This window comes from Akebia trifoliata, chromosome 14 (genome assembly GCF_017979445.1).
Source record: "Akebia trifoliata isolate Shusen 1 chromosome 14, ASM1797944v1, whole genome shotgun sequence".
Taxonomy (NCBI): domain Eukaryota; kingdom Viridiplantae; phylum Streptophyta; class Magnoliopsida; order Ranunculales; family Lardizabalaceae; genus Akebia; species Akebia trifoliata.
Window position 1 is genome coordinate 3,419,709 of NC_141388.1, and position 70,381 is coordinate 3,490,089.

At 34.5% G+C, this 70,381-nt stretch overlaps 8 protein-coding genes and 1 long non-coding RNA gene across 13 annotated transcripts in view; 5 read left to right on the top strand and 4 right to left on the bottom strand.

Annotated features, from left to right (window-relative positions):
• The first annotated feature begins 7,021 nt into the window (after window positions 1-7,021).
• On the top strand, window positions 7,022-9,826 carry LOC147385558 (cytochrome P450 94C1-like). 3 transcript variants are annotated; one of them, XR_015172277.1, is made up of 3 exons: window positions 7,023-8,596; window positions 9,195-9,270; window positions 9,527-9,826. XR_015172277.1 is itself a non-coding variant. In XM_086424363.1 (2 exons), the coding sequence occupies exons 1-2, from the start codon at window positions 7,025-7,027 to the stop codon at window positions 8,573-8,575; spliced, it is 1,395 nt and encodes a 464-aa protein (XP_086280489.1). In that variant the 5' UTR covers window positions 7,022-7,024; the 3' UTR covers window positions 8,576-9,341. The 3 variants fall into 3 exon arrangements, 2 of the variants coding, with proteins under 2 accessions (XP_086280489.1, XP_086280488.1); XM_086424363.1 differs by lacking the exon at window positions 9,527-9,826 and having other exon boundaries at window positions 7,022-7,556; window positions 7,713-9,341; XM_086424362.1 differs by lacking the exon at window positions 9,527-9,826 and having other exon boundaries at window positions 7,022-7,469; window positions 7,557-9,341.
• A 6,164-nt stretch (window positions 9,827-15,990) lies between these two features.
• Window positions 15,991-23,153, bottom strand: LOC147385559 (uncharacterized). Its single transcript, XM_086423307.1, has 6 exons — window positions 22,759-23,153; window positions 19,846-20,010; window positions 19,691-19,768; window positions 17,490-17,555; window positions 17,178-17,243; window positions 15,991-17,096 (listed from the first exon to the last, which is right to left on the bottom strand). The coding sequence occupies exons 1-6, from the start codon at window positions 23,092-23,094 to the stop codon at window positions 16,341-16,343; spliced, it is 1,467 nt and encodes a 488-aa protein (XP_086279433.1). The 5' UTR covers window positions 23,095-23,153; the 3' UTR covers window positions 15,991-16,340.
• LOC147385560 (uncharacterized) lies at window positions 16,986-19,147 on the top strand. The gene is made up of 2 exons (XR_015171923.1): window positions 16,986-17,126; window positions 19,040-19,147. It is a non-coding gene; the product is annotated as an uncharacterized LOC147385560 (long non-coding RNA).
• Window positions 23,154-30,461: 7,308 nt separating the features above from the next.
• LOC147385561 (copper transport protein ATX1-like) lies at window positions 30,462-33,680 on the top strand. The gene is made up of 3 exons (XM_086423866.1): window positions 30,462-30,622; window positions 32,627-32,702; window positions 33,299-33,680. The coding sequence occupies exons 1-3, from the start codon at window positions 30,614-30,616 to the stop codon at window positions 33,526-33,528; spliced, it is 315 nt and encodes a 104-aa protein (XP_086279992.1). The 5' UTR covers window positions 30,462-30,613; the 3' UTR covers window positions 33,529-33,680.
• A 1,315-nt stretch (window positions 33,681-34,995) lies between these two features.
• LOC147385562 (IQ domain-containing protein IQM3-like) lies at window positions 34,996-39,267 on the bottom strand. The gene is made up of 9 exons (XM_086423877.1): window positions 38,669-39,267; window positions 38,464-38,578; window positions 38,226-38,291; window positions 38,015-38,103; window positions 37,518-37,605; window positions 37,234-37,380; window positions 37,045-37,137; window positions 35,862-35,963; window positions 34,996-35,637 (listed from the first exon to the last, which is right to left on the bottom strand). The coding sequence occupies exons 1-9, from the start codon at window positions 39,151-39,153 to the stop codon at window positions 35,137-35,139; spliced, it is 1,686 nt and encodes a 561-aa protein (XP_086280003.1). The 5' UTR covers window positions 39,154-39,267; the 3' UTR covers window positions 34,996-35,136.
• Window positions 39,268-50,953: 11,686 nt separating this feature from the next.
• On the top strand, window positions 50,954-55,427 carry LOC147385563 (NAD(P)-linked oxidoreductase superfamily protein). The gene is made up of 9 exons (XM_086423941.1): window positions 50,954-51,325; window positions 52,478-52,562; window positions 53,374-53,490; window positions 54,037-54,101; window positions 54,190-54,278; window positions 54,373-54,452; window positions 54,672-54,783; window positions 54,892-55,011; window positions 55,115-55,427. The coding sequence occupies exons 1-9, from the start codon at window positions 51,019-51,021 to the stop codon at window positions 55,298-55,300; spliced, it is 1,161 nt and encodes a 386-aa protein (XP_086280067.1). The 5' UTR covers window positions 50,954-51,018; the 3' UTR covers window positions 55,301-55,427.
• Window positions 55,428-57,261: 1,834 nt separating this feature from the next.
• On the top strand, window positions 57,262-60,720 carry LOC147385564 (uncharacterized). Its single transcript, XM_086423164.1, has 4 exons — window positions 57,262-57,644; window positions 58,627-58,713; window positions 60,331-60,540; window positions 60,698-60,720. The coding sequence occupies exons 1-4, from the start codon at window positions 57,521-57,523 to the stop codon at window positions 60,718-60,720; spliced, it is 444 nt and encodes a 147-aa protein (XP_086279290.1). The 5' UTR covers window positions 57,262-57,520.
• Window positions 60,721-61,794: 1,074 nt separating this feature from the next.
• On the bottom strand, window positions 61,795-66,044 carry LOC147385565 (monodehydroascorbate reductase-like). Its single transcript, XM_086423102.1, has 10 exons — window positions 65,884-66,044; window positions 65,496-65,567; window positions 64,658-64,709; window positions 64,324-64,404; window positions 63,949-64,067; window positions 63,583-63,802; window positions 63,294-63,412; window positions 63,082-63,207; window positions 62,515-62,655; window positions 61,795-62,307 (listed from the first exon to the last, which is right to left on the bottom strand). The coding sequence occupies exons 1-10, from the start codon at window positions 65,932-65,934 to the stop codon at window positions 61,984-61,986; spliced, it is 1,305 nt and encodes a 434-aa protein (XP_086279228.1). The 5' UTR covers window positions 65,935-66,044; the 3' UTR covers window positions 61,795-61,983.
• A 1,857-nt stretch (window positions 66,045-67,901) lies between these two features.
• The window catches only part of CYP71 (cyclophilin71), a 9,887-nt gene continuing 7,407 nt past the window's right edge, over window positions 67,902-70,381 (bottom strand). For 2 of the 3 annotated variants that reach the window (XM_086422948.1, XM_086422950.1), the window contains 3 exons: window positions 69,711-69,864; window positions 69,436-69,610; window positions 67,902-68,209 (listed from right to left, as the gene is read on the bottom strand). In XM_086422948.1, the coding sequence (XP_086279074.1) occupies window positions 69,527-69,610; window positions 69,711-69,864 (238 nt within the window). In that variant the 3' untranslated portion in view covers window positions 67,902-68,209; window positions 69,436-69,526. The remainder of the gene's footprint in view (window positions 68,210-69,435; window positions 69,611-69,710; window positions 69,865-70,381) is intronic. The other variant, XM_086422949.1, reaches the window with a different exon arrangement.

The following is a 70,381-nucleotide window of genomic DNA, read 5'->3' on the forward strand; positions in this document are numbered from 1 at the left end:
TTCTCAACACCCCTACTAAAACTTTTATTTTTTTATTTTTTCTCTTAAAATCCTATTTACTTTTAGGATATTAGAAGATCTCTAAAAATTTTCTAAAAACATTACAGTAAGACCTCATATGCTTTTATGACTAAGATCCAAAGCCCAAACTATTGCCCCGTAGAAGACAACCCGCGTCACAAATTGAAAAAATAATAACATGAAGTCTGTATCAAAATTTTGATAATGGTATTCGAAAATGACATTTGGAACATTCTTCGGCCCACTAATGCTATTAGTGAAAGATCCATCTTCTTTGACTCGAAGATAGGCTCGTTTAGCCGGACACTAAAGCGACTTACAAGCCAGCCCATTCCCTAGGAGAAAGGACTATGTTAAAACGACTTTATCAAAATTTTAATGAAGTTAATTATTCCAATAATTGCACCTACCACTCTCTTCAGCCCATTAACCATGTTATACTGGCCCACGGGACCTAAACCTCATTTTCTTTTTCTTTTTTGGTACAAGAATCAATATTTAATATCACCAACAAATCTGATATGTAAGCTCAGCTGGCCTAAAGTATTATGAAACATGACATGTTCCAACATCTTTATAAAACTTTTGAATAAGTAGAAATGCAAAAGAAAAAAAGGCCAAAGAACAAAGGTTCTTATGAGATGGTCAAAACCACCAACCTGAATTTGATCATTGTGGAATTCTCGCACAATAAAAGAATGAGAATATGATGCCCACTCTCATAATAAACTTGATGTCAAATCCCTCAAGAACAAGAAATGATCTTTGAAAAAGTTAAAGATGATGGACATTGAGAAAAAAATTTCAACGATGGCTTTTGACAAGAGGTTCATGTTGATGGATTGAAGATGTTGAAGAATATAACAAATAAATAAATAAGCTCTTCTTAGAATGTGACGAGTTTAAAAGCACTGGATATTTTTTAGATAAAAATCAAAGATTTTTTTATCAAAGGTTGAACAAGGAACATGCAAGCCATCATATTAAGCCTCTAATAGACGACATCTTTCAAGGTACTCTGTCATCAAGTTTGAAAACACGTGTGATGTCTAAACCGTATATCAAAAACGCGGAGAAGTAAGTTTAAATTACTCTACAAAAATCGATTCAACTTAACTCTTGGATTCCCGTTGATTTGATATTTTTTATTGGGAATATACCCTCCCATATAAGTACATGGTAACATGATCACTACGGGATCCCATGAAATCATGAGCTTCGACTTGAATTCCCTTTTCATTTTTGGTGTTTTTAACATAACCCCTTTTGGCTTTGCAGAATATTTGAAATACCCTTATATTTTAAAATTGATGGTACGCCCCATTTACTTAATTTTATCTGAAAGACTAATTTAAAAAGAAAATGATCTGAACATTTGAAATAACTAAAAAATCTTCCGATTTTTTTTTGGTTGAATGGAAAATCAAAATCCATAGAATATAAAATCCTAGAAAATTTGAAATAAAAAAATGGATTCTATCACTTAATTGCACCAAATAAAAATATAGGGACAAAAAAAATTGAGAAAGAGAAAGAAAGTGATGAGAATAACAATGGCAAGGAGTTGAAAGGGAAAAAAAGATGATGATGATGATGAGAGGACGATGGTGATGGTAGTGATAGTGACAATAATCATACAGGGAGAGCAATGGTGGTGGCGCAAGAGAAGAAGAAGATTGAATTTGGGGATGGATTAATTTTTCAAGAAGACTGGATGGAAAAATAAAATCCAACCTTAAATAAAGTTTTCGATGAGGGGTCAAAATCTATTTTCTATGAAAAATGTCAACTAAATAAAGGAAAATGAGATTTTTTTTTTATGGAAAGTAAACCTCTCACCCACTTTTCGTGCACAATCTAACACACCCTTCATTTTTATTTGCTTTTTTCATCAAAATCAATTATCCTTGTACTCTGATTTTTCATCTTTAAAATCAATCATCTTTAACAGTAAATTCTATCTTCTTCAATTTTCAAACCTAAATAGAAATGGAAGAAATTTTTTTAGAGAAAAATAAAAATATCTCAAATTAAGTTTTACATTAATAATCAATTTTACGTGAAATTATGACAACATATCCGTGTGTGTTGGCACTTCACATGATATCTTTTAGAATTATGATAAGCTGACTATTCCACTGACCTACTCAATCAACTACCCGACGTAACAAGTTTGGGAATAGTAGATTTGTGCTCTTTGTGATACTCGGTTCTCTTGAGATACATTTTTTTTTATGGGGACACAGATACATGAGTCCTGAACATTTTCACATCAGGGTAATCAATTGAGTTTGCCGTGTGGCGATTGAATTTACCACGTGGGATAGTCAGATTATGACGATATTATTTATATATATGAAAAACTCGCATCAAACTCTATTCTCCACTGTAAAACCTCATATTCCACCACGTTTTCCACTAATAGACAGCCGTGACTAGACTGTTGGTGGGAGACAGCCGTGACTTGACTGTGAGTGGGGAATACGTGGTGTTAATGTATCCAATGAAGTATAGAATCTGGTCCACATCAATAGGTGGTCTCCGTTCCGTTGTGTGAAAAAGCCTACCACATAGTCCCACGTTCACTCAAGATGGTTGGTTGAGCAATCAAGTCTACATCAATAGGTGGACATGATTGTATCCTATGGATTTTGGTTTCCCATACAACTCCGTGAAGTATAGAATCAGATCCACATCAATAGGTAGTCTCAGTTCCGTTGTGTGCAAAAGCCTACCACATAGCCCCACGTGCACTCAAGAGGGTTGGTTATAGTTATTAGTGGTTGAGCAATCAAGGGTGATTGAAACTTGAAACCACCACATTGCTTACGTGGCCCTTACTAAACAATGAATGCTTTATTTGACGTTTACTTTTTTTCAAAATGACTATAAGTAGTAGTTTTACAGTTGAGATATTAAAGAAACAACCTACGTAAGTAACATAGATATGGGTCCTACTCCTACCTCCATTTCTTAACACCGTTATAAGGGATGTACGGTAATACAAACAAACCGTAGCACAATTATAACGGAGCACACAAGAGTATTCTTGTCAAAATCAAGGACGATCCATTAATGTGGGCCCTAATAGGCCTCAAATTGAATTGTATGATGGGGATGGGAATTCGCCCATTGTCACACCTAAACGTTGAAGATTAGAAGTGTGAACACACGATGATTTCGAATCGATCTGATTTGACAACTTTGAATCGAGATGGATGATTTGGATTCTAACAAGAATTTGATTTGCGAACCCAATCTGGTAGGGGTTTGATCTATATAAATATGAGGAATTATGCAAATTATATAATGTATTTGGTTTAAATATAAAATTTTATTTACATTTTATATATCAATTGGATTTCATTTAGTCCATATGCAATTTCCACATTTGATTTAAATAAAAAAAATCAATCCAACATAGTCCTAATCCAATTTATATCGAATGGTTTCTAGGTCAAATATAATATCAGATTGAACCCAAATTGCCATTGATCCAATCCAAATTCAATCAATTGATTGTCTTAATAATCTTCATTATTATAATGACAAAAGGGTGAGTATTATTAAAATTTTGATAAATGTGGTGATGATTCAGTCGAGTCCTACCTAATTTTGTTATAAAAATTGTTTTTACTAATGAATTTTTTTTTTTTTTTTTAATATTATCCTTTTTTAAATTTATAAAAAGATCTTTTTAAGAAATCTAAACATATTTTAAGTATCGTTTCATAAACATACATCAATCCCACAAAATTGAATCAAGGTCCAACCAATTTGACAAATATTTGATTAGATCATTGGTTCAATTTTTCAAACATTACTACTAACACAAATTCAAATTAATTAATGTTTTAAATTATAAAAGTATTTTTTACATTACATTAAATGGCATAGTATATTTTTAAAGCTAAACAAGCCATTTGAAAAAATTTTAAATGATAATGAAAATTCAAGTTTTACATAAATATCAACTTTTTTATAATTATTTTTTGATGCCCCCCTCTGACACACACACACCTTGCATCCCCATCATAGAACCATAGATCATTTGCCTCTAGATACACATAATCGTAAATCTTTTTCTTGTGTATCCCAAGAAAACTGATCTATGGTCCTATGACAGGTGCATGTGTCAGAGGAGGCGTCATATTATCACAACTCTTCACTTTTATAACTCATTTTCTCACGCACATGCCATCTTATAGTTTTCAAAAGGAGGGAGATCTACCTTGCTCACTTGGCCAATAAACTTAGGACTTTTCATGCCTCAAATGTTGAGGCTCTCCATCAAAGATATGGTTGAGATGAAAGTGAATAAAAAAATTTATTAGAGATCATTAGAGGAATTAATATAATAATTTTAGAGAGACATTTTTCTTGGAAAGACCTAGATAAATTGTTGTTTAGTACTTTCATCTTTATCTCATAAATTAATACCTTAATTAATATATATATAAACAATATAAAATTACAATGTGTCCATCATCCCCCTTGACTTAACTTAATTTATGTTCTTCCAACAATAGTTTTCATTGTCGGCGTATACTTATTTAAATAAGTTTATAAAACAAAAAAGGAAATATGTTAGTACTAACTACCAAGGAATATATTACATATTTTATCAGTATTTGGAATATGAATATGAGTTCGATACCTAGAATGAGCATTAATTCCTCAAGGGCCACCTGTGAAGGCGCACCCTCACTTACCTGGTGCGTGTGATATGTGTGCGTTGCATGTGCCCTGGGACTAATACTTGGACAAGATCATGGTCTATGGATTGGGAAAAAGCCCAGATACAATCTCGGTCCACTGTCTAAGAGGATACCCGATTATCCAAAAAGAGAAGTCCAAGGGTTTTTCATAAATAAATAAAATGTTCACCCAAGCATGGATTTTCTACAAAAAGTTATATACTAGTTGTAAGAGTATGGAAATGCATATGACATGTAATGTAAAGATGTCCCAACATCTCTAACTTCCTTGCGACATTATTGCAAGAAAACTCTCTAGATTGAGAATGATGGATCACATGTTCTACCTCTACATGGAAAGTGTAATCTATGCCAAAAACATGTCAATGCGTGATGGAATTGTAGTTCTAATGGATTGCTCAATCCTAATCCAATGTAGTTAAAGTAAATTGAGACAAATTAATTCCTTTTCTAAAACAAAATTGAGACAAATTAATCTCTAACAATTAGGACATGTCTCATAGATGTGACCAAAAAGAAATAACCACCAAAGCCTTACTCTATGTGGTTAGAAAGGCACAACTGCTAGAACATATCTCAAAGACGTGGAAAAGAGGATAAAACAACAATCTACAACACTCATCCAATGCCTATAAAAAGGGATGATGAAATCAAATATACACTAATTTGATTAAACTAAAATATGTTATACTAGATTGATAACTAGCTTGAGTGTCCAAGTAAAATTATGGGTATCTATAGAAATTAATTAAAGTGTACAAAGAAGACTAATATAGGATCTTTTATCATATTTTCCATGGATCTCAAGATGTATATTGGGGGAAATTCCTTTCACATATTAGTTATTTGGGTAAATTACTATTTGACGAATTTACGATTCCGGCTCACTATTCATTTTAATTACCAGAACGTGAATGGGCAAGGAATTTGGAGGTTTTAAAGTGACAATTTTGCAACCGCCAAATTCGTTGTCAGTTCATAAATTCATCAATAGTTGATGACGTCTTCGTAAATATCTCTAGTTATTTATCACCTTGAGATTTGGCTATGTACAAAATAACAATATCCAATCAAATCACTAAAGCAAAAATTTTGTGATTGATATTCAGCCGTCGATATGATCTTTTCCGCATGTACGTCCATCAAACACTATCTCAAATACTAATGGGATGGTAGGTCCAAAATAAGTAGTGACAAAGCTTTTTCATGGACTGTGACACCAAGCTTTTTGTGATATAGGAGCATCAAATCCGTATTGTGTAAAGTATATTGGTTGTACAATGCTTTGTGTAGAGCATTTTGTTTTTTTTACATCATCTTCCCTCTAAATCGTCCGATCAAATTCACAAATATCATGATTATCAACTATGATCAATCAAATTAATAATGTTAGATTAGAAGAATTGCACCCCTCCCTCTTTTGTTATCTCCATTTTAATGTTAAAAAATCATTCTTTGGAGATTATGTGGCTTTGCCTTTATAACTTAAGGAATCTTCTCTTTGTAAATTTTTTTCATTAATATATTATTTACTTATCCTAAAAAATAAATGAATAATGCTGAAATGACCTCTGGATTAGACCTCACATCGAGTCATAGATGTTTTTCCTCGAAATACGAGTGAAAAAGGATCTATTGTTCCTATCAACTTTCACCATCCAATCTTGAACACTACTCAAAATAAATAGAAGGATTACAATAGTTTTAATTTCAATATTATTGGGGTGACATAGGATTTACTACGATTATCACAATTCTGACATGGAGGTGTGCACACAACCATAGATGTGTTTCCTCCCAATGTGAGTAAAAATCATCTACAGTTATGTGCTCACCTTCATGTCAAAATTGTGACAATCGCAGTAAATCTTGTGTCACCCCAGCACGATTCTTTCAATTTATGTTTCTGGTAGTGCTATGCATAAATTGTAAAGTTAAAAAAAAAAAAAAACTATATTCGACTTGGAACAAGTTGCCACAATTTCCAAGTTGAAAATTTAATTTAATTGAGTTGGATCAATTCAACTCGGACGAGTGTTGTAACTATTATGTTATACCCTCAATGATTCTAGCACAAAGAAGACTAAGCATAGTCGCACGTTAAGAAATGTTGTACCATTAGCCAATAGACAGACAACGACGTATGGAGATGGATGCACCAATAATACTGAGTGTGGTCTATATTGCACGTGTAATCCGTGCTTCTTTATGTGGGCCACCAAAATACGTAATTAGTTGGAAAAAGAAGACATTTATAAACATATAAAATTGAAACCCACTATAAAATGCCTCCCCTCTCATCTCCTCTTTTAATCCATCAAATAATGGAATCTCAATCTTCCTTCTGGTTTCTGCAGATCTTCTTCTTCTTTGTCTTTCTCTCACTCTTCTTCTTCTTCTTCTTCTTTTTAAGATCAAAACTCTTGTGTAAGTGTGATGTTTGTTGTAGTTATCTTACATCGAGTTGGTCCATCGAATTTGATAATCTTTGTGATTGGTATACCCATCTCCTTAGAAAATCACCTAATCAAACCATCCATCTACATGTACTCGGCAACACGATCACTGCTAATACGGCTAACGTCGAGTACATACTCAAGACGAGATTTGATAATTATCCAAAAGGGAAACCCTTCTCTGTGATCTTAGGTGATTTCTTGGGTCGTGGTATCTTCAACGTTGATGGCGAATTATGGAAGTTTCAGAGGAAAATGTCGAGTTTAGAGCTCGGTAGCCTTTCGATTAGATCTTACGCGTTCGATATTGTCTCGAATGAGATAAAAAATAGGCTTATTCCACTTTTGTCCTCGGTTGCAGGTAAAGAAGAAGACCTACAAGGCAAAATTATGGATTTACAGGATTTGTTTCGACGATTTACGTTCGATAATATATGTAAATTCACATTCGGTTTAGACCCAGGATGCCTTAATCTTTCTCTACCCTTGTCTGAATTCGCTATCGCTTTCGATGTAGCATCAAAATTGTCGGCTGAGCGTGCGTTATCATCGTCACCGTTGATCTGGAAGATCAAACGGCTACTAATCATTGGTACAGAGAAGAAGCTCAAAGAGGCAATTGAAATGGTCAACGTTTTAGCGGCTGAGATCATAAGGAAGAGAAGGATAATGGGTTTCTCCACCAATCAAGATCTTCTCTCAAGGTTCATGAATACAGTCAACGATGACAAGTACCTGAGAGACATTGTGATTAGTTTCATTCTAGCCGGTCGTGACACGGTCGCATCTGCGTTGACTAGCTTTTTCTGGCTTTTGAAAAAGTACCCGGAGATCGAATCAGCGATTCTGGACGAGTCAGAACGAGTCATGGGTGGTCTTACTGAGGAACTCGCGAGTTTGGAGCAAATGCAGGAGATGCCTTACTTACAAGCTGCTTTGTACGAGAGTATGAGACTCTATCCTCCAGTGCAGATTGACTCTAAGTACTGTCAAGAGGACGACATCTTCCCTGACGGTACGTTAGTGGGGAGGGGAACTAGAGTTACTTACCATACATATGCAATGGGTAGGATGGAAGAGATATGGGGTCCAGATTTTCTTGAATTTAAGCCAGAAAGATGGTTGATTAACGGTGTGTTCACACCAGTTAGCCCATTTAAGTACCCAGTGTTTCAAGCTGGGGTTAGAGTTTGTTTGGGCAAAGAAATGGCATTAGTGGAGATGAAAAGTGTTGCCCTTTGCTTAATTCGACGGTTCGAGATCGAATTAGCCAAGCCAAACCACGTGCCTAGGTTCGCTCCCGGGCTCACAGCAACCCTAAGAGGTGGTCTTCCTATTAGGGTTCGAGAGAGGAGGAGGAGGAGCAATTTTCACCATTAATTGCTAGATATAGCAACAAGGGTGAGTCTACTAAAGATTTTTATTACTTAATAGAACATGTGAAGTAATGTAATATAACATGGATATCTTGAACCATAAGTTGTGGTAGAGATAAAATTAAGGAACAATTATCTAGGATTATTAGTAAAAAATAATTATAATATACAAATTGATACTAGTAATCCTAGATATTTTTTAATAATCTCTATCATAACTTGTCATCTACGCGATGATTTGGTATTAATCCCATGCATTAATGTATTATATTACTGGGATGTTGTATTATTACTTCAAATTCTACATTTAGCCCATATTGATCCCTTTAAAAAAAAAAGCCTATGTAAGAACAAAAAACAAAAAATCATTTTGAAGGGGGTGTGTTTGGGCAGCTTCAAAATTTTTTGAAGCAATTACACTCTCTCTCATTCTCTGTATAGCTAGGGATACGTGTGTCCTAAACAATTGTAACCAAATCATGATTGCTGAAAAGTAACCATGGTTTGATTTATGGTGTTTTAGTTAGCACAAGTGATCAAATTCCTCACATGGGTTCAGTTGAGGACAGTGGTGTGTAGTTTGTGTCAGGGGGTTTACACGAATGTGTAATATGTATTTCCAGTCATGAAAGCAGGCAGCAGATATGTGAGAAGTTACTTGGAGTGGGCATTCAGGTGCAATGTACTTGTGTTTGAAAGGTAATCCTTCGTTTCTCAAGATTTGATAAGTTCAGGCAATGTCGTATAAAGCTCTACTGTAGAAGTTTAAATCCTTATATCTTTGTTCTTGTAGAATAAATGAATTGGATTTTTCTTTAAATTGAATTACAACGAACCCTTATGTAAGAAAATCAAAATAAAGATAAATTCTAACATAAGAAAATTTAATATAATCATATTCTATCACAATATTTGTCAAAATATTTATAAAAGATGACTTTTTTTATTAGCCCAGGGAGTATCCCCACCTTTTGGTGAGACTAATCTACCTGGGTTGCACGTACCATCTCACCCAGTCATGTGTTATGATGGGTAAGTAGCCACATTTCTGTGGAGGGGCATATAGAGATTCAAAGTCACGACTTGTGGAACACACACCCGCTTCTTACCATCTCAGCTAACTATTGGTGGGTTATAAAAGATGATTTGATATGTTACAATACACCTTATTCTAATGCATCCTATAATTCTCTAATTGTTGTTTATTATAGGAGTGGAAGTGATAAATTGACATGATTGCTTGTGTTAAGTGTAGAGGATTAATATTTTCAGAGGCAAATTTAGAAGTATTTTAGACAGTTTATTACTAAAATTTGCCCTTGTAATGCATTTCACGAGTTTATCCATAAATTGTGTCCTAATCATTTGATCTATGGTTAGCATATCTGGATCTATTATGATATAGAAATTTTGGGCTTAACATAACTTAAAATCTTGTAAAACCATTTCCTGGTTTCAGGCCAAAGAAAAAAAGAATTTTTTTAAGTGTAACCTAATGAAGTTTGTGGGCACATTTTCAAGTGGATTTTGAACTTAAGAGTGCTTTAATAAGGTGCTTACCCTGTATAAAGAGTTCCATCGATCCGGGCGGGGGGGGGGGGGGGGGGAGTATTTATTGGCCGATTTTTATTAGTATAATCATATCTCAAAGTACAAGTACCTATATTGAGCAATTCAGTACTATATGACATGAAAGGAATGTGAAACATCAATCAATGATCAATGGCAGGTGAGATTCAAACTTTAAAAATCAATTAAAAGGATTGATATGCAATATTATGGGAAAGAGGATACATACACATCAAACATTACTTAAAAGCTAACAAGAGGTTAGTACTTAGCTTAATCTAGCTTGTTTTGGGAGAGTGGTCTCTTTCTTGCTGCAAAGGTGTAAGTAACAAAGGAGTGTTTGATGGCAGTATTACCTTAGTTGTTATAGAATTATAGTGCTCCTTAAGTGAATGTTTGATTGGGGTTTGTAGTTTATACACCCTATTTTGAATTTTTTTTTTTTTTTTTGGGGTACTTGTAGAGAAAAGGGTATTCTCAACAGAATGTTTTACACCCCATGTTGGTACAATAGGCCTAATAGAGATGTTTCTGTAACCAAACACCCCCAAAACTCTCTCTCTCTCTCTCTCTCTCTCTCTGGATTAACTACTAGTGAGCCTAAAGTAGGTTGTTTCGGGACTTAAAAAGAGGGAAATCTCCATTTAGGGTACACTAAAGTCCTCCTAAAAATTGGCAGTGCTTAGTGATAAGTTGTTACAAGCGTAGTTTGCTCGTGTTTCCTGTGTTTGCAAAGTGTCTAAATCTGGATTGTGGACCACTCTCTTTTTTAGGTTGTGTGCGAAGCTGGAGCAATTGATTTCACCTACTACACTTAAAACAGTACTACTGGTCCTCAAGTGTTTCTCCTACCTAACAACAGCCCTACCAATGCCCCCACAACTCACGTGTTTTAAGATGCTTTCATGTGCATCGTAACTTAGGTATAAAATGCTGCACAAGGTAAAGAACTAGTTAAAGGAACAAATATTTAGAGCCTTATATATATATATAGTACGGTTGCCAATTTGATGTTAGAGCAACTGCAACAGAGATATCCATCTCCATACCCATTTATTGGTTACCATGTGCTTATGGATAGTCTCTTTTATGGATAGTCTCTTTGGATATTCATGGGACATGCACTCCAATCATACTATCCAATAATCGTTATCCATAAATATTTTAATATTTTTTAATTCAATCCAAATTTTAAACAGTCTGAAATTGTAATATTTTGTAGCCAGCTGGGTGAAATTTTTTCCCTTCAAAAAATGGAGAAGCCATGTGGAGCGACCCATTTTGGGTCATGTTTGGATCGTGAAAATCCCACAACCCAAAATGACAGTTGAGAGGATGGGTAGTGAGATAGGTTGTGCTTTGGAGTTGCTTTTAGGGCATTGATCACGATTTTGAGATATGAGGTCAAATATTCAAGAAATCGTCAGATAAAAATTGTAAATAAATCAATTAATTAAACATTGAAAATCCAAAACGATTATTACGATGCCCTTTCACCAGACTCATGGTTGTATGAATTGCTAGTCAAGAATCTTGAGATCTACTGATCAGAGTGAAGAAGTACGATCTGAAAGAGAAGACTTCCAGTAATACCTCGAGATAAGTCTAATCCAAGATTTTGTCCTTTTGAGCTTGAAAGCACAGTGAGATCTACGAAAATATATGTATCATGGTTACAACTCAATAAGTAATTGATAATTCCAAAATAAAAAAGACATCAATAAAACCCTTAAAATCCGCAAAGATTCACAATAGTGATTAATTGCACAATGATAAAAATGAATACTTGTCCAAATTTTGCAAGTGAATCCCGCAAAGAATATGAAGATTAGCTCTACAAAATCTAAACTACAGAATGCATAAAAAAGAAAATATCGAGAAAGCTAGTAAAAAACATGTTATACTAGCTCATTTTCACACAATTAAGGACCCCTATTGGCATAGAAATCTGGGTGAATGCAAAAGATGGCATCTCAATAATTTGTGGAATATCTCACAAGTGTCAAAACTAACCATTTTGGCGCCATACAGTTTTGAAGACCTCAACAAGAGTACTCAAAACAATGCTATTTTTATTGCAAATTTTGGTGTTAAAAATCCGAAAGCGAAAGTAGATGAAGATGGAAGAAAGAGACCACTGTAAAATGACTGGGCTTAACAACTTAAGGAATCACTTTAGTCTGTGAAAAAAAAAAGGATTAATTACACTAAAGTAGGGACACAAGTTATACATGTCCTACTAGGGTAAAGACTCTTCAAAATGGATAAACTTCGGGTTCTTTTTTCATTTCATATTTTTTTATATTTTTATTTGCCAAGACATAATGAGAAAAAGTCCATATTGGACAGCCCAAGGCCGTTGAATTTCATAAAATTCGACTGACCAAGGTGTCGAGTTTTCCAATGTAGAATTTTTTTTTATTTTTTTTCGATGAGTTGAAATTGTCAAATTAATGGAGGATGGGGAGAAATTTGATGGCTCTAAGCTATTAAATATGGTAAACATAAAAAATTCAACGGCTGTCAAAATTTGATTTAAGATTTAAAATTATTAATCGAAATTCACTTTAAATAAAATTATACAGTATCCTCGGATATCCATTAATGAATTTATCTTTATCATTATAATGAGAGAAGACGGAACAGAAGTGGTTCAACACCAAAATTTGGATTCCAAAACTGCCCCCATATTAACATTCAAACTTAACATAATCTGGGTAATTTGGGTCAAAAGCCAAGAAAATACGAATCCCACATCCGCAAAGTCACGTTGGTTAGTTTTCAAAATTACAAAAATATATTTTTTACATACTATGCATTCTTTAAAATCACCATTTAATCAATATTTTTAATTACCAATAAACCTTTAAGATACATGTGCATTTGCACATGCCGCCTTCTAGTATACTTTAATGATAGATGGATGAGTATTACTGCCCAAAATCTACATTGCAAGATAAGTTTTAAATTTTAAAAATACCTTTCAACAGATCTATTAATGCAATCGAAATGATTTATCTAAATATAACGTGCACCTTATCTTTCAATTTTTCTTAAATAAGTTCAAAATGTGCAACAACTAAGATCCACGTTTCTTAGAAATCTTTACCCTAGCTATAAGCGTAATGACCAAGTTCAGGTTCAACAATTATTCAACAGGGTTCAATTTGGATAAATTTAGGAAAGTTTCATGAAAAAAAAAGACGAGATTTGGGGAAATAAACAAATGATGTTTTTGGGTTTCTTACCAAAATCCATCAACTTAACCTACCTAAAAACCTTATCTTGTTCTTGAGATTTTATTTCCAAAGAAAATTAAATTTGGAAGATAAAAGATTTTTTTCTTTTTCTTTTTTTAAACAACATGTTCAATGGTTAATTGATAAATTGTCGATTCATTGATTTAATTAGTTAGTTCCTTATGCAGAGAATTTTATGAACTTTGGAAAAATATGGAGAATTCTATGACTATCACGGGTGCAACTTATTGGTTCGGTTTGGAGCCAAATTGGAATCGAACCGATATAAGTCAGTTCCACTAAATAAGAACCAGAATTGAACCAAAATGCCAATAGACCCAACCCAAACTAAGGTTGGTTTGGTAAGATTCTAAGGGTTGTCAATATTCTATAATTTGGAAGTAATAATAAAGATATATATATAATAAAGATAAAATTTCATAGAATAAATCATTATTTATCCATAAAAAGTCATTAATTTATCCATAAAAAAGTGATTATTCTATGTCCTAACTCCTAAAATAATTCATAAAATTTATCTATATATATATGTATATTACATAATGCTTCCGTTCTTGGTTTGGTTTTATATAAGTCTTGAGCCAAGAACCAAACCAAATTGATTGATTCTTATTCATTTTCTGAATCGAAAATCGGACCGCAACTTGGTCCAAACCTCCTCAAAGCTATTGGTTCTCGGTTTGAACCGGACCAAGTTGCAACTCTAGTGACTGTGACAATAAGTGCATTATGGAAAGTTCATGTTGCCTCCGTAATTATAATTAATTTAAGAATTTTTTTTTATAAAATTTAAATAATAAAAAAAAATTGTAATGCAAAGATAAACTAATGAGTATTTTGAAAAATTCGAAGAATTCTGGAAAATAAAAATGCAAGAGCGCTAATGGACACTGAGGGATAAAGCAAATCATCTCAGTTTGTAAGGGTGGGTTAAAAATGAAAAATGGAAAATGATGGACTGCCTTTGTTGGACACTATGTTCAACACTGCAATGATGAGGCAGTGTAGAGAGAACCGATGATTTTTTAACTTGTATCACGAGAAAATAAATCTATGGTTATCTGTGCACTACCACATCAGTGCAGTGTTGAACGCAGTGTTCAACAAAAGCGTGTATCACGACTCAAAAATGTCATGGATTTTCAAGTGATTTCTGAGGGAATTTGTTCATTGCCCAACAACTTTATGCACATTAGAGCTTTTTTCAATTTTTCAATTTTTGTTTTATTTTTTTTTTAAAATCCTAGAGGAACTGTTTTTCAGTGTGTTTCACACTGCGTTGACGGAGAAATAAGGAAATTGAATCCATAAATAAAAATCAGACATATCAACTTGAATAATAAATAAATGCTTAAACATGAGATTTTGACAATCAAAATAATCAAATCGATGATAAAGAATCAATCATTAAAAAGATTATATCAATTTTAATAACTAGATTATCAATACCAATAAAAATAAAAATGAAAATCATCAATCAAGTTAAACGTCCACTTGTTTTCAGTAAAAAATGATAAGTTTTTTTTTTTTTTTTTTTTGAAAAATGATAAGTTTTTACAATATATTAAAGTTATTTTTTGGTGTTAAAATAAGATTAATATAATTACCTTACCTTTTATATGTACTATTTAGCAATTTTTTTTTTCCAATAGTAACTCCATTGTGGGTGTACAACAAATGTACACGTCATCCCATATTTGAAATTTTGGACGTTTCAACCAAATGAGGAAAGTATAGTTCCGTAGTGCTGTGTATTGTTTACGCTTAATGGACCACGTGGCACACTTTTTCAGACACTGAACTATGGTGGTCCATAATTAACACTGAGTTGGACTGTTAAACCAATTATTTTTTTTTAACTTGTATCTCAAGAAGAAAAAAAAAATCTATGGTTATCTGTGCACTGTCACATCAACTCAGTATTGAAATCATTGTCCAACACAGTCAGTATAGCACGATTCTATATTTTAGATAAAATTACAATATAAAGAGCATAAAGAGTCTTTGTTAATTTTTATTTTTTAATTTTTTACTTTTATATTACTAGAATATGAATTTGTACTTCATATTCCCCTTCAATCTCTATCACAAACAAAGACTTCTCATCCTAATTTTCTAAGATTTTCTTTTCAATGACTAGCTTGAAGAATAAGTGAAATATTAAATGTTCACTTTTTTCTAATTAAAAATTAATTGTCTGTCTATCAATCAGGTATCCAATGTGTAACGGATATTAGTAGGGTCGGTTCAGTTCTAGTTACAAAGATTTCACACCCAAGACTTAAGTCAAGAGGCATGTCATCAGCTTGAAACACACAGGACCATCTCTAATATTGACCAAAATGTAGTAGGGTATGTCTAAATGGCCTTTTTTTTCTTTATCTTTTTTTTCTCAAAATTACTAAAGTTTTCCCCAAATGTCCATCTTCAACCTTGGTCTTCGATGACAAGATCAGAACTCCTCATGGTTCTATTAATTACTCATTTTTTCCAATTGTTATGTTTGTTAAGAAAAATTAGAGCAAATGAAGCTTCTGTGATGAGTAAGGCCTTCTTTTACCCTTGTTTTGGGCTCAGTTTGGAGATAATATAAATGAAGAAGCCCTCCTGTCCAAATGATAATAGTCTTTCAAAGAATCCTCATGCCATACGTTAAAAGTTGAAAAAATTCTCAGATTCCATTCAACTTTTACAACCATGACCATCTTTAACAAAATCTTATGTTGCTCCTCAAAAGGCTTAACCTTCAGATTTCAGAAATCAGACTAAGTATAACCGGCAGCAAAAGGCTATTACGAGCTTCTCCGAAAACCTTCATAATTCTGTCGATAAGTTCTACGACCGCACATTCCTTTTGTCAGCTCATGCCGTTCCCAGAGACACAGTTTACAGTCAGAAAGGCAACAGTTATTGAAAGATCAGTCGACTTCGTTTGAAATGTCAGCAATGCAAGCGGAGTTGCCGAAAGTGAATGTTCTTCATCTTAGTTAGTTCCTTCCTCCTCTTTCTAGCTGCAGCTGCATCCACCATATTTTTACTCGTGTAGGCGCTTGTTCCGCGCATAATTTCCGGAATAGAAATCCCAGCATGGCTGTTTGTGGAGGAAACAGATTCCTCTTTGGATGTGGAATCTTGTTCGAGACTATTCCTGGACTCGATGGGAATCGCGGGTTCAAGGGGCGCAAGCATGACGTTAGTCGGGTATCTAATTGAAGTCTCGGAAGGATGGTTAATGGGGTTGGTATCCGAAGAATTAGTATTTGTACCGACTTTTCTTGGTAAAGATGGTTGGTGGTTCTCAATATTTCCCTTCGCATTAGAAGATGATCCCGTGTCATGTTGCTTTCCGAATGAAATATCATCTCGTTCGTCCCTCGACCCACATGAATCTTGGGTGTGATGGAGGAATCCATTCCTATGGTCCGGGAGAGGGAAGAACCATGGGCATGGCAGTATATAGAAAGGAGTCTTCGCTCTCAGTTCATGAGATGGATTCATCTTGATGTTGGTGGCTATGGGTTTTGTTTGGACGGAGTTTAAAGGTTGGATGATGGAAGGCCAGATGAATGGTGGAAATGAGGGTCTGTTGTATAGAAGTAACGACGAGTTCTCAGAAGAAGATGTCGGGGCCTTGAAGTGGGTCGACAGAACTTCTTCTGGAGCTTCCTCTATCTCAGCCTTAATCACCCTAGCCATCTGCAATGCAAGGGGCCCACATTCAGAAAGGTAAGATCTAATAGTAAACTTTTTTTTATCTTGACAAACCCAAGATCTTACCTGTGCTTTTAATTGTTCGTTAATGTCCTTCAGTGAGTCATACTTTTTCATGATCAACTCCTTCTCCTTCTCTCAGTAAAAATATCAGCAAAGGTAAATGGATTCAATAAATGGTCAAGACATTAACATAAGAAAGGATTTTAAGAAGAAATTATCTCAAAACAAAGGGTATAAAAGAGTAGTTTGAGAAACCTGTTTAAGAAAAATAGAATAACTAGAATTTTACGCCCAATTGTTCGTTGCTAAGCAACGAAAACAAAAATGTTGCTTCTGATAAAATTACAACCAAATTATGAACCGGGTACCACATACTTGTTTCATATTCTCGTTGTCCGATGCTAAATCAGCAGCTTTTCTTCTCAGTTCCTCACACATGACCTAAGGAGGAAAAAAAGAAAGAAGAAAATATGTAGCAAAGATAAAGGCACAAAGGAACTGATCCACTTTAAACCAAATCATAGAACACGTCCAAAGGACATAAAATATGCAGTAAATAAATGCAATATGCAAGTGTCCGAAATGTATGTTCATTTCCAACACTATTTAAAAGTAAATGGGAGAAGTTTGAAAATTTTGTTTTGCATCCAAACATTTTAACTAAAAGAAGAGTTTTTCGCATAACTAATTTAGATAAAAGGATGCCATATATATATATATATATGGGTGGAGTTTGGAGGCCCTAAAGAGAGCCAAACATTTTTTCAATGTATGGGTTAGAGGTTTCGGCATGGGCTGTTTTCTGTGAGGCTGATGTCTATGATGAGGAGATCATCCTCTCCAAAATCGGCCCATTCCAAAACTTCTAACCCCATCAAAAGTGATTTACAAAAATCAGACGGTCCATGATTCTTCAACTTGTAAATTAGGGTTAGAAGTTGAAGAATGAACTGATTTTTGGTAAGGATGATCTCTTCACCATAGAGATCATCCTCACAAAAAATCAGCCCATTCTGAAACTTTTAACCCCTAATTTGAAAAATGTTTGGCTCCCTTTAGGGCCTCCAAACGCTTCCCTATATATATCCTGCTCCAACTAGTAGTGTTCGATCGATTACGTATTAATCAATATTCGATTGATTGGTCCAAGGTTATCGACAAACAAGATTTGTCTAAGTCATTTCTTTTTGTCCAAGTCACTTCTCTTTTGGTCTTCAACTAGTAACTAAGTTCGCCACTCTATCCACCAATGTGGGTAGAACAGAATTCAAATACTTTCTTTTCATCTGGACAATAGTAGTATCTGAACATAAGATGATGCCTCTTACCAATCCATCACTCTTCCAGTTGGGAGATTTCATATCCTGGTAAAATTATGTCGTTAATCCATTGGATAAGTAATACAAAGGTGACTAACTTCTTTCTAATGTCTCCTCCCAAGAGAAAATGGTTTGTAAGTCCAAGAATAAACTTCTAGTGATTTTAAAAAAGGATCTCCTCAGACGTCATTTTTTGAATGGGGAACTCTTTCCTATTTTTAGAGAATAAATCAGAATACAATTGTGTTTCCCCAATTCCCTTTAGTGTGACTAAACCAGAGCATTCTACAACACTTCTAATTCTGTCTTCACAAATACTCCTTGCTATGAAAGATATATTCTATGGGTGTAAATTTTTTTCCTGTTTCCTTTTTAACCGTAGACTTGTTTTACTAAGGCAAAAAGTTTGGGCAGGTTCCTATTACTTTTCTAATAAAGCTCAAGTTTAGGGGATTATATTTGTACTTAAAATGCCAACAGTGGTGCCATCTAGTTACACTTCATTCAGACACATCTTCTTTGTTAAAATGAAAAGGCTGAAACATGTGTACTACAATGAATATAAATCATGCTTCATGAAAGCATTTTTTTTTTTTTTTTTACTAGGCAAGCCAGGGATTAGTGGTCGGCAGAGATGTAGGATTTGAACCTAGGTTGTGGGATCAACACTCCTCGGGCCTTTACCAACTTAGCCAAATGGGCATATATATATATATATATATGAAAAATAAAAATAGATAAATTAAGTTGATTTTTAATAGGTCTTGATGTGAGCTTGACATGGTGGAGGAGGAACCCTGTAATGCATGATACCCAAGGGAAAGGGGTGTTTCTTCATCCTTTTATTTTTTAATTTTTCAGTTTTGCTACTTCAGAGTTTCAATGTGTTTTTCACTTTTCCCTAGTATACTAATATATTCTCTTCTTTTTCTTTCGAAAAATAGTACATTGCACATTAACTAACATAAATTGGAGATGACCAAGCATGCTAGAGGCTGATGCAATAACTACATTACCCATGGTTAATTTATAATTTTTAACACAGTATAATGTGTGTATATATTTATATATGCACATACATACATGTTGCCCATATCCAACATCTCAGTTTCATAAAGAGCAAAGCGCGGTTCTAGGATGTACAACTGAGCATAAATGATTCTCATACCACCAAATATGCAAATATAAAAGATTATTCTTAGTAAACAGAGTTGAGCATAAACAGGACATCAATTGAACTGAATAAGCATAGCTTACCTGCCTACGACGAATTGTCTGCCTAGCTGATTCTCTATTTGCTAAAACCCGACGTAATCTTTTTGCTTCCTTCTCAGCCTGCAAAGACAATTTTAATAGAAATTAATAGAGACCTAAGACAGTTACAAATGCAACAAGTTAGAAATTTCAAGTACCTCAGTTATATTTTGTTTCAACTTGCCTCCACCAAATGACATATAATTCACAGAGCGCATATGGGTCAGTCTAGGCATGTCAGAATCTAGTTCAGTTTTTACTACTTTTGTCGTAATATCTTTGCAAAACTTTTTCTGTTGCCATTGCGTCTCTACTGAATGATCCTGCAATTGAAGAATTAAAAAAAGCATATATTGAATATTAACAAAACAGTGTGACTTCAACTGCCTGAAAACTCTAAATGTAACAAGTTAAGAGATCACCAGTTTCCTTGTGCATTCAAGGAAAAAAAATTCAACCGAAAAAAAAAAAAAAACTATATATATAAGAACAGAAGACAATCACAATAAAATGATTTACAACAGTGCTAAGTATTGGAACTTCTCATAGAATCTTTCATCATAATAACCTGCACCCAAACAATAAGATAGTAAAAACATTGTTGGATAGGAGTTTCTGATTGTGAATCTCGAGGACCCCAGCGTCATCACCATGGGCGACGTCCTGCATAACGAAATGTACCAGCATAACTCGTGCGCCATTGGCGCTTTGGAGACAAAGACAAACGCAAGTACAAGGGGGAGGTTTCTAATGTTAAGGTTTGGTGGTCGTAGGATGAGAGGCATGCCAAAGTTGTCAAGGTCAGAGGATGACAGCACCCAAGGATTGCTGCATGAGGAAAGTGTCAGCTCTGCTGACACCCATTTTCTCTATCAATCCCTAGGGAAACCGGTCGCAAAAGAAATGTGTCAATCTTGCTGACACACCTTTTCGTCAATCCTAAGGAAGGTTTGTTGTCCAAGGTTGACCTCTGCTGACTTTGACAGAGGGGAGGTCAGCCTTTGCAACAACCTTTCCCACCGAGCACTGACATCCGGATTGGCATCCGTTGCCTAGGCAAACAAGGAGAGGGGGGCTCTATTTAAAGCAGGGTGGTCCCATTGATGGGACAAGGATTCTAGGTCTCAAGAGCTGAAACTATGTCTGAACATTTTCTGGTCCCAACTCTCTAATTTCCTCTCTCACTCCTCTCCCACCACCATCTAACTTCACCTCTCCCTTCGTAATGAACCAGCAGGTCTGTCTTGTCTTCTTCCTAATCAAACAGTGCCCTTAAGGTCACATATTGGTCCTTTTTGGCATTGGATACTACTCAAACCCCTAAATCTGACCACCTAATTTAAGTCCTTATCCGCAAGCAGTTCTTCGGTTGAACAAACATTAATTGTTCAATAGTTGTAGATGATTTCAGTGTGTATGGCAGGTTAGAATACTACATCAGAATGAGGATGCAGCACCGTGCCCATGCCGGTGCCAGTGCCAGGTGTCCAAGATGATAGAACTTGGAGGCAAGAGAAAATATGGCTTGCATGGCAACACGTACATCCTGAAGGAGCCCCATCATATGGTCACCTAAGCAGGAAGGGCATTAACTTGTTGTCAAAGGCAACAGCAGAGCAAGTTTGTCATTCCCACGCTTGGGCGTACAAATACAATTCATTGAATAGGAAGCGCATCAAACAACACCCACACCTTATAAACTAACAGCTTCTGCTCTCACCGTCCGCTCTCCCTCGACTCCATACTTTCCCTTCCAGAGATACCTCACTTGTAGCCCACCGGATTTAACAAGGTGCAGATACGCGTATGCAAAGCCCTATCCGCGTCATAACAGCATACATGCCAAGCTCAATACATGGAATAGCCACCACATTCTCATGCATGCCAGCGGTAGAGCAAATTTATGAACTTTTTAACTAATACTTGTTCAGCACCAAATATCTAAATGCTGCGCGAAATAATTGAAATTCCATCATACTGTGTCTTCCATCACGCAGGGACATATCTTTGTACTTATACTGTTATACACATGCTTGGGGAATTGCTCCATTCAAGTCTAATGTTATATATCCAATGATGTCTCCCATACTATCCAATTAAGGACAAATTCCTGCATCACTCTATCCAATTAAGAACTCCCAAGAAGAAGACCTTGGTTTTCTAAAAGATTCATCCATCAACACTTACACAGGTACTGGTCTTATGAAATGGGCTACAAAGTCAGCCAGGAGGCCACTATGTTTTGAACACACGATCAGAGGGAGCAAACCCCTATCACTAGTTTTATTGATGAGCCTACCCCGTGGAGGTTAGTATCTTATTGTTGTCTTCCTGGAATTCTCCTTTAATCTTTCCCTCGGAACAAAACAAATGGAGGACAACAGATCTTCTAATTATCGTTAATACCCTCCCAAGGTGGATTAACATATTTTAGAAGGATTCGAACAAACCAAAGCCGTTTTATGTTCCACATAAGGAATGGAGGAAACAGTAAAAGCAAGAGACCAGAACAAATCTTGTAAGACCTAAATAGCTCACAAATCAGCTCGGAAACATTAAGAAATATCAAACTCCTATGTATGGATGCATGGATAAACATTGAGTGAACCCAGCAAAACTCCAGAACTTTAACACTCCCACCCCTTCTTCGTCTGGCATCGGATCACTGTTTTTTATTAATCAGATCGGTTTTCTCAGATTTCAGGGCGATTTCTGCCGACAATTAATGATTTGTTTCGAGTGGATCCTCCGAAGTTAATTAATCAAAAATCATTCATCTTCGAAGCTCATAAACAAGATCAAATACAGAATGTCTAACAATGAGAAATCAAAATCATTTTGTGAATAGTAGTAACTATAAACTTCCGCATCTAGAACACAAGCCAAAACCAAACCTAATCTAACTTCTCACCTAATCAAAATTTCAAAACCAAGTTCAATTTTTTAATTAAACTGAAACAAATATTTAATAAATTGGATAACTAAACTTTACTCAAATTACACCTCTCAAGAATTTAAACCAAATCAAATCAAAACAGTTAAAGAACGAATAACAGGAAAACTAAACCAACCAGAGCAAGATCCGAAGAACTCAACTTCGAGCTCTCCAAGTTCTTCCCCGAGTCCCTCTCGGACAACTCGATCTTGACTCGCTTCTTCGACCTCCTACCTTTGCTCCCCCACTTCCTTCCCGATTCACTGCTAGGGTTTTCACTCTCAAGCAGAGCTAATTGCGCGAAATCTGCGAGGGCACGGGCCGCGTCGAGCTCCATCTTCACCATCCGATCCGCTCCCCATTTCGAATCGTTCCACGAACCAATGCACTTCTCCATGTTCACATTAGGGGTTTCTTCTATACGAGACTGAACCCTAGATTCTTCTCCTTCATCTCTGTCACCAGCAGCCATAGAGACTCAAAGAGAAAGAGAGAGAGATTAAAAAGGTCTGAAAGAGCAAGAAAAGAGAAGGAAAAAAATGTGACTGGTTGCTAGTATATCCTCTTCGACTGCCAAGTGTCATGCCAGGTCATACTTCTACCTCCATGTTTCTAGATCGATGTATTATAGTGCGCCACGTTTTCTTTTTGATCCACGTGGAAAATCATACGCATTCAGAGTGCGAAACGTGGCGTGTCGGTTTGAATGTGATGAGGTTGCCAGTTTTAGAGTGACAAGTGTGAGAATGTGAAAGGTCGTCAGTAGGGTTCTTGCTAAGGTACACCGTGGAGGGTAAATGCAGGCGCAGGGGTGATACGTGGAAGAAGGAGAACCAAAAGAGAGAAGACGAGTCATCCATCTTTCTAACTTTGGATAGATTTACTTTGGATTGCTGTCTCCAATGCGCAGAGGATTGTACTATATTACAGGTGTTGTTCATGCTAAAGTGAGCCTAGTGGTTACTTGTTCTCCCAGTGGAAATGATTCCGTGTATCGCAAAGACATAGAACTGCTGTACCTTAGATTTTGGGTTTTTTTTTTTTTTTTTTTTGGAAACGTGTGATTAGTTAGCCAGAAATCAAAATACCATATACTTCTAATGGTCAAACGGTTCGGGTTTGGCCTGGTCAAAGAAAGTAACCGGATTGTGAATGTTCGTTGACGGAAGGTAAATCGTCAAGATGTGTAGGTGTAGCACGTGTTTGAAATTAGTTTAGAAAAGATCACGTAGTCTCGCTGGCGTCTACTTAAACGAAGACAAGAAAGAATGACTATTTATGAGGTGTCTAAGAAACGACGTGAGTACGGTGAAGAAACGACATCTCATGACTCTTTTATATGTATCTGAAATTTTATAATAAATCTCACCTAATTAAATGAAGTTGGACAACTAATTTGTTTAATATTTTAAATTATTAACTACTAATTGTACATTGGTCCCAATCAGTCACTTTCTTACATTGTCCTTTACCTGTATAACAAAAATGTCAGAGATTAGTGAATTTTGTTCTTTTGGATTCAAGCCCATCCTCTAAGGAGATGACTTTTTATATAAAAATCCGATAAGTTGTTAATTGTCCTAAATCATAGGTTCAATATCTAGTATGAGCATTAATTTCTTATAAATCATTCATGAGGATGCACTATCACTTATTTGATATTTGTATGATTAATCCATGGATAAGATCATGGTTTATGGATTGGGCAAATTTCAAATACACTCTTGATCCATTGCCTACAGGAATACTTGGTTATCAAAAAAAAAAAAATTCCTTTAATTGTTTTTCCTCTCATGATTACCCAATCCCAAAGCTATAAAAAAAAAAATTATTTTGACCTTTTTTTATCGTATAAACATGTGAAAACATTGTTTGGGATTAATCATTTTACAAAGAGAAATATATTTTTTTCTAAATTAAAAAAGTAGTTTTGTAGAAAATTTTCCCCAAAAAATATATTTCACAAAAATCTGTTATACTACACATTGAAATGTCAAAAGAGGTTTTGGTTATAAATGTTTTAGGCAAGGTTAATTAAGAAAAAAGAATATTTGAATTTGGGATTATTATTTGATAAACCCCTAACATGGGTTTTTTCTATTAAATGTCACTTAATTTTTGGGTGAGTATTAGTTAAAGAATTCCTATTGACACTCCAACTTTTATTTATTATACTCCAATTAAAAATAAAAAGATTGAGTGGATGAAGTGAATAGCCATGCTTTCATTTTAGGAGCCAGCGTTAGGTATCAATATTTTACTCACTCTTTGTCATGCAAGAGCATTAAATCACAACAATTTAAAAAGAGAACTTCTATTGCCACACTAACTTTTACTAACATCACCCCAAATGTGTGTTAATTCTTTGATGATAAACATATGAATTGGGGTGTGGTTAGCTAAAGTTGGAACAGCAATAGAATATCTCTTTAAAAATCTTGATTGAATCACATTTAAGAATAATTGATGTGACAGTCTCTCTTTATAAGTACATGTTTTATGTGAATTTCTTGTTTTGATAATGATGTTCTCAAGGTGGAGCTACGATTTTCTTGTAAGGGGCAAACTATAATTGCCTGATAAGGTTGAAAACGAGAATTCAAGAAGAAAATTTAATGATTTTTGTTAGAAGTTGAAGAAAAATGTATTTAGGTCACTTCTCATTAGTCTATAATAGAATACCTGAGTCAATGAGCAATGTCATCAATGGGGATAATTGCCAAATATCAATCAAATAAAAGAGCTATATAAACCCAAAAATTTGAGTGGGGTAAGAGGTAACTACCAAAAGTTTTTGGGGACAAACTTGAGTGGGGGAGGGGAAGCAAGTATCCCCATTGTAAATTTGTCCATGCATGTACTTACATGAACTTAATTTTAGAAAGGGGTATAATTATGTCAAAATATTTGCTCGTCCTTCATTTTGGATTTATATATATGTTTAGCGTGAGATGTGTTCTTTCATAAGTTATTATGGGTAGTGACTTTTTCACCTTGTGTGATTTTTATTATGTGTTGTGAGAAAATTTTACTCTGGAAGTGCTAGTTCTTATTTTGAATGAGATATTTTAATTTTTGTTTGGGTTTGATAAGTAATTTAAGTAATTTTAGTGCAATAAGTATAAGTTGGGGTGCCAATAAAAACTCTCTCAATTCCTCTATGGGAAATTGTATTGACAAGTCAAAATACTTTAAGGGTCCTCCAATTTCTTGGGGTGCCTCTAAAAATTAGAAAAACATTTAGGGCACCTCTCTTTATTTTTAAATCATAACATTAAACTGTCATCATCTTCTCATTTGAAAATGTTTTGGCGGTTCTTATGACTTCAACTCCATCGAATTTGACAATTTCAATTAGAATCAAATATGTTGCGTTCTTAACGATTTTCAAACCCCTTATCACATTTTAGAATCAACCCTCCATTGTTTATTCACGATGATATCTACACATTTGGTCAAGCAGATTTTAAAAAAGTGTAAGAATCTTAGAGTTTCTATTCATAGATTCTCCGTTTGAGCATTGAGATTACTGTATTTCATTCACAACGAAGATATTCATCAAATTCTTGTAGAAATCCTACGTAGTAGTTAATAATTTTTTTCATGAGATTAGAGACTAATGGCGAAGATCACTATATCAAGTGTGGAAATCCAACATGCTTAAACTCATGCCAAGGGCTCACATCCAATATTTTAAAGCTCATGTCAAGACTTGAGAGTGCACATCCAACACAAATTATGCCTAATTTGTATTCACTATGTCAAGAGTGAACATCTGACATGCTTAAAATCATGCTAAGGGCTAACATTTAACATTGTAAAGCCTATGTCAAGAGTGTAAATCCGATGCATACTAAAATGAAGTAAATATGCGACATTAGATTGCATCCATATGTGATGTTTACATTCATTTCTTTAAAATAAAATTCAAAAAATCAAATAAAAAATAGATTGTATCTATCTTATTTTAATGCATTAAGTTTTTAATCATCAAACACTCTAATCATTATTTAATTAAAAAAAGATATACAACATAGGATGGAGGAGAAGGAATGTAGACTTAAACCAACATTAAAAAAATGATTTTAAGGGTTTCAAGGGATTCCCACTGAGTATTAACAGATATTTTTCATATTTCTAGAAAATATAGAATTTTTTATGAGATTTTGATTTCAATTACTAGTGTTAAATCCTGAAATTTCCGACATCTTGATTCACCGAAGAAAACAATGTATTGTAGATGGAGGAGAAGGAATGCAGGGAGGTTTTAGTTCGTGAGATACCCTTAAAAAAATTTCTTTCAATTTTTTTTATTTTTTTAACTTTGGAGAACCCTTAGAGTATTGTGGCGTGTCAATAAAAAATTTCTTAACCTAGTTAGTAAAGTATTTCAACTAAACATTCCCTTAAAAAATGTGGTGAAATCATTGTTTTTCACTAAAATGCCATTGATTACTTTCTTATCCATTTTCTTTTAAAAATATAAAGTATTCTAAAATAGATGTTTATGTTTTGAAACAAATTAATAAGTAATTTCTTTGAAAAATGAGACTTTTTGTTTTATTGTCAAAACTTAAATCTTCGAAACAATAAGTATGTTGTAGACATGGATAGTCGAAAATTTGAATTCGTATTCAAAAAATTAGATATTATAGAAAATTTTCAAATATTTTTTAATATTCGAATACATTTTAGATACAGATTCAAATGTTGATTCATTTAGTCCAATTTATAATACAAATATAATAATCATATTTATTGTGTATATATATAGTATGCAAGATAACTGTAGAGTTTCTCCTTTTAAAATCTTTCTCTTTCACCTTTATCGTCACAACTAAGGGCTTGCAAGTTGTGGCAACCATCTTCTTCGACAATGATCCATGTAAGTCTCCACTTCCCTTCCTCTCCCCTCCCGCCATTATCTAGCTCTCTCATTTTCAACCTCAATGCATAATATCCTCGATTTATGTTCAACATCTATTAGTTTCAACCTTGAATCGAAAACATTTGATTTTTCGCTCAATCATATCTTCAATTATTTGTTTTCAACCTTTTTTTTATTTATTTATAAGAAACCATTGACCCTTCAATCAACATCTTCTTCTCTAAAATTCAATGTCGTCTTGACGCTTGAAAGTTGAAGTACGTACAATATTAAAGTTGAACAACCCTCTTGTTGGCCCCACAGGGATTTATCCCAACTTACTGGATATGTGTGGTTTGTGGGGGTATTGCATGTAGCTGAGAGATTAGCCGAGATATGGTGTTCTAAGAGGCCAATTGCCTTGCCCATGCTAGTCGGGCCTATGAGTCCGGATACCCTTGTCATTCAGGAGAAAAAAAAGTTGAACATAATTGGTTTTAATGATGAAAAATTAAGGATTGAAGATGACTAATTTTAATAAGAGTCGTGCTAGAGTGACCTCAAAATTGGACCTCATATCACAAATCTTGACGTGAAAGTAGATAGAAACCATAGATGTTTTTTTACTCGTATCTCGAGTAAAGAATCTATTGGTTCCCAAACACTTTTATGTCAAGGTGTGCAATGTGAAGTCCATTATTGAGGTCACTTCAACATTATTCTTTTAAGAAAAGATAAATCTAAGCCTTTTTTTTTATTATTACAAATTGCAAATAAGGGTATAGAAATAAAAAATACTTCTAGGGATTTACAAGAGATCAGTAAAACTTTTTTCTCAATTTCTTGTTGAATCAGATATTATTGGATATTTGAAATGTTTATTGAATTCAAACTTTGATATTGACATATAATATTCATTGAATTTCATAGTTGTATTTGAATACCTATAATAGATTTGTTGAACGTTTATTGACAGGCCTAGTAGTATATTGTTCGCTCTTACAAATCTTATGAACTTATCTCAATAATTATTTGAAATCTTTTAAAGGATATTTAACATATTTTATTTTATAAGAGGGAGATCCAAATGATAAACTTTACTAATTGGATTAATTATTTGTCCCCAAAAATATCGGGGGCATTTAATGGAAAAATCTTTTATTAGAGCAAATTAAGTAATTATCAATATAATTTCCCTCTCTAATCACTTTCACAATGCATTGGGCCATTAAATAAGTAAATATTTTATCATATAAAAGAATTTATAGAAAGAAAAAACTTATATTCTTTAGCAAAAAATAGAAACGAGAGATTTACTCGACAGACCTAATTATTATATTTTTATAATAAAAACTCCTTTGAAGTTCTGACAACTCCAAGGGAATCTTACTTTATGAAATATGTTACTTCATAAGTCTTATTTTATCATGTTTTTTACCCAACAGATCTTGGAGTGGGGATCCATGTCATAAAATTCAAATTGAGTGGTTAATTTGTTACTCAACAAGCCTTTGAGTGGATCTAACCACATCAATTTGTGGCATCCAAAAACGTGATTGAATGTCACAGGTTTTAGAGGGAAAAATTCTAAGAATTTTAAAAAAAATATATTAGTTTTCACCATTGCAATTTATGTTTAAATTTGGGAGTTCGTAGCCATCTATTTTTAACATCTTAGATCAAGCTCAACAATATTTTGCTTTTGCTTTTGAATTTTTTTTTTTCTTAATTTGATTTTTTCTATGAAATCAAGTAGGTTGTGGTGTTGGATTTCCCATTTGATAATCTACATGGGCCCAAAAACCCTTAGGGTATGTTTGATTGCACATGGAAAATAGGGTGGAAAATCAATTTCCATCGAAAATGACATTTTTCAAGTGTTTGATTGCACATGGAAATGGAAATTCATTTCCACCCCATTCAAAAAATCCACCCATATTTTCCATCCTCAATTCTTTCCTACCACCACCACTACCACTATCACCACCACCACCACCATTACACTAACCTCCTCGTCGTCGTCACCATTATCGTTACCGTCGGCTCCATCTCCGACCACCTTCTCTCTCTTTCTTGTTCTTTTTCTTTTTTTCCATCCCTCACCTCCTCCGTCACCACCACCACCACGTTCTCTCCCCATCTTCCTCACTTACCTCCGTCGTCGCTGTTGTCTTCGCCGCCACCGTCGTCGTCTTCGTCGCCGCCACCTTCGTCGTCACATCCTCCCCCCTCCCTCTTCCTCGTCATCTTCTTCTTCCTCCCCCGCTCTCATCTTCTTCCTCCTTCTCCTCTTCTTATTTTTTCATTATTTTATCCAAGTGAAATTAAACAATGAAATTTGATTTTCCAACCCTACCTATTTTCCATGGATTTTAAATTACATGGAAAGTGACTTTCCATGCAATCAAACATACCCTTAGTAACATTTGAAATCTTACAAAGTTAGTCATGCTAGTCTGATTCATAAATTAGGATTAGTAAGAGTAACAAACTTTTTAAAATAAGGGAGTTTTTGTAATAAAATTGTAACATATAGGTGTGCACGTAAATCTCTCAAATAATTAATTATCTTTCCTTAGAAAAATAATAATCTTTATTCCATCCTCAACTTGAAGGGCCTATCAACTCACTCTGTACTTCAATTTTGTACTACACCCAGTACAACGAGAAGAAAGAAAAAGAAAATGTAAACTGAACAAACGCGTACAAAAGGCTCCATATCCAACTTCCCATAACCAGACACGTGGCTAACAAAAACAACTTTTGGATGATCTATGTAAACAGTTCATCTCAACAAGAAAAATTTATTGTCCAAGAAACACTACAACGGTTGGAGAATATTTGATTTAATTATTTGTGTGGGACTGCATGAAGGACTATAAGATCAAGTATAAGTATGATACACAGAATAATTTCCCCCGAAGTAAGATATTATGAAAGTTCTTCTCGCTTATTTATTACGCTATGACGAATGCGAAAACGTCATCCCACATTCCCATTTCCCACCCACTGATAATCGTTCTCTCTCCTTTAGATGATAATCGTTTTCTCTGCTTTAAAAATCGAAGTTTAGAGAGTCGTTGGTCGCGCCAGTTGTTCCATCTCATTTCTTTCATCTTTTGTCATGGCTGAGGTATTCTTCTTCTCTGGTTTTCTCCTTAATTGGTTACTCTTTCATTCTTTTGCTCTAGTTTGGATTTCGAAAATCAATTTCAGTTTCTATAGACTTGAAGGTGAATTATCTTTAATTTGTCTAATTTTGGAAAGTATTTTGAGATCTTGATCTTGTATTCTTTCTCTGTTATGTTTATTCTGTCATTCTCATAGATTTACACTCAAATTAGGGTTGATTTTTGTGGCGGAAATTGAGGATATCTTAGCATCTATGGTAAATCGCAAAAAAAAAAAAAAAGTTTTCTTATATACAATCCTCATTCGGGCTGGATACAGACTCTAATTTCAAATTAACAAGGGAAAATTTATTTTGAAAAAAATGGAAATTGAGAATTTTGACAATTAAGAAATTACCTCTATTATATTAGGGATAAAATTTGAGACACCCATCCTCATATAACAATTTTTAATTAAATTTATTTGGCTGTCATCGATTGTCATGCTGTTAGATCTTTATGTTAATTCTCAAATGTTGTTTAGATCTTGAAGTTCTGTAGGGGTGTTTTCTGGAGTTTTTTTTTTCAGTAGTGGATGTTGGGATTGGGTTCATTTAGTCCAAATTGTATGTATCAATTACATTTGCCAAAGATGCCATCATCTTATAGTTTCTTAAGCGTTTGAGATTAATGAATAGGCTTATCCATGTGGATGTGTGTTGATTGGCTTAGAACTAGGGCTTAAAATGGGTCAGATTTGGGTTAGATACGAGTATATCCATATTTCTTCACATGTATCCGAATCTGAATCACATCCTACTAGATAAATCATATCTGAATCATTTTGATTTCACTTAATTTGAATCCAGGTCTGACCCAACTGGATTGCTTGATTCGGTTGGTTTGGGTCAAATAGTTTCAGATCATTCAACATTTTTTTCTCTTATACTTGTTTGTTCATTGTTATACTATTCTATTTTATCTTTATAATCATTCTATTTTATAAGAATTTATATTATATTAAAGTAGTATTAAAGGATATTTTGAAAAACCTAAAAATATAATTTTTAAAGCAACATATAATTCCATTTCTGGGCAGATATATGGATGGATCTGTATCTGACCCAGGTCATGGGACATCAAACCATATTAAAACCATTTTTTTATTCAGATCTATTCCAAGGAACCCAATTCTGATTAAATCCAACCCATTTTATGCCCTACTTAGATCTCTCTTCTTTTATGGATAGGTCCTGTCCGGGTGGAAGTGAGATTTGAATATACAAAATTAGATGTTTGGAAATTTTCTGTTGCTGAAAAGCAGAAAAAAACTGACCCCCCTTTTAAAAGGAAAAGAAAACTGTTTGCAGAAATGGGCATATTCGGTAAAATGTAGTAGTCCAATAGAATAAACTTGGGAAAATTAATTGAGAATGTTTGATCATGTCATGTGCATCGAAGGCCAATAACATCCCTTGTTGGACTGTGCAAGTTGATGGTTTAAATAAGTGAGAGGAAGAACAAAATAAATCTGGATTGAGGTAGTTAGGGCTGAAATTAACATACTAGACTTAACACAAGATATTATTTTAAGGCAGAATGAAATGTTGTTTTATGCCTTACTGAAATGTCTGGCAATGTGACTGCATAGTTTTATTTTTTGACATTTGTTTCCATTTTCAATGCTTTCGAACATGTATTACAATATGTGGTTGTTGGGGCTGAAGCAGGATATCCAGCTCTGAAGAAAATCTTTTTTGAAATAGATTGGAAAATTATATTATTTTAAGGCAGAATGAAATGTTGTTTTATGCCTTACTGAAATGTCTGGCAATGTGACTGCATAGTTTTATTTTTTGACATTTGTTTCCATTTTCAATGCTTTCGAACATGTATTACAATATGTGGTTGTTGGGGCTGAAGCAGGATATCCAGCTCTGAAGAAAATCTTTTTTGAAATAGATTGGAAAATTTTCTTTCCACTCTTATGTTCTAACCTGAAATTCATTCTGTGTTCTGATTTTCAGACCGTGGTGCTTAAGGTTGCTATGTCCTGTCAAGGCTGTGCTGGGGCTGTGAGGAGGGTTCTCGACAAAATGGAAGGTTTGTAACCTTCACCTCTATTGTGTTTAAATTTTTCTTCGTTTGAACTCTCCTTCGTAGGTTGGCATTGATTGAACATAGGTACAAAAAACTGAATTTGCTTGATGAAAATGCCTCGATTCCGTTAAATTTGATTTGGTTTTATTATGATATGATAAACATTCCAAAAACTATTTGTTGGGAACGCTGAACACATTGGAGCTGCCTTTCTAGTTTTGTATCAAACATTTTTCTAGCTTTTCATATAGTTGGAGAAAATAAAATTTCTCTTTATTCTGTGTCCAAAACTCTGTTTTGGATTTACTGAATTTTCAAGAAGATTAATTTGCATAAGCTTTACACCTTTAGCTGTGAAACTTAATTGATCTTTCAGAACTTCTTCTCAGGACCCAATTCAGGCAAGCTTGAAATTAAGATTTGTTGGTCTAGATCTGCTAAAATCAAGATTTAAATTTCAGATTGCGCATTGAGAAAATGATTCTTAGTAAAACTTATTTTGTAAATTTATTTTCCTAAATCAGAAAGGAAAAAAAAAACTATTAAACGTTATAAGTTTCTTTCTCTGATACGTGTATGGGGTGTTAACTGTCTCACAGGTGTGGAGTCGTACGACATCAATTTGGAGCAGAAGAAAGTGACAGTGAAAGGAAATGTGCAACCAGAGGTTGTTCTGCAGACTGTTTCTAAGACGGGGAAAAAGACTGCCTTCTGGGAGGCAGAAGAGCCTTCAGAAACTGAAGCAAAAGCTGTGGTCGTCGAAACAAAGGCTACAGAAGCTGTCGTGGAGGTCGAAACAAAGGCTACAGAAGCTGTCGCAGTTCCATGACAGGATATCTACTCCAATTGAGGCTACTTAATGTTTTAAGATATGCTATCGATTGATATTAAATGGATTTCAGTATGTAGTTGTGGTCATCCTCATCATTGAAGTTGTATCACAAAGATTTCAGTATTTTATAAGATACCATAATTTTGCTAGTTTCTTATTGATTTTACGAATTGAAGGCAACCTATGATTCTTCCCATGAAATTGGCATTTGTGTATCGGTTTGTTTGATTATTTAGATTAATAATCTAGATTGGGATGCTCCTTGTATGCACTACAGCTTGTTGAATAGCAAAGTTGGAGTAATGTTACTAACCCCTAATAGTTGGGATGACGGTGATGATCCATGCATGGTAGGTCAGGCCCTTATGTGTGCTGATTCTAGGTTTGGTTATTTGGTGGCATTTGTGCGATTATTTCATAGCAATTCATTTCTTTCCATCGCGCCTGAAGGTTGACTATATTTTTTTGTTTCACAAGGTGAATAAATACCCGCATCACTTGGGAGTATTTTATAATTGCAAACTTTTTTTTTTTTTTTTTTTTTGAAAAAATGGTAATGAGAAAATGGTTTCTTTAGAAAATGTTTGTTATTAGTGTTTGATAGCACCTGGAATTTTTCACCATGAACTGGGTTAAAACCTGTCTTCACCTACTAATTATTAACCTCTAATCCACTTTTTTTTTTTTATTTAAAAAAAAAAAAAACAGTTTCTAAAGAAAATTGATTGGTTTTTGTTGGGGTAAATTATGGGAGCATACAAATACCATACAAAATTCATTAAAAGATTTCTTTAAGGTGCACTTACTGAGTTGGTTAAAGTCGGTTTTTATCAAGTGCACTGGCTAAGTTGGTCCAAGTCTAAAGGGTAAAGACGATGTTAGTGTCAGACATCACATTGTAAATAGAGATCTCTAGAACTGTAAAATGTATGAGAAAATAATGATTGTTCTTATTCTATTCCGTGGACATAGGCACACTACCTAACCGCATAAAATCCTTGTGTTTTATGCGTTTAAGTTATCTTTGCTATTTCGTTTTTTCACAGATTAGTCCATACTTCGATTCTGAATTCAGTGCAATTGCATTCTTGGCAATTTCGTCCTAGATTTGTACTTAAAATATGGGTTTCTTGTAAGAGTCCTGATAATCTGACTACCCCATGTAGCACACTCAATCAACTCTCCTAAAGTGACAAATTCAGGAACCGTGGATCAATACACCTCGGGATACAAAACTGCACTTCCCCATAAATATGTGTATCCTGAGAGAACCATGTATCCAGAGGTGTACAGATCCACGGTTCATGAATTGTCACGTCAGGAGATTCAATTGAGTGTGCCACATGGGGTAGTCAGATTATCTCGGTTCTTGTAAAATCTTCAGGATTTTGAAGAAATGAATGGATAAGAATGCAGTCTCATGGAATGCCGCTGTGATCTCTAAGTGAAGATATAAAGATAAGATGCCAAAAAAAAAGAAAAAGATTATGTAACCTGCTTGTTCAAAGACTGATGGAATAAGTAAAAGAGCTCAGGATTTACAGAGAGCGAATGCATCTGTGAGACAGTTCGAACATTCACTTGGATCAAGATGGAGATGGTTACCTAGGTGGCAGAGGTAACATCACGATTACTGATGTCAAATGTGGGACAAGGCCTGGGTGAAAGATAACCACCAAGCTGTCGGAAAGATGATGGTGTCAGGGGAAGCCTTGGAGAAAGGTTGACGAACTCCAAGGCTTGTGCCCTCAATTCCATAGGGTAGTCTGCGACGCACCCAATTCTTGGGCCAGCTCCTGTTGACCATTTTAATGATAGTTGATGCCCCAACTGGTATGAACTCGCTGCCTTCTTGGAATTTATCCTCTGCAGTATCACTTTCTTAGGAACCTCTGCTCTAGGGCTCTGGAGACCCCCGGATAAAGTCCTTTGGTAACTGCCGCTACTTTCAGTTTGGGCAGCTTCAGTTGGCACTGATGGTTGTTCTTTCTGCAATTCATTAGGAATTTCAAGTTGGGACAGTTCGCGATCTATGGGAGCTCCAACCGTACTCTCACCTTGAATTGATTTGTCTTCGTAGTTCTCATAGTCTTCGGAATAGCGTATCTGACAACTCAGGAGAGTTACAGGATACAAACATAATTAGCCAAATAAATAAAGGTTTCGGGTTATCAGAAGCAGCACAAATAGAAGCAGATGGAAAATCTTATAAATGAAATTTTATGACCAAAGTATTTTGCATTTGAAACCCAAGATTAGAAAGCAAGAATGGTACCCTCGGAGGAAGATTAGTGAAGTAAAAGATGACAAGACACAAATATAGTATATACCTGGACTTCATCAAGGTTGACTCCATTTTCCTTGAGGAAGGCTAGGAAGTTATCAAGGTTCTCTTCGGTTGGGCGGTAATGTCCACTGTATGCTGAGATAGACTGCAATTCAAGGGATATTTCAAGGATCAGATGCAAAAGAAATTTACCAAAAAGAAAAAAGAAAAAAAAAATGACTTCAGTTTGGCTATGTACCATATCTCCATGGCTCAAAAGGACCATTTACAAATGGAAATTATCGATGGAGGGAGGGTGGCATGGGATACATGCATGTATTTGTATGTACAAACATACATGTATGTCTAAGTGCTCTAAAAATGTAGCATGACGCACTTCTAAAGAGAGTAGAGTAGCAGGTCATAAGCTCTTTGGTTAGTAAGAAAGGGAAGTTCTAAGCTTTGAATTGGTATGACAAGTAGAAGAAAAGTACTTGAGTGAAGTGCATAGGAACTATTAAGATTCCAAAGTTACAAGGGTCCATAAGCAAGTTGGTATGGCACTTTTGGCATGCCCACACATCTAGGACATTTGAGGATCACCACAAAATAGAGTTACCCCAGAAGGTTCCCGGAGGTTAGTACCTACCTTAGCTATGTGCGTTTAAGAAGAAAAACTTCAAGACTTCTACAACCTAAAACTTCTCAAACCCTAGTTTGTTAGTCTTAATCAATGTTTCAGATGTTGAGGCATGAGGCAAGGAGCTAAGCTGGCCAACACCTTTAGGCTTCCAGCTTCCTTAAGTACCTACCTTTTCTATGTGCAACTAGAAGAGTAACTTCAAGACTATAAACTCAAATTTCTCAAACCCTAGTTTGTTAGTCTTAATCAATGTTTCAGACTCAGCATGAGGCAAGGCGCTAAGCTGGCCAACACCTTTAGGCTTCCAAATTCCTTAAGTACCTACCTTTGCTATGTGCAACTAGAAGAGTAACTTCAAGACTTCTATAAACTCAAATTTCTCAAACCTTAATAGGATCGTCTTAACTCTTAATAACAGTGACCCCATGCCACAACCTACATTCCCTTCCAAAATAAGAAAAGAAATGAAAAACCAAGTACGTAAGCTTTCGTCTAATATTTCCCTAACATGAAATTTCTACTGCATTGTAATTTTCTATAAAAAAACAAATTCTAAGACTACCTAAAGCTGATATTTTATGATTATAACCCATATGAGTTGTACCTTAAGAACTCCATCCACTACACTGAGTCTCCCCGCGGCTAAAGTGGCTCCCCCAGCAAGGAAGCTGGAATGATGAAATATCCCCTTCTTTTTCTGGATGTGTAACAAAAAATTAGTCTTCTGCAGAAGCACGGGAGATGTGGCAAAAACTGTCAAGCAAATGGTTCATTTGTCCACTTCAACACTCACCTCACCAGCGTAAAATTTCTTAGAGGTGCTCATTACAAAAATCCACTTCGACCCTTGCGATCCTTTACTTGTATCAAGAAGTTGTCCAGTTTGCTTGAGCTCTATTTTCCCTTCACATACTATGTATTCATAGTGTTCCCTCTCTTGCTGATTTCAGTATAGATCGATCAAAAACAATAATATATACATGTAAGAATCACAACCCTGATAGGGTAACCAAATTGACTGCAACATAACCTGTGTTAAAAAAAGTTAAAATTTGCTTCCCATGTGAAAGAACATACAGGTCCAAGATATTTAATGGATTGTTGCCGAAGCTTTGATCTTGGGTACTCTTTGAGATCAACATCTTTACCATCTCCAACGTCCAACCTGGATTGCACGAAAATCAAATTACCCTTTTATTCTATGAATTAAATGAATTCTTGAACTCCAATCAGGAGGGATTCAGGGTCACAATCCCACTGAATTTTAACATCTCCTTCTAATCCACAATCCAAATCACCAAAGAATTCGCTCCGTTCTAAATTGGTCACTATGCTTAGTCTACAACTATAAAGTATAAACAACTTATCCGTCTCAGCACACGTCCTGTAAATCACTTTACCCCTGTTTGAGAGGCATCTGTCATGTTAAGCCTCTGATAAACTCTATAGCCATCTATTCCCAAAACAGTTATTCTGTTATAAACAGTTGCAAAGCAGATCACAAGAAACTCCAATTTTTAAAAATTAATCACTGAAAAAAAGCCCAATTTGTGTGAGCTCTCCCTTCTACTGACCAGAAGAAGAATGGCTGGCCAGATTCTGTTCTACACCACTCTTCATAGTACACGTGCAAGCCATGGCCATATCTATGTCGTGGATCAATCTACAGTAGAAAATAAAGTAATTTAGAGCAAAAACAAAACAAAACAGATTTCAATATTTCAGTAAAACCAGGTTCCATTCCAATTTTTTGGGAAAATAAGTTATTGAAGTAGAGTAATTTACAGCTTCAATCCAGTGTTGAAAAGCCAATTTCAAAGCTTTAGCGTCTTTGGATAAACCCTTTCCAACCTGCCCAAAAGTCCCAAGAAAGACATACTGCTGTACCATTAGTTCAACAAAAAATCATCTTTTTTCTCTGAATAAAAAACAAGTAAAGAAGACAAGAAAAAGAATCAACAATAGTGAAATAAAGTTTAATCTAAAAGAAATTGAGAAAATTTAGCAAATCAACTGAGCGTGCCTTTGAAGCATTCAAACTGATTCGATTCCACCGTGAAGCTGCAGTTTCTGGTTTCGAGAAATTGAAGAACGAAATTGTACTGTGGTTCAGTCGAACGAAATCGATAGCTTGCCACCTCCTCACACAAAATTAAATAGAACCAGTTAACAAAAAATCGAAAAATAAATAAATAAAACTATAATAGATTTGAAGTTTGATGAACCACCAGAGTTCTTCAGCGACGACTGCGGAATCTGCTAACCTACGCCGGGTGCGGTAGCTCCGATAAACTTTTTGCAGCTTCAATGCGGCCGTCGATTCAAAAATCGCGCTTTCCTGACCGTTGATGTCCATCGATTGAACACTGGGACTCAAAGCAAGAGAAGAGTCGGAGGCCATTGAACAGTACTGAGCCTTCGTAGCCGTTGATTTAACGTCGAGATTCAAAGTAGCCGACGATTCGAAGCTCGCGTACTTTTCAGCATCCGTAGCCGTCGATTTAACATCGTGATCCGAAGCAGGAGAAGATTCAGAGCTTGTGTACACCTCAACATCGGTCTCCACTGATTTGAGATTGTGATTCGAAGCGAGAGAGAGTTCAGAGATCGAGCATTCCTGAGATTCTCTTCCGAGATCGTCGAGAATGATAGGAAATGATGGATTCGATTGTAGTTTATTAAAGGTTGGAAGAGTTTGGGCTTCGACCTCCATTAAAGAGGAGTTGAAGGTCTCTGATCTTTCAGTTTCAGGAAGAAATGAAACTAAAAAGAGAGAAAAACACTCCAGAAATGAACAGACTTTGACAGAGTGATGTTCGTGGACTGAATGTCTCTTCTATCGTTGGCCATTATTGGAAAAGAGATAGAAAATGCTAGACTGACTTAGTATTAGACCGTCTTCAACGCTGCGCTGACGTGGGGTATGTAAAGTATCATAGATGATTATCCTCGAGATACAGATAGAGGTATATCGTAGTAGTCATTGTAGAATCTCTCGATGGAAAAATCTAGATCAAACGACGTTTGATGCACGGCCTCAAATAGTCAAATGGTGTCAACGGATCGGTTCCATATGTGCCCAGATTCGGATCCGGATTCTAGTCTACTTCGATTCCCTGTAAAACTTATATATATCTTATTAATTCTAACTTGATAGTTGATATCAATATTAAACTTTTGAAACCAATTGAGAAAGAAAATCATAGAAAATTAAAATCTAGAGTAAAGAATAGATAGAGAAATATACATCCATGTTGGTCTACAGAGATATTAGAGATAAAGATTGAGCTTTCTTTTTAGATTTAAATTTTAATTAAAATACATTTATTTCTAGTTATTTTTATTAATTAATATTTAATTAAATTATTTTGTATCTTTAAAATAAGTTACAAGTAGAACAAAACCACCATTGGATGTCTTTTGGATATCCAAAGGAAACCCAATTCTCAATGAATCCCTAAAGTTGAAAAATAATTAAATCCATGTTGATTTGACCAATCAATTTCAGATACATTGAATAATTGGATCGTTCAACCCCATAAATACTCGTAATCTTAGGTACGACTAAATGGTAAGATTGTTTTCTTCTTATTCCCTTTAAAAATGATAGCTATGAAACTTCTACTTTAGATTGCATTTTTGTCCATTTCAAACATCATTGGAGATTAGGAAAATACTTGTAGGGACTTTTCATGTCCAGCCATGATTATTGTGTCGTACCTAAGATTCTTCTCTGATCTATATTGTTTAAATTGGTGTTGAATTCATTGATTCCCATTGAGTGCCTAAGAATTCACTCTAACGGTCACATTATTAAGAATTTTCAACAAAATTTAGGGATTTTAAAATGAAAATTTCATATCTTTGCCTTCAATATTTACTTACTTATAGATCAATTATTAATGTCTAGTACTCTTGGAAATGTTGACTCCAATGTCAAGTCATGTGTTGATTTGTCCTCAGACTCGTGTGTTGTGGATACCGATCCACTCTATTGATGGATTTGGGCCATGAATTCACTAGTGCCAATCAACAACATGGACGGATCGGGTATTGACCGGCCAATATTCCAAGACTTGGGATAATTTTGGCCTCCTACCATATATACTATATATGTATATTAAAGGAATCATTAATTGAAAACAAAGAATGGTTGGATGTTTAGGTTAAGGTGCTTAAATTCTTTCAACGAGTACAATACAATTCATCGATTGGAATATAATAAATAATATCACATGTAGAATCCTAATCGTAGAGGCGAGCGAGACTCTTCGAAGACTTTGAGAAGTGGTCCACATTCTCAGGTCTTGGCCAAGTTGATACGAATAGGTTATCTCTCATCTTTATGAGAGATTCATGGTGACACCTTGTCTCTTCTTTTTTCATCTTTACACTATTATACATTTATACTGAGAAAATGTGGAATAAAAATGGTTCGACACAAAATTTTGGATTTCAAAAATGTCTTCACTTTAATATTTAAACACAATATAATCAGGGTCATTTTGGTCAATCGAGAAAATTGCATTGTGGAATTACTTTGATTAGTTTTCAAAATTATAAAAATATAATTTTCTACTATCTAATATTCATACACCCATCAACTAACATTTTAAATTACAATTAAACTCTTTTGATACATGTGTGTTTGCACATACCACCCTTTAGGATTTGTAATGGAACATGTCAGTCCCTGCAAACTATTGAGATTGGTATTTAGGGAAAGAATATTGAAGAAAACTCACAAGTTGGGTATGCGGCTGGCGTGATAAGGGCATAGAAGTACACATCTTTTTTCTATGTATCCCAATGAAAATGATTTATGATTCTATGCGCTTGTCACATCATTTGCATATCAAGACCACATGCATTCATCACGACTCTTTGGGAAATTGTTTCCTAGGTAACCTATATTTGTCTCTCCATCTCAGCCTTTCGATGTTGGTGGATAATAATATTGTCTTATTTATATTTTGTTTTTGCACTTTTTGAAGATCTAACTATGCTTCATTCCAGCGGTTCGTCGGATACTCTCTGTGTCCAACATTGCTGTACTTTCAAATTTTCCTTTATATTTTAATAGCCATAAAATTAAATTAGAGAGCTGTTATCAGCGCACCAATTGTTTCTTATTATTACATTAAATTATGTGTGAGCGCAACGAAGGAGCGACTGCGACTCTCCACCGGTGCTTTTCTCAAATCAGGATGTTACTAAATTACCCCTATCTTCCTATATAATTGCATTTATTAATTTTGACTTTATGTGAGAAAGACACTTGCCAACTGTCCTGACCACGTCATTTAATTTTCAACAAAATATGTTTGTACTTTGTTGTCGTCACTCGACACAGCCATAGGTGCCACTGCTATACTCCCTAGTTGATACACCATACATGGGACCAACCCTTAACATCGGAACTAATATATTTAGTGATCTTTTTTTTTTTTCTTTTTTTAATACCATTAACAACCTCACTAAACCAATTAAAAAAAGAATCAGAACCACCCTATCTTTTTTTTTTTTTTATATGTATCCTGATCAAAAAGATCTATGGTGATGAATATTCCTCACGACTCATTAAAAAAGAGAAGTGTTGGAGTAACCTCAAGATTGGATCTCATATGACACATCTTGATGTGAAAGTGGATACAAATCATAGATGCTTTTTCATTTGTATCTCGAGGAAGGCATCTATAATTTTCATACATTTTCACATCATGATGTGTGATATGAGGTCCAATCTTGAAGTCACTCCAGCATTGTTCATCAAAAAAATCCCCAATCCTCACGTAATTGCCCTCCCTCCTTTTATGTACTTGTGATTTCACCCCAATGATCAAATGAATCTTTAATCCGATAGAATATTAATCAATCAAGATTACCTTGCATCACTTCCATATATTTTGGAATTTTTTCAAGAATCACTCCGTGCGTGCTTCGTCTTACATGCAATTTTGCTTAGAACTTACATAACAACCATTCTTGGTCCATCACCTTGGGTGGTTAGGAAATAGTCATTTCCCTCTTTAGGGTATCTTGAGACGCAGCTCTAGAGAAGATGTGACAATGATTAAGATCTCTAAATTTTAGCACGAGCCACTCTAAAAAGGGTAAACGGAGTGGGGTCTTTTTTGGATTTTGAGTAGAGTTTAAAATAGGTTGGTTCGAGCTCGAGCCGAATATGTCTCTACCCATATCCACATCCGGATCCTACTAGTTCAACCCATATCCATTTTTTATTTTTTTTACTTTCATTAAACTCATATCCGAGTCCAATTGAATTAATTGATTCAAGTCAGTCGGTTGGATAATTTCAAACCATTACAAAGTAATTTATTAAAAAAATGTAATTTGAACTCAATATCTCTTTGCTTTTAAAAAGAAGTTTTGACCACTACACCTAATATTCATTTGTTGATGAATTATAGACTAAAAAATATAAAAATATAACATATAACATACAAAATCGAATTCAAATCACTTGAATTTCAGATAAAATCAGACCCATTTTAAATCCTAATTTTGAGGTTCTACAGATTGCTTTAGGTAAAGGATTTTTCTTCTCAACGATAAGTACACATTAATTAAATTTTCATGAATTGTTGATTGATAACAAGTTTTTCAATTTGTTTTTGAAAAATCTTGGGAGGACTTCATTTTTTACTGTGTTGATGTGATAGCCATAGATGTATTTCCTCGAGATATAAGTAAGAAAGTATCTATGATTATGTGCACACCTCTATATCAGAAATGTGAGAATCACAGTAAATCCCAATATCACCCCAGCATTACTCTTTGTTTCTAGACTTCAAATTCTGTAATCTGTTATTTGGGTTTGGGATCCATAATGTTAGGAGTAGACCTTCCTAAATTATTTGATTAAACTTAAAATAAGCATTTTAAAAATCAAATGGAACAAATGATCTAATTGAATCCAATTAGAATTAGTAAGAAAATCTAATCAATTCAAATAGAAGTGGTTTATTTGAATGTACCATCGAATAATATTTTATTTTTTATGAACTAATCTTAAATACAAAATCTTAGGGTAAACAATATAATTCTCATGGGTGTGTTGTTTAATAATCAATATCTAACCTTACACTATCTTATTATAAATGTGATCTATGATTAGTTTGCAAGTAAACTAATTGAGCGATAATTAAACAATTAAAATTTTATATGATTGTCTTATTTTTAAGTAATTAAATGAAATATATTTATTAATTAAAAATCCTGAGACGAAGTCAAACCTTGGACCCGGCCGTCAATTTTATAAGCTTTGCTTCAATCTAGTCATCAATGTCGATCTATAAAACTTTGATCAAAATAAGTGTTATTAAGATGTTGGGATTACTTTGGGTCATTTTCAAAAGATGTTTGGAATTTGTATATAATTTTATGTTGTCTTCTCTAATTACCAAAGCAATCAAAATTATCAATTTTGATTCTTGTCTTCTAATGGCATATTTTAAAGTTGTCCTGAAGCCTTTAATTAAACTGTGGGTTTTTCTAAACTCAAAACGAAATTTGATGCACTTAGTCAAATTTATGATGTAATTAAGAAAAAATAAAAGTTCCACCATGATAATGACAAAGAGATATTATTTCATCTCATCCCAAGGTTTGACACTTGACATTCATATTAGGCTACGTCGTGGACACTTTGTAGCTTGAAAATGAAAAAAAAATCCAAATTTTAATTTGGTTATGATTATAAATTTAATTATTACATAAAAATTTGATCAAAGAGATGATGATCGACATAAATAAGATTCAAGAATTATAACCACCAGATGGGTGGCCGAGTGGAAGTACTTCGGGGTCAAAGTGTGTATTCCCCTTGTGGTCTCAAGTTCGACTCCTATCGATTGCTAATATCTGTGACCACGGACCATAGGGTTAAAAACCCTATGTTAGCAAGTCTTGTTTGGGGAGGAGGGAATAGTTGGTGTGTGCAAGTTAGCTCAGATACCCTTATTTACAAATAATAATAATAATAAGATTTAAGAGTTATGTGGGTTTTATAATTCAAAATCAACACTTTAAAATACTTAAAAAAAACTCATGTGGATATAAAATTGTATTTTACTTGAATTTTAAAAGGTAAAGTAGATAAATAATAATACCTAAGAATTCAAATAAAATATAAAATTAATAAATGGTTCAAAACTACTAATCAATTTATCATACTATTCCGGTCATCATCCACTTATAAATTTCTCAATTTGCTTAGGATTTATAATTTTTGTATCTTATTTTTAAACCATAATAAGCCTTCACTTTATAAGTTGGTAAAGTCTATGGTTACATGCATAATCGGTCTTTACTTTAAAAGGGCATGTTAAAGAAAGCTAATACAAAAAAGTGTCACTAATGATTGTCGATTAGGGGTGTCAACGAGTCAATTCCAACTCTTGTCTGTTGCAGATCCAATTTTAGAATAAGTGGAATCAGAATCATCAAAAATCACTAGTACTCATTGATTCCGATTCTCAAGAGTCGAATGAAAAAAACTATTTTAAAATTATTATAAAAAAAATTCTCTCTAAAAAATAACATATTATTTACAAAGTATTAACTTAATTATAATTCATTCCACTAAAAATATGATTTAATGACTTTAAATATAAAAAAATTAAAAATCATAATCTTTACAAGTAATAAACTTTAAGAAGAGATGAGACATTTCAAACTCTAATATTTAGTTTGTATGAAAAATTGAAGAACTTTATGTAATATATAGGTTAATTAAAAAAAAAAAAAATCTTAAATCATGTATAATATCAAAATAAATCAATTCTAGGTATCTACAAATACTTATTGAACATGACCTAATGGTCTCGATTCCCATCGGTTTAGTTCCAATAAAAAAGAAATTGAAATCAAAGTTTTCGATTCCAATTCAATTCGGGTAAATAGGTACTCATTGACACTCTTATTGTCGATACATGTCAAAACATCTTTAAGATAATCTCAAAAAGATCCAATCTCTTGGGGATAATGGGTTATGATTATAAGAAAGATGATTATATAATAAGACGAGCAAAATAATTTCAATCCGACTAAATCCAATGTCCTGTAGGAGAACAAAAATCACAATAAAAAGGAAAAAATAGTGATTGGGTCTAGGAGCAAACTCTAGTGGGATTTATCGCGTAACTGTGGTGCATTTAAGAATTGCCACGTTTATCTTGATGGAAGTGGTGGTGGGAAAAGCTTACTACGTCATCTGTCACGTCACAACCATAGTAGGTGTGCTAAGCACCAACTACCTCATCAAAATAACCATGAGTGACCACCCCAACTGTCCCTTTAAAAATGACTTCTTATATATAAAAAAAATTCTCCTACAAAGTCAACTTAGAGCAGACAAATTGCTAGTGGTGCCTCGAGATTATCATGTTTAATTCTCATAGATCATCAACGATTTGGATCTAAGGACGACAGCTGGATGACGATCATGGGAGATTATATTATTGCTGTCTAACTCAAATGCCAGCCTCTATAATCGAGTCTTAGAGGGACAACTTGGTACCTCAAAAGGATTCTGCTTAATGGCACCTCGATTGTATGATAATTACTAAAACATTATCATAGTGGCATATCTCATTTGCTACGACTACCTTCCATGATGGAGTTAGAGTCGAGGCCCTGTAAGAATTTTCAAATTTTATAAATTAATAATTTATTGTGATAGATTTTAACGGTGGCTAAAGAAATTTATTACCATTGTCCTCACAAATTATTTTTTTATATTCTTAATTATCCTTACAATTATTTTTTCACTCTTAGTTATCCCCACAATATTTTTTTCTATTCTTGATTGTCCTCACATGTGCAAAATCTTGGCTTTACCCCTGTTACCTTTCATACAAATTTGCTACTTTCTCTGTTCCAAACAAAAACAAGTGATTGATATTATGTGGAGGGTATTTTGGTCATTAAAAAATATTAATCTCAATAGTGGCATGTTAAAAAAAAATTACTCCCAAATTGATCAATCACATAAATCCACTTGTATTGAAGGCATCTCCAAGTTAAAAAAAAAAAAAAAAACAGTTGTCAGGCTCTTCTGATTGATCATTTGGGATTTTATGAAATCTCAACTTGACTTTTGTGTGAACAAAAAATCTCTCGTTAGATATCCCATTTTCTATGACTTTTCTTCAATGGTTGTTACCTTCTTTGATCGGAAGAAAAATAAGTGGTTGATAATAGATTAAGAGTATTTTGGTCATTTTAAAATCTTTAGTCTCATGGGTGGTCAAAGCTAAAGAACAAAATATGTTAGATTATTAAATGTACAAAAATTAAATTTAAAAAAAAAAAAACATTAAAATAAAAAATGAATTAAAAGGACCTAATCTTAACAATATAAAAAAAATGATGTCTATGATGCAAAATTTTTTATTAGATTTCATTTGGACGTCACCTCTTCATTGACCTGGCCGGGACATGGGTCCATCAGTTCGATCAGTGGCTTGTTCGATTTTATAAAACAAGATAAAATTTTGATTTTACCATCAGTTCAACCCATAAAGGTTTGTGGTCCAAACTTGGTCCAAGTCTTATTTTGAATTCATCTACCTACCACATTATCACACCTTTATACCTCATGCAGGAGTTATTTAAGATTTCTTAGGGTTATCAATGGATTGGGCTCTGATTGGTAGCAAATTGGTATTAGTCCAATATGAACATTCTCGATTCCAGACTCGTTCTGACCCAATTAGATCTCTCAATTTAAGTATGGACCTAATCAGATATTTATTTCCAGTCCAATCCATTACAATTCAAAAAGTCATTTTCAATTGATTTTAATATACTTGATTCAATTTAATAAAGTCATTAGCTGGTGAATGGGTTTTGAACTTAGGTTGTGGTATCATTTATATATTTAAGATTGGATACTTAACGGATAGAGAGATGGTTGATCCAAAACCAACCTCAATAAATTATCAAATGGGATTTTCATCAGATTGGTCATTATCCGAATCCAAATCTGGATCCGTAGGGTCTAATTCCATTAGAGAAACTTTTCGTGCTAAGATAAGATTTTAAGTCTTGTTAAGGGTTGTTTTGCTCAAATGGAATGCCACAGCCCTCTATGTTTCATCGAAAAATTCATATTAAAATAATAATAATAATAATTTCTTTTGAGTTTGATCCAAAATTTTGAAAATGAACGACTATGAAACTTTCACATAACTCTCAAATTTCAAATTGTCAACAATGAAAAATTAATTTTTCCTTTTTTGGAATTTTTGTTTTCTGAAAGTTTATAGAATTTTGTCCTTACAACCCTGAAGCATGAGATCATGTTTTTGGATGCCACGAGGCATCCAATGACCCTTAGTAAGGTTAGTCGGACTCATTCTATTATTTTACAGCCACATGACCTCGCTTTGTCTGTGGTGATGCACGAGTTTTGAATCTGGACTTTAGATAATTCTCTCTCCTCTTTACAAAAGCACGTGTTTTGACTCTTGACTAAAACCAAAAGCTAGCAAAACTTGAAGACGGAGGAAGGCCTTATTTTTCCTTACTATCTTAGTCAAGCTAGTACTGATTGGCCCGGTCCAAACCGGTCCATTTGTATGGTTTTGCGCTTGACTTGCAATTTTATCATTTCGTTAGTCGAATTTGACGAAATTAGAATTCCGGCTAACTGTTCATTTTAATTCTCAATATGTGAACATGCAAAATCGCAGATTTAAAGTAAAAAAATCGCTGATTTTTTTTCCAAAATGATAATATTATTAATTTGTATAGTGACGATCTTGATAAAAGTAGCGAATCTACGAGATAGTCACTTGATACCTCTGAAATTGTGACTTTAAAGTTTAGAGCTATGAAATTTTTACTTTAAAACCTCCGATATCGTATTGTTCATGTTTTGGTAATTAAAATGACCAGTGTGATTAGAATCAAAATTTCGTTAAAAGTTTGTCATGTTTTCATAAATATCTCAAAAACTAATGCACACTGATTAACGAATTATTTATAAAAGGAGTAATAATGCTGAAGTGACCTTATGATATTACCTTATATCGCACATCTTAACATGAAAGTGCGTAGGAGCCATGGATGCTTTTCATCTAGATACAAGTCAAAAAGCATCAATGATTCCTACACACTTTCATATCAGGATGTGTGATATGAGTTACAATCTTGAGTCACTCCAGCACAAGAATTCTAATACAAAAATCCAAACTTGAAAATCTTTTGAGTTCAAGATCATGACTAAAATGACTAAACTTTAATTTTTCTTCATTGTCATTTGGCATAAGCATAATACCTATTATGATGCTTTAGTCAAATTCAAAATTTAATAAAAATTAAAATTCAATTAAATAAATAAAGAAACATCATTCTTCTTTACAAATGAATATTCAACAATTTTTTTTTTTTATGGATAAACCTGGACTTAAACCTACAACCTCAAAGTTTCATTGCAATGTGGCAAACCATTTGAGTCTAAACCCCATATGATATGCCGCTCTTTTAGCATGTACTCCAACACTAGTTGTTTCTCGACTTTTTAAATCTTATTAGATATAATATAAGAGTCATGCTAGAGTGACCTCAAGATTGGACCTCATATCGTACATTTTGATATGAAAGTGGATAGGAACCGTAGATAATTTTTCACTCATATCTCAAGGAAAATCATCTATGATTCCCATACACGTTCACGTAGGGCATGCGATGTAAAGTCCAATCTTTCCTGCACTAGTTTATTTTTCTTTTTTTTCTTTGTTTGTGCTTAAAATGCACTGGTTGCCAGACATATTGCGGTATCCAACAGTGTCAAATAATGACTCAAAATCCGCATATTTTGTGCAATGGCCTCCCTTCCCTTTTTTCACTCATTAGCATCATGAAACCCAGCTAAACTGGTTTTGAATCAAATTTGCAAAATCATCAACAAAATACAACATAAAATCATTAGGAAGGTCATCAGTTTCTGCATAGGGAAGGTCATATTGGATCAAGAATTCTACATTGTACATTTCACTTCTTGGTTACGTAAGATGGTCCTCATTTCAACACATACAAAGATAGGGGGTCTAGAACGGATCACCTGTTGTGTTGTCAATACAATTTTGTAGCTATACCTACAAGAACAATGGATATTTACGAAAAAGTGATCAACTTTTGACAAATTTATGATTCCAGCTCACTGTTCATTTTAATTACCAAAATGTGAACGACGAATTTGTTACCGTTCTGAAATTTCTTTTTTATACCAAAAACATGATCATTCACGTTTTGGTAATTAAAATGAACAGTTACCTGGAATCATAAATAATTCATTTTCAGCTCACGAAATGATAATTCATCCTAAGAAAAACTTGTGTTGTCCAGCAAACTATTTATGGATAAAAAAGATCATCATGGAACTATAGTGTTCCCTCCTTCACCTCTTCGAATTTCTAATTGAGTTCTAAATCTCTTACTGGAAGGTCCATAGCCTAATCACATTTAAGAAAAAGAAAACATATAAAAGATTTTATAATTTTATATGCAAATTACATAAAATAAAATAAAAATGATGCAAGATGATATATAAAAAAAATAGACGTTATGAGCAAATCCAAAATCTTTGTAGACATAGTCAATTAGTTCCCAACCATGGGGAGAGTGGAATCTGATATATAAATCAGTTAATAAAAGAATAGAAAAAGTCTTTATTGTGTCACTTAAATTATAAAGGAATTCCTAGATCATGGCTTCAACATAAAACCCTTTAATGACCCCACATTAAAGGCATTAGTGTACAAAGAAATATATATATATATATATAAATATTTTTTTTATATATAACCGTGTATCCTGGCAGACAGCGGACGGGGCCTGTATTGGGCTTAGCCCAGTCCATAATGCTCATTAAGTGAGAGTGTATTCTCGCGGGTGACCGAGGAATCAATGCTTATAATGGGTATTGAAATCACTAACTACAGGCATTTGTCTTTGAGCCAACCCTTCGGAGATCTTTATTGAAACGTATAATGTTACTTGATCCATATTTACAAATATTTGTTAAAATCAAAACTCGCCTTCCTTATATTGGGCCACATGGGGCAGGATCCACCATTCATTGTGTCAGCTACTTTGGACATCAAACCTAAAAGACTCGTAGAAGGTTCATGCAACCATAAATTGATTTAGAAATTATCCCAAATTGTATATTATACCTTTCTGTGCCATAGTCTAGAGCCACAATAGGTATGATGAGATCCTCATAGCCTTTATAAACAAACACACACCAATTTTGAAGTATTTGCTAAAATTCACTAAGCATTCCTTTGTAGTCAGAAAGAGAAATTGAAGCTTCCAAGAATTTAAAACCGATTTACTTTTGAGGTGCTAATATGAACAAATGTTCGAACAAATCAATTGGAGTGTGTATATATATATATATATATATATATATATATATACCGTCAAATTTAAAAGCCAATATGGGTATAAACGTCATTTCGATCTAATTAGCATAAATAAATCGCTTTTTTTTCTTTTCTTTGGCGCCACCCAGACACCTTATCCTTCGCGCACTTCTCTTGCTGCAATGGCGGTGTCTGTACACCACCAGCTCTACTCCAACTTCCGCACCTTCAAATCGATCAAAACCAGAACGAATAACGGTTCCGAATCGCGAACACTCGATTGCAAACGGATACGATCCGTTAAAACCGAAGAGAAGGAGCGAGTCACGGTGGTGAAGAACGGGAACGATTCCTTAGAAATATGCCGAGTCCTGAATGGGATGTGGCAGACGAGTGGCGGTTGGGGCAGAATCGATCGTGATGATGCTGTTGACGCAATGCTTCGATACGCTGATGCTGGTCTCTCTACCTTCGATATGGCCGACCACTGTGAGTCACCTCAACTTCAAAACCCTAACCCTTATTTTACAATTTTTTTTTTTTTTTGGGTCTGTTTTTTCGATTTATTAGAACCGTAAGATCAAAAGGAGGTGAAGCATGTGCATGAACAAATGAACAATTGTATGTTTCATTTTTTGATTGATTGCTTAAATTTGCACTGCATCATAGAATGGGTGGTCACACTAAAAAAAAAAAAAGGAGCGAAGTCATTTAGTTTGGTCACTTGCGAGGTACTAGATCAAATGTCTCTAGCTACATTAGCCACGTGGCTTCAGTTGTGGGCTCTGTTTGCCGGATGAGAAGAGATAGAAAGACTAAAAGACAAAAACACCCCCATGTAGGGGCAAATCCGTCAAATTGAATAAATTTGGCAGGCCTTTTTAAGGATTTTTTTGGGTTCATCTTTCGCGCTAAAATGGCGTCTACCATGCATCTCTACTCTAACTTCACCTTTAAATCGGTTAAAACCAAACCCAGAATTGACCCTGATTCACCAAAACTCGGTCTGAAACCTGTCTGATGCGAGCAAATTGTCGAGAATCGGCGAGTCGCGGAGGTTAAGAATGGAAAAGATTTGTTACAGATTTGCCCGTGAATGGAATGTGGCAAACCAATGGTGGTTGGGGCAAAATAGACCAAGACAATGCGGTCGATGCAATGCTTCGATACGGGGACGCAGGACTCGGCACCTTCGACATGGCTGATATCTGTTAGCCTTCAATAGACCCTTCACATTATTTAATTCCATCTTTATAGATGCTTGTTAATTTCTTCTCTGTAGTTTGTTTTATTTTATTATATTATTTTATATAAATTTCCAATGACCTCAAATTTGTCTAGAATTTCGTCAACTTACATGTTTAGATCATTAGTGCAGCATGGAATTTTGGAAACTTTCTCTTAGTGTTTCTCTTCTTTTTTGGTTTTTATACTAAAAGCTAATTTACCTACTCTGGTGTTGGTGGTTTTTAAATTCACCTACTCTGTGTGGTTTGCACTATAAGATCATCCTTTATGCTATGTAAATACTCAACATCTGTACTAAGTTCAATGTATAATACCCAATGCTCTTATATTTTGTTCTGGATTCTTTTTTGTCCAATATTTTGAGGTCAATTTTCAGTTTATCTGGTTTTGCAGATGGACCGGCTGAAGATTTGTATGGAATTTTCATTAATAGAGTTCGTCGAGAGCGTCCACCAGAGTTTCTGGAGCAGATCAAAGGGTCAGTTTAAGTTTGTGTATATATATAGGATGGCGTTATTACGACCCCCTTTGCGACACACCATTTTGTCTTATATGGGCAAAAATGTTTGGAATGGGCTGATTTTTTGTGAGGATGATCTCTGTGATGAGGGGATCATCTTGGCAAAAAATCATCCCATTCCAAAACTTCTAACCCCATCAAAATTGATTTACAAAAATTGAACGGTCTAAAATTTTTCAACTTGAAAACATGGAGCTAGAAATTTCATAATGAGCTGATTTTTGGCAAGGATGATCTCCTCACCATAGAGATCATCCTCACAAAAAATCAGCCCATTCCAAACATTTTTGCCCATATATGACAAAATGGTGTGTCGCAAAGGGGGTCGTAATAACCCGACCCATATATATATATATTTTGGTAGAACATGAAGACTCCCACGGCTCAATTGAGTATATAAGTGATATTATATCTAACTTGAACATTGTGTGTATACATACACATTTACTAGTGGAAATGAGATATATAAACTTTCATGCAAATGGGCGAGCCAATAGTACTGTGTCTTACTTAGGGATCATGGTTTTAAAAGTCGTTTTGACATCTAGTCCATGAATGAGACGGAGTCGTCTCGGACGAGTTTTCCGATACGTTTGAGTTGTCTCGGTCAACAATGAGAAAAATGAATCATGGTTTTAAATCTCGTCCGATACATATGACTTATCTATCTGTCTCAATCATGTTTGGGATTGGTCTCCTATTTTCTTTATTTCTTATTATATCATTTCAAATTCATTCTTCTTACTGTCTTTTGGATTATGTGGTGCAGTCTTACCAAATGGGTTCCTCCTCCAGTTAAAATGACAAGTACTTATGTGCGAAACTGTATCAATGTTTCACGGAAGAGAATGGATGTTGCTTCCTTGGACATGCTTCAGTTTCATTGGTACATTTTTTTTTGCCTTTCATTGCCACCACACTTGGTTATTGGATGTATAATGGGTCATAATATTTTCCTGTGATGTATCTTCTCATGTCAATACCAAAACGGATTTTATAAACAGCCATATTTGACTTGCCTCAAGTTTATAAAGTTCTTTGAATTCCTTTCTAGTAATGGGTCTCATGTCCGAGTCAAGAAGTCTGCTCAGAGAACTATAAGATTTAAATGCGTTTTCTAGCAATATTTCTTTTTAGTACTGGTTGGTATTTTATTTTTATTTTTAGTATGTTTTGTGTATTTCAAGTTCTAGAGAAAGTGTATTGCTCTATTCAAGCTTGATTAGGTTGAATCAGCTCAGTGAATATCCAAATACTTGATTGAGTTTTTCAACATTTGTATTATTTGTAGTTAAACAGATGTTCTGTTTTTATAAGAGTTAATCTTTCAGCCCTTTGTAACTTATGTGCTAATAAACAATTCTATGAGTTTTATGTGGTTTTCCACAAAATGTTTAGTTTTAAATTATTTTTTTATTTCTACTTGAAATAGGTGGGACTACTCTAACACTGGCTATCTTGATGCACTTAAGCATCTTACAGATCTGAAAGAAGAAGGTTAGTTTATTTAGTGTTGCTATTCTGCTATTAGGGTGGTAACATACATTTCTTGATTCGATTGAATATGTTGGCGAAAGCTATGCAGGTAAAATTAAGACAGTGGCTTTGACAAACTTCGATACTGAGAGATTACAAACGATTCTGGAAAATGGGATCCCAGTCGTTAGCAATCAGGTTAAGTGAAAGTTCCAACATTTCTTGTAAGTTTTTATTTCTATATAAGGTGTACTCCAGTTGCTAATGGAATAAATTTGGTGGCATTTTTCAGGTGCAACATTCTATTGTTGATGCACGTCCTCAGCAGAGAATGGCAGAACTTTGTCAGGTCACAGGAGTTAAACTCATAACGTATGTTCTTTCTATGTCTGTTTGTGTGTGCACCTTTTGATCCTTGATTCTCGGTCAATAAATGGATAGTTAAGAAATTGCCATATGTACATTAATTATGGCATCAAGAAAGTAAATGTGTACACTTGTGGACACAAAAAGTCATAGGCCTTGGTAGATGTTCGTGCATATTTTCTTTATATTTATTTTTTTCTGAATGTAATAGCCTTCAAAATCCAGGTATGGAACTGTGATGGGTGGACTTTTGTCTGAGAAGTTCCTTGACACCAACATTGCCATACCCTTTGCTGGCCCTCCTCTCAACACTCCATCCCTCCAGAAGTATAAAAGGGTGAATCCTGAATCCCGTCTTTAGAACCCTACTTTTCTTCCCAACCAATCATAAATTCATAATCAAATCGAGAGTTTTGAGTTGTGGGTTTTGTTATAAATGTGGCAGATGGTGGACGCCTGGGGAGGGTGGAGTCTTTTCCAAGTTTTGCTTGGAACTTTAAACAAGGTAGCTACTAAACATGGGGTTTCAATACCAACTGTGGCTGTGAGATACATACTGGATCAGGTAAAGTATTCTCGCTTATTTAACATCATATGCTTTGTTAGATTGTCTCCTGGATACGACACATTTGAGAAAATTTCTTATCGTTTGATTTGAGGAATTGCAGCCATCAGTAGCTGGATCAATGATAGGTGTTAGGCTCGGTCTATCGGAGCATATTCAAGACGCCAATGCTATTTTCTCACTCATTCTTGATGAGGAAGATGTAAACAGCATCCAAGAAGTAACAAAGAAAGGAAAAGATCTACTAAGAGTAATCGGTGACTGTGGAGATGAATACAGGCGTGCATGAAAAACTGGTACTGTCTGCGACTGTTTATAATGTATCTTGGTTTTCTACTGAGAATTTTGAGAAGATTTAATATGGAATTATGAATCTCATAAGTTATATTGAAGTTTTGGGACCAAGGCTTCGATGATGATATGGTGCAACTTACTAAAAAAATGTTTTTTTTTTTTTTCCCTTTTTATAATTTTAGAGTAAGTCTTACATCTCTAGAGTGGGTTCGGTGTAGGGGAATCTCTTTAATTGAAGAAGTGTAGTTTTAGCGAGTGGAGCCATGGCTCAAACCTGAAGGTTGTTATACTGGCCAGCCCAACTCAGACGCTCAATGATTTGGTCCCTACAGCATAGAATGCCATCCCACATACCGGTCATTTGGTATTCTTCAAAATGAATCAAAACTTTTAATTGCAATATAAAGGTCTAAGAACAGTAAGATGTACCTAAGCAAATATGGCCACAAGAAGAAACATTTCAAAACTCTAGACCATGCGATGTTCCTGAGAGGCATGGGTTTAGGAAAATTTTCAATGGATTTGGTTGGACAAAAGTGATGAAAATATATTCCTCGATCTAGGCCATGTACCTTCTCAATTAAGAAGGATGTTGATTTCTTTGGAGAGGATTGTGCGCGTGATCTTCGTAAGAAGCTGCTTATGATTTTTGTTGCATGACTTTTATCTCTCATATGTTTTATGTTTGATGGTTGAGAAGGATTTTTAGTCTTTCAAGAAAGACTACTGAGTCTCGAAGTTCAAGTGTTTGTTTGAAAAAGAGCTTCTATGCTTGGGTCTTCGGCACAAGTTTTGTTAGGCACCATCTTATATGAGAGAAATAATATATAATAAAAAAACCTATAAGATCTCATTTTCAGACTTGTACAAATAGCCTTGCAACACTAACTAGAAATAACATTTGAGGTTGCACTAGGTGCGCAAAGAGCCATTGATTTTCCTCGTATATACCACTCGTATGTCAAGAAAAGGCATCTATGGTTTTCAACGCTCTCAAATACACTCTCAGTACTATTTCAAGTCACTTTAGCATTTTTCTTTTACAAAAGCCTTTGAAATTTTTAGAGTGGTGCTAGAGTGACCTCAGCGGGGGACACATAGAGGACACCTTGACGTGGTGGCATGGGCATGCCCGTAGATTATTTTTATTCCAAAAATCCAACAATGTAGAAACCTCTTGAACAATTAGGATTTTTGAAAATTGTTTTTGGCAAGAGACCTAGGACGATAGATAAAAGATGGAGTTGAATAAGTCAAAAATATTACTTATAAAAGAAAAATAAGTTCAAACTACTCAACCCTATTATAAGTAATTTGAAATCAATGAGTTTTTCATTTTGAGGACATTGAAGACGATGGTCATTTTATGTTAGTATCTTATAGAAAACCGCAATCAACAAGAGTGTCATTATTTTAATTGTTTGAAGCCATGGGCACTCAATATTCATCAGAACAAAGGAATTGGGTATGTCTACTAAATTAGAGGTGGCAATGGGTTGGGTTGGTTCGTACTCGTGTCATGTTGAGGTTAAGGTAATATGAAAATTTACCAAATCCAAGCCCAACCCATTTAATATTCATATGAAAAACTTAAACTCAAACCCAACTCATTTGTAAATAAAGTCACACAACCATAAATTATATTTAACGGTGAAATTTTTTTTTTTTTTCAAAATTTGTACAATTTTGTCATTTACAACCACGTGGCATTTGGATGCCATAAGGTGATGTGGTTAGAAAACTTTAAAAAATATAGTTTAAAACATCTTTTATATTTTATAAATTTTAATAATAAAAAATGTATTATTAAAAAATTATAAATAAAAAAATTAATTAAATAATTATTGATATATTTAAAATTAAATGTTAATTAAAGAATAATTAAACGTGTCTAAACGGGTCAAGCGAATTAACGCCTAGAACTCAAACCCAACTCATTTAATAATTGTCTTAGATGGGTTAATACTATTATAACCCAAACCCACGTCATTTTCAAATTGTGTTCGCGTGTAACGTAGAGATTGCCACCCCTATACTAAATCACCGGACACCTTAAGAAAACAAATTTTAATTGCACCCATTTATAAATTGAATCGGTTGGCTAGAAATGATCACTTGATGTAGTTTAAAGAGTTTTTGCACTGGCCGCGCTTTTCCAACGGCGGTGTATCGAAGTCTTCTCCATCGTACGTAGAACGAATTGTTTCCCTACATCATGAAGTTGTATACATTTCCATTAGCCCAACCTCGTCTCCTTTCTTCTTTAAACCCTAGATTGATAAAAACCTTTCGACCTCCATTTGCGTACGATCTCATCTCTGCAGATCTAAAGCTTCCAAGTAATCTCTCTCTCTCTCTCTCTCTCTCTCTCTCTCTCTCTCTCTATATATATATATATATATATAGGGTCCCGTTCGCCACCCTTAGTTTTACCACACACTTTAACAAACGCGTTTTGTCTTACATGGGTTAGAAGTTTTGGAATGAGCTGATTTTTGGTGAGGATGATCTCTATGATGAGGAGATCATCCTCACCAAAAATCAGCTCATTCCAAAACTTCTAACCCCATCAAAATTGATTTACAAAAAATGGACGGTCCACGATTTTTCAACGTGTAAACATGGGGCTAAACATTTCAGAATGGGCTGATTTTTGGGGAGGATGATCTTCTAATCATAGAGATCATCCTCACCAAAAATCAGCTCATTCCAAAACTTCTAACCCATGTAAGACAAAAAACGTTTGTTAAAGTGTGTGGTAAAACTTAGGGTGTTGAACATTTCCCATATATATATCTATATATATATATATATATATATATATATCTCTCTCTCTCTCTATATATATATATATGGGGGCGGTTCGAGAGCCATATGTAAAAACATATGAAAAAACAATGATTTTTCAAAATATGGGTTAGAGGTTTTGGATTGAGCTGATTTTTTGCGATGATGGTCACTATGATGAGAAGATCATCCTCACAAAAAATCAGCTCAATCAGAAACTTCTAAATCCATCAAAAGTGATTTACAAATTATTGAAAAAAGTTGGTAAAAAATCGACAGTCCACATTCTAAATCACTTTTAATGGGATTAGAAGTTTCAGATTGGACTGATTTTTTTTTTTTTTTCGGATGATCTTCCCATCATAGAGATCATCCTCACAAAAAATCAGTTCAATCCGAAACTTCTAACCTATATTTTGAAAATTTATTAATGTTACATTGTTTTTACATATGTTTTTTCATATGGCCCTTGATCCTAGTCATATATATATATATAAGAGACAATGATGTATCTGCCGTAGTTTTTTTGATCAGAAATGAAGATTATCGCTGCGTATTTTCTTGCTGTGTTGGGAGGGAATGACAAACCTTCCGCTGATGATGTGAAGTACATTCTGGGATAAGGTTCCCCCATGCCCCCCTTTCTCTGCTTATGTTTCATAATTAATGTGATTTATTTACATATTTTGTAAGTCAGGTTTTGCAAAATAAGTCAGGTTTTCTTTTTCTTTTTTAACTTAATTTATCGATAATAGGGTTCTAGGGTATGTTCAAATCTTTTTTTTTTTTTTAATTATTGAATCTTTGTTTGCGTTACTGATTCAGATTTTATTGATTCGAGGATGTTGTTTATTTATGCTTTAGAACTCCTCTAATTTAACATTGTTAGAAGTTTTGACATGGGATTTGTTTGAAAATATTGATGTTGATGGTGTTTTCCCCTTCATGATCTTGTGGCTTCAATTACAAATAATCTGGACCGTCAATTTCTCAGCAATTTTATTTTTTATATTTTATATTTTTATTATTATCGGTATTAATTTTGTAGGCATGGTTGAGACATCTTTTAGAGGGTCCATTGTCCATGTCGTGGAATGTATGTAAGAAAGCTCAACTGGCTTGATCTATTGATGTTAGTATCTGAGAACTAACCTTCTGAATCTCTCAGTCTAAATTTATGGAAGAGTCATGCTGGACTAACATTGAAATGTACATCATGGGGAGCATTTATGACTGGACATGTGTCAGAATCATAGATGTTTTTCATCGAGATATGAGTGAGATCTCAATGAAAGCTTCTATGGTTCTGACACATCCACATCAGAAATATCCCCGCACCTTGTACATTATCCTTTTATGTAATCCGGATATGCTACGAAAGTGTAACATTAAGAATTGAAGTGTATAACATGTATGCATTACAATATTTTGAAGAGTCTAACTACCTTTAGTAAGTCAGTAAGGATTTTTCACCATCGCTTAAGAGTCTTTGGGCTCAACTTGTGGCATACAAAAGCATGTGCTGATGCTTCGGGGTTGTATAGGGAAAAAATTTAAGTACTTTGAAAAGAAATTCCAAAAACAAGTCATTTTTCCCTGTTAAATTTTAATTCTAGATTTGGGAGTTATGTGGAAGTTTGTTAGCCATCCATTTTCAAAACCCTGGATCAAGTCCTAAGGAAATTTTTTATTATCCGGGCTTTTCCATGAAATATAGAGTGCTGTGGTGTTGGATTGCCAATTCGGTAATCTATTTGAGTAGAACAACCCTTAGTAAGGCTTAAAATCTTTTCTAAGCAAGGAAAATGTTTCTCTTTTTTGAATTATTCTGTGGCACCATAAATTTCCTAAAAAATTTAGTCTAAATATTTGCACACTGAAACCTAGTAGGAGGGAACTTATCCGGCTGTACCAATTCTTGTATGTGGCCATAAAAGAGTTCTTTTTTTCTTTCTCTGACACGAATACAATGATTGATACTGTTTTACATTTGGAAATTTGACAGTTCTATTGACTTGGCTGAATCTATCTTTGATGCTTTAATTTCTTTTTGATTTGTAGATTGTTTAGAGGCTTTCTCGGCTTCTTTGTACTTTGTTTTCTTTCATTCAATATGTTACATTTATCAAAAAAAAAAGAAACTGAATTATTGAAAATATGTTGCAACAAAAATCTATTAGCAGAAAAAAAAACAATTTGTGCAATTTATATTGAGATGGGAAATATTATTTTGATCTACAATTGGAGCCGAGGTTGATGACAGTAGAATTGAGTTGTTCCTTTCTCAAGTTAAGGGCAAAGATTTAATCGAGCTTGTTGCATCTGGAAGGGAGAAGTCGGCTTCCATGCCTTCTGGTGGTGGTGCTCCAATGGCTGTGGCAGCAACTGCTGCTGGTGCTGCAGCCGAGCCCAAGAAAGAGGAGAAGGTCGAAGAGAAAGAGGAGTCAGGTGATGTAAGAATTTCCTTTGATTAATTCACATTAAGACTCAATTTTTACTTAATTACTGGATTCTTACCAAACTTAGCATACTTGTCTTTAAAAGCTTGTTTTAACTTTATTTTTTATTTTTATTTTGTCTAATTTATGTACTTCTCGTCTTGCAGGATATGATGTGGAGTTTATTTGACTGAAGGATTTGGATGCTCTTCTAGTTGTATGAAGTCTTTTCTCGCCAAGTTATATCAGTTTAATTTTGAAACTTGTAATCCGTTGTAGAGTTAAATTGGTTCTTGATATTTTTAGGTTCATGAGGTTTATATTTTTTTCCCCTAACTAGGTACCTAAGAGGGGGAAAGCATTGTTAAAAACCTGGTGTTTATTTTTAGTAATGTTTGATTAAAGTTTTTATTCATGGATCTCTTGAAATTAATGACAAACCAACTTGTTTTATGGGTAGCATTACTTAATATTTAGGATGATATGATGTGCTACCAACATCATTTTTGTATTTTTGGACAACTGTTTGGTCTTTTTGACTAGACTCATGCACTTGAAACCAATGCTGGATAAAATTTTCTTAGTTTGTGAGACTAAATATTAATCTACATTGTACTGGAGTTTCTGTTTTTTCACATTCTTATAAAATAAAATAATCCAAGAGAAGCTGAATAACAATTTTTGCACACATGAAAGAAGCGAGAGAAACCAATACAAGATTATGAACGCATTTTGGAGTTAAATCCGCTATCAATTGCAGCAGTAGCTTTGAGATTCGAGATTGAAGGAAATGATGTGGAATTTTAACATATAATTAATTGTAGCTTGGTTTTTGAAAGTTTAGACCAAATCCAATTTATTCCAGCCCAAGCCCAAGTCCAAGCAGTATCAGGCTTGGGACCATCCAATTAATTGCACCCTACTTTTGGAACGTTCCCACAGTATTTCTAACACTAGAGAAATTTTCTTAAGGCACAATTTTTGTTTAGCTAAAAAATGTTTTGAAGTGCACTGCAGTGGGCCAGGAAATAACATTTCTATTCTAAACCCATGGTTTAGGCTCTCCATCAGAAATTCGGTTAGGATAATTGGAAAAAACACAGATTTCCTAGAGATTAGTACCGATCTTGTAAGGATTAGTGCTATAGGAATCCCAACTGTCAGGTTGATGGAGAGTCTAAACTGAGTATTTTCCGCCAGGGAAAGAGGAGGCATCAGGCAGGCTTGAGTGATGCCACCTATAAATGGGATGGCTCACCTGGTGTGCAGGTTGCAGCAGGCCTCTCATACGTCTTATTTATTCTTAGTTAAAATCACATCTAAAATTCTTAACTAAAATATCAAACAGAAGCCAAGACAATTAACATACCTCATCTCTGCTTCTACCCCCAAATACCATCTCTCAATGCAAATATCATTCTGCTTATTCTGTCTAAACTCGAGAAGAAAATTCTCAGATCTTACACGCAAATGTAAGACCTTCCTTTGTCAGTTGATGCACATCCTCAACTGGAGGTTGGACCTTTGCAACCTTGGCAATGGCCTTATTTTCTTCAGGTGTACCACTTTCCAGGAATGCCCCTACTACCTTCCCATCTTTAATCCAATATGATCCGAACTTGGGCTTTGGTGATGCTGGATCACTGTCTCCAAACAGTACTGTGTCCCCCACATTGTCCCCATAGAACTGCCATGACAGATCGAAAGAACGAGAGTAGAAGTATGGAAGGTAGTCATACTCGTCAATCGTCTTCCCTTCTTCACTGGCCTTGATAGCCTGTATGAATGAGCAATGTTTGTTTGAGCAAGTTATCATGACCTCTAAACCCAAAAATATGTTTGGGATTATATTTGGAATGATCATTTATATGGTGGTGGTGCAAGATCCGCTTCTTATTAACCATCATGATATGGTAACATTACTAAGGAGGATGGTCAGTAAATGGGTTCATTTAAAGAAACATGGAATCAAAGAAAATCAGACCTTCACAGCTTGCTCAGCTGATTTCCTGGCGTGATCAACATGTTCCACTCTCCTAATCTCATTGTACAACTTCAGAGGGAAGGTTGCTACATCACCCACAGCATACACATTAGAAATGCTAGTTTTGAAGAACGCATCAGTCTGCAATCAAAAGTGTCACATCGTAGATTTAGTGAAAACCATCAAAGTATCTTTATTACATACATACAGACAGAATTAAAGATTAAAAGCTGTCATGATGCAGGAATATAATAATATTGTCAAGTAAGATTGTGCAGCCTTTCTTTCAAGCACTCTTGACTACATTTTTGACAAACAAAATAAACGATATCTTCATAAAATGAGCGTACAGCAGATGTAAGGATAATTACTCAATTTGAAGGTTCAGATAGAGGTTACAAATGCTTTTAACAGCTTGGATTTGGAGGTAAATAGAACAAGTGAGAGGGGATTACTATGAATAAGGAGAATGTTAAAAATTGAACAGTAAAATTTAAGGTCTTAAGCAAGAAATTCCTATATTACAAATTAAAAGTTAAAACTAGAGGAAATGGAAGTTCAAACTACCTTAATTCCACCTTTATCCTCTTCAATCTGGCCCTTGAATAGTGTTGTAAATGGTCTACCACCAACACCAACAACAACAATGTCAGCATCCAACACTCTCCCATCCTTCAGTTTCACTGCCTTTACCTGAAATGTAGCAACACTTATTTATGAAAAACACTGTTAACAAAATTGAACATTAATATAAATTGCTTGGATGCTGAGAAACTAACCTCTCCATTTGCATCGGAATCAAACCCTACAGCTACAGTTCCCTTAATAATTTTGATTCCTTTATTAGCATAGTATCCTTCATAGAATGCAGCTATTCCAGGAGTGAAAAGCCGAGGCACTACAAGAAAGCAATCTATGTCAGACATACAATATCTTTTACAGATCATGTAAGATATAACCTAGCAAATACAATAAATCTCATTGCTTTTACTTCAATCAATAATTAAGTGAAACAAACAAAAGCTAAGAAGTCCATGACGAAGGCTTAAAAAGTGAAATGGGACTTACTGCACCATGGTTCTGGGTAAACCATAGTAACATCAAAGTTGTTGATTTTCATCACCGCCCCAAGCTCAAGACCAATGTATCCTCCTCCAACAATCACAGCCTTTCCATCTTTCTTTCCCTTAATTGCTTCTATGAGGTTATCAGCATCATCTATTTCTCTCAAATAGAATATATTCTTAGAATCAGCTCCTTGAACACCAAAGTCAGACAACCTTATAACCTGCAAAATGTAAACAATAAACCAACGTCCGAGGAAGGATAGTAGAGTAGACAGTAACAAACATAATTATACCTTTTTTTCCAATCAAGAACAATTATATGGTAAGAGGCATATTTCATTGTTTCTTCAGAGATAATGATACTTACTGTCGAACCAGTTGCAATGATCAAAATCTCATACTTGAAGATTGCTCCAGTCTCACTTGTAAGAATCTTAGAAGCAAGATCAGCTTTCACAATTTCAGTGCTAAGGATCAACTCTATGCCTGCAACCACACCAGTATAGCATGCAAGAAAAATTACAAAACTAATATAGTTCCTTAAGTTGAAGAATTTTTCTAAAAATAAAGATAATGGAAATAGCAACTGACCAACATTATACATGTTTGGTTGGACCTTGAAAACCCCTCTTAGTACCAAGTTAAAAAATATATATATTTAAAGTTTTTTTAATATAATTCGTTAGACCTAACAAATAGAATGGAAATTTGGCATGAACACAAGCAAACAAATAAGCTTCACCTTTCTCAGTGTACCACTCAGGAAGTAGCCTCTCGCCTCCACTCCCAACACAGACATGAAACACTGGGAGTCTTGCAGGAGCTGTGAAACCAATCTTATTATAAGGCACCAAGAAAAGTGGCAACATAAACCAGGCATAACTTCAATTGATGTGATCTAATACAAAAAAGTTTATATCGTTTAACGTAATAATGGAAACAACTGAGAGTTTGTAATACATTTTCTTCCACGCATCAATTAACCATTCTTTAGCCTAATCTATAAATAATTTGATCTACATTATATTGCTTAGGTTTGACTTCAGTTATCCGATTTATGGGTTTACATGACTCACCTTCGGGGAAAAGGTATGCCTTGCTGAGAGCTGGACGTTCGTAAGGAGCCACCTGAAAGAAAAATTTATGTCAGTTTGGGCTATACTGAAGCTCATATTCTACAATGAAGTGAAAGTGTGATTGTAGAGATAACAGGCCCATAATGCTTATTCCACAAGGCTTTCCTTGCAATGGAACGGAACAGGGCTCTCCCAGAAACATATCGCACCTTATAAAAAGGCGTAAAGCCTCATCCACTGTAACTTTGAGAAAAGTGGATGACACGTGCCTTTTACAGATTTTTAATATCCGACGTTGTAGGTGCGTCATATTGCAGCATATTTTGTTAACTTTGAAAGATCATTTTTAGTTTGTATGTTTTCACCCTAACCCTTAATTAAGTACTAATAATATATTCTAGATTAAATAACATGAAAAAACAAAAAAATTGATCCGCCATATGAAATATATCAATTTTTTTTTTCTTTTTCATAAATTTCTATTTTTAGTCAAAGAATTATAATTCTATTAGTCACATGCCTCATTATTTATTTTCACAAACTAAATATCACAAAGCATTAGTAAACATTGTTTTCATCTTAAATTTCAAGGTTTTGAGTCTCCGTTATCATCGTTTTTAAAAAATCAAAATTTCATAATTTTTTTGAAAATTTACGCAAACGTTGTTAAATTAGAACGAGGAGGCTTCGTCAAAATTGATCATAGTTTCAAATTGCATGATAGCGAAACGAAATCTCACAATTTCCTTGAAATTTAACACTTTGCTCAACAAAATCTAGTAGTAATCTAAGCATCTAAAACTAAAAGAGAAATAATTGCTCGTATTTGGAACCCTACCGCCTCCTTGGAAATAATCGCCAGCTCGCCCGGATTAACACCTTGTTTAGCAAACTCCCTAGCTGCATATCCCTGTGAACAGGACACAATCAAAGATTTATAATTGACCAAGAAAAGAAGAAGAACATTTCAACATAAACTACAAAGATCTGAGGAATTAAATTGAAGTAAGAATAAGAATCGATTCCATACGTTTCGACTAGTCTATCCAAATTAATTGAACTAAGAGTAACTCAAGTCCCTCAGTAGAACATTATAGATCAGAAGAAAACCATAGAAAATGCTCGAACTCAGATCTGATTCCATCAAAATATGAATCCAATCCACACCAGAGACTAACTGAGAAATTGAAAATAGAAACAGAGAAAGAACGATCAGAAGAACTCACAGCTGCAACACCACCACCAAGGATCACGTACTTGAAATGCTTCTCCGCCATTAGTTGATCAGGAAGATTGATCTTCTTTGTGTGTGTGTGTGTGTGTGAGCAAGGTGTAATAGCTCGAGATACTCTTCCGGATAATATTGTGTTGGAAAGGCTGGAGAGAGATTGGTTGGTAAGACATTTTATCCGTATTATTAAAAAAGAGAGCTGCTATTAGCAACCCCAACTTTTACTTATCACACTCCATTGATCATAAAGAAAATAGGGTGATCTCCATTTCGTGCACTGAGTATGTCAAATTTTGGAGTCTGATACACTGTTCATTTTAATTCCCAGAACATGTTTTTCGAGTGAATTCGTCACTTCTATAATCAACGAGTTATTTGATAAATACCAACAATTTTACCATATCAATGATCTCTTTGTTAATTTATTAGTGAATTTGTTGATTATAAAAGTGATGAATTCACTGGAAAAACATATTTTGAAAATTAAAATGAACAGTGCAGCAAAAGCGGAATTTTGGTATAAATTGTGCACATTTTGGAAAATATCTTAAGAAAATAATGAATAGTTGAGAATAAGTAAAAGTTGGTGTGTTAATATTAACTCTCTCATTTTTTATTTTATTTTATTTTTTTATTATATTTTCTTTTTTCGATGCATTTCTATTTTTTGAGTTTAGGATCTTATATAAGCCTAATCCTTAACTACTACTGAAATTCTTTGAACTGAGTGTTATAATGTTTTGTATTGTTGAGTTTAGGATTTGAGTCCAACCTTTATAATGTTTGAAGGGAGTGTTTAAATCTATAATTGGGGGGTGATAAATAGTTTAAGAAATTGGGTTGTAAATTGTAATAAGTAAAAGTTGTGGTGCGAATAGCAGCTATCTTGAAAGAAGAAAAAAAATGTTGCCTTGAGTCTCGACAGTAAGTGCTCTCTATGCGGAGAACAGTTTAGATGTTAAATCATTGCCATAAGGATTCACAAGAACCTATCCCAGGTTATGTTTGGATTGAAAGAAGTGAAGAGAAGAGAAACTTAATTTCTTTCCACCATATTTGGATTGACAAGAGAGAACTTGGGACAATTTTAAAATTTTATAATATCATAAAAGAGATCTAAGGCAGAGTTGAAACTATAAAATATTTTAAAAAGATTTCTCTTCTCTCCACTTTTGGGAGAGAGTAAACTCATTTATTTTCTCTTCTCTTCCCACTTAACAATACAAATAAGAGAAATGAAGAGAGACTCATTTATTTTCTCTTCTCTTCTCTCCATTTCTCTCTCAATCCAAACACAGCATAAGAGTATGAAAATATCTACACATCTCAGGCGTTCAATGTCGTTGGCTATAAATTATACTGCAGAGACCTCACTAAGAGTACAAACTACATTCTACATCTCCAATTTCATTAACATCTTCAAACCCCCCTCCCCGTATTTGGGTTTCAACTGACAAAATTAAGGCCCTTATTTTCAACCCAAGTAAAAATAAGGACATCATCTTGCGAGAAAGAATGTGTCTGCATCAAATGTACATATTGGAATGGGAGGAAAAACACAGGTTTCATCAGTAGACTTCTCAGGAATTATTTTTTTACTGCCTTGAGCAGTAGTATTTTCTACCGATCCTAACCTTCCCATTCACAATGCGTATCATCCATTTTGCATGAATGACTCCATGTCTCTAAAATTCGTAGGCCGACTCCCACATTATTAATACTGCCAATGCTTCACAAATTGAGCATCTTCACAGCCACCACTCATAATTCAGTGTGGGTTCAAATCATTTCCTTGACTCCAGATGGAAATTGGGGGCCCCTAATGCACACATAACATATGATGCTCATAATGACCCCACACGCGGGTAGGTGCAGCGGTAATTTGCAACCCTAAAAATGTTACCACTAACTCTGAAGCAGACGCAAGTAATAGTACCTCAAAAGTGACTTCCAACCAAATAGTCGGCCCTTATTCATTTAAGAAATGGATCCATCTAATGAGAGCCAACCATATGAACAAATCATTTTCATCAGCAGTTGGGTCTAATCTGTTTTAACACAACAATGTATCTACTCTTACAATGTCGTCAATCCAGTTAACAATCTATTTGAGGAGCATGTTTAATCCAAAATTAAGCAAATCAAACGCTACTCTGCCAATAGCCAGTTTACTTGCACAGAAATTGGGATCCAAGTACAAAGATGAAATAGAGACTTGGGGTCGAGATTCAATCCCAATGTAAATATAGAAGGAAATCTCGAACTCTCTTGAAGGGGTCTTCCCAATCAGGAAATGGAGAATATCTGGAGAAGTAACAAATCTACATTAAATCCACAAACAGGGATAAATTAGTTCATTACAAAAATAAATATATCAAATAAAATCACAAGTTGCAGATTTGAAGTGAGAAACAAATTTGAATATTTTATAATATATTGTCAGTCTTGGACTATTTCTCTAAGTCAAAAATATGGAAATTTCCAAGAAATTCTAGAAGATAAAATAAAATTTTCTTCAAATTCTAATACGGTTAAAATAAAAATGACTTGAATACTTCAAGTATATCACATAAAATAGAATCCATTTTTAATTATATTTCCGATTTCATTCGCACGAAGGGAAAGTGAGTAATCTGTCGTAAGAAGACAAAGGCCTTGGGTTTCTTCTTATATATGCCCACATTTTGAATATACGTTCAATTTTCTTTCCACTGATTTTGAAGCATTTCCCGTACCCATTTTATTCTACCAACATTAGTAAACTTTCTGTGTTATGATTTAACCCGAATGGTTTAACAAGGGGGTGTCCATTTTGACGGGCAAGTCCACTGAGATACAACTCGGGCATAGGAAGACAACTGAGGCCCCCTCTCCAACAAAACAAGCTCAGTTTCATAATCTAACACAAGATATGCATACTACTAGAAGTGTCCATGAACAGCTAAGTTGGTAGTTAAATAAATATAAGAAAAAGTAGCAGGGGGGGTATGGATTACATTACTAGGTAACGTCAAACCTAACTACAATCCCTATTTCTCAATACGGGATTTTCGGACTTTACATATGGATTACATTACTAAGAAACACCAAACCTAACTACAATCCATATGCCTCAATACGGGATTTTGGGACTTTACATATGAACAACCAAGACTAAATTGTATTTCCAGTACACAGCATGGGCTTCGCCGTTCTTAAACTTCTCATTTTCACTTTGCAGAAGATGGAACAGTTTATAGAATGAACCCCCATAGAATTAACAGGCCAACCATTGCTCTAAGTATAATTTTTCCTCAAAATGTCTAATTCAAGACATCTGTCTCGGAGATTACAAAATAAAGGCATTAGAAGTTTGTCTCAGGTTCGCCTCGTACCATCTCAGTCGGAGAGCCATAGTTTTTTAACTGACAGATATTACCTTGAGATAGTGACTTTAAACCATAGGTACAACAATACAATTAATAATAAATACAGTGGAAATATATGATGGAGGATACGAACCAGTTAAATTAGTAACAGTAGTTAAAACATTTAAAACTGCCTTCACCTGAAAAATGGATGCTCTCAAACCAAGAACCTCCCACTATTAGGAGCACTGACCATAAACTTAATGCATCAACCCTTAAAAGGAAGAATCTTTAAGACTTAGGAACAGTGACATTCAAGATTTTCACATCTTGATATGGTTTGTCAGTCCTGTCTGTCTTCACCTTCTCTATACCCTGTGTACAGCAAGCACAAGTCAGACTCGACCAAGTAGACCTGTGAAATGATAAACAAGCACAAGAAAGGGTGAGTGTAGAAGTGAAAGCCCAATGATACCTGAACCACGTCCATCCCCTTTACAACTCTACCAAAGACTGTGTGCTTATTATCCAGCCATGGGGTGGCAACAGTGGTGATAAAGAACTGAGAGCCATTGGTGTTTGGCCCTGCATTTGCCATAGACAGTGTGAAGGGTCTGTCATGCCTCAAACTGCAGAAAAGAAGAGGAACGGTAAGGATGACAATTCAAGATAGTACAGAAAGGAATCAGAGAACTGTTCCACAGTGCAGTACCAATCACATTCATTTTTTCGATAATAATAATAACAGGTATCAGTTTTTAGTTTCCTAATTCTACACAGACAACTACTTTCCCCTACAAAATTCTAGCAAAATGAAAACCAGTTGTTTGGTGTCGTGAGTTGAACCTTAGACAAGTGGTTAAAACCATGGTCAGTTTCTAAAACTACAAAACATGGCTCCTCCTCTGATATAAAAGAAGTCCAGGCCCATTCATTAGCTTCTCCCATTGAGAAGGCATACAAAATTAGAAAATCCCAAGAAAAGCTTGGCAATCAATCACCTCAGACTACTTTAAAATTGAGTAATATACAACCATTCACTCTCCAAAAAAAATTGAAATTTGGTCTCTGCTGTCCATTGGCATTGCTGCAGCCCCTTCATTGTTATGGTCACCTTAAGCATAGCTGCTTTTAAATGTTAACAGC

Excerpts from the sequence above, each read along its gene's own strand:
- LOC147385564 (XM_086423164.1), top strand. The coding sequence starts at position 57,521 with ATGAAGTTGTATACATTTCCATTAGCCCAACCTCGTCTCCTTTCTTCT. Across the intron at positions 58,714-60,330 it reads TGTGAAGTACATTCTGGGAT|CAATTGGAGCCGAGGTTGAT; the intron begins AAGGTTCCCCCA and ends TATTTTGATCTA. Across the intron at positions 60,541-60,697 it reads CGAAGAGAAAGAGGAGTCAG|GATATGATGTGGAGTTTATT; the intron begins GTGATGTAAGAA and ends CTCGTCTTGCAG.
- LOC147385563 (XM_086423941.1), top strand. The coding sequence starts at position 51,019 with ATGGCGGTGTCTGTACACCACCAGCTCTACTCCAACTTCCGCACCTTC. Across the intron at positions 54,102-54,189 it reads TACAGATCTGAAAGAAGAAG|GTAAAATTAAGACAGTGGCT; the intron begins GTTAGTTTATTT and ends AAAGCTATGCAG. Across the intron at positions 54,784-54,891 it reads CCCTCCAGAAGTATAAAAGG|ATGGTGGACGCCTGGGGAGG; the intron begins GTGAATCCTGAA and ends TAAATGTGGCAG.
- LOC147385565 (XM_086423102.1), bottom strand. The coding sequence starts at position 65,934 with ATGGCGGAGAAGCATTTCAAGTACGTGATCCTTGGTGGTGGTGTTGCA. Across the intron at positions 63,413-63,582 it reads TTACCCAGAACCATGGTGCA|TGCCTCGGCTTTTCACTCCT; the intron begins GTAAGTCCCATT and ends GCTTTCTTGTAG. Across the intron at positions 62,656-63,081 it reads AGGATAAAGGTGGAATTAAG|ACTGATGCGTTCTTCAAAAC; the intron begins GTAGTTTGAACT and ends TTTTGATTGCAG.
- LOC147385559 (XM_086423307.1), bottom strand. The coding sequence starts at position 23,094 with ATGGCTGCTGGTGACAGAGATGAAGGAGAAGAATCTAGGGTTCAGTCT. Across the intron at positions 17,556-19,690 it reads AGACAATTCGTCGTAGGCAG|GTCATGTGTGAGGAACTGAG; the intron begins GTAAGCTATGCT and ends TTTCCTCCTTAG. Across the intron at positions 17,244-17,489 it reads ACAACGAGAATATGAAACAA|GAGAAGGAGTTGATCATGAA; the intron begins GTATGTGGTACC and ends TACTGAGAGAAG.
- LOC147385558 (XM_086424362.1), top strand. The coding sequence starts at position 7,025 with ATGCCTCCCCTCTCATCTCCTCTTTTAATCCATCAAATAATGGAATCT. Across the intron at positions 7,470-7,556 it reads AATGTCGAGTTTAGAGCTCG|GTAAAGAAGAAGACCTACAA; the intron begins GTAGCCTTTCGA and ends CCTCGGTTGCAG.
- LOC147385561 (XM_086423866.1), top strand. Across the intron at positions 32,703-33,298 it reads GGTTCTCGACAAAATGGAAG|GTGTGGAGTCGTACGACATC; the intron begins GTTTGTAACCTT and ends ACTGTCTCACAG.
- LOC147385562 (XM_086423877.1), bottom strand. The coding sequence starts at position 39,153 with ATGGAGGTCGAAGCCCAAACTCTTCCAACCTTTAATAAACTACAATCG. Across the intron at positions 37,606-38,014 it reads GGCCAGCCATTCTTCTTCTG|GTTGGACGTTGGAGATGGTA; the intron begins GTCAGTAGAAGG and ends CGTGCAATCCAG. Across the intron at positions 35,638-35,861 it reads TCAACCTTGATGAAGTCCAG|ATACGCTATTCCGAAGACTA; the intron begins GTATATACTATA and ends CTGAGTTGTCAG.